A 72,089-nucleotide genomic window follows, 5' to 3' on the forward strand; every position below is an offset into this window, starting at 1 on the left:
TTGCAAAAAAATATCATTAGGACAACAACATAATTATCCACAAATTCTCTTTTTACTCCAAATAAAAATTCACAATGCATATATGAATTTTGAGGGCTTCAATTCTATAAACGAGAAAAAAATTGAAATTTCCTCGCCAAATTTGGCCCAAATGTGTAACCCATCTTCATGCATTCACCCCTTACTCAAGATAGTATGAAAAGAGGTTGAACATTTGATCTCACTTCAACATTGGGACAAAGTGCCCTTAGAAGTTTGCTTTAAAGAGCACTTTAATGGATGTGAATTGAAGGAGTATAGAACACTTCCATACTTGATTACTTGGGAAATTTGGCTGGTAAGAAATGTCAGGCTTTTGAGAATTTTTAAGCTCTCACTTTGACAATTTCATTAGAAGCTTTTTTGCCATTTTCTTCTTATAATCCTAGTATAAAGCTAAAAACCATTCAGGTGACCTGGGAGGAGATTATGAATGAGGATTATGCATAAAGCTTAATTAATAAAGATTTTTAAAAACTTTCATAGTTGGAGTTTTGTTTTATTTACTATTGAGGATCAATATTTTGATAATAAGGAAAGCCTGGTAATGGGTCTAATAACGAAGGTTAACTGAGAGAATTATTCTTCCTATCAAAGTGCACTTTAGAGAAAAAAATTGTGCAATTACACATATTTGAATACCATTATGATTATTGAATGGATGGACAATGAAATTTAGGTCCATAGTAGTTGTCTTTGATAGCTAACATTACATTTTATGGATATCTCTGTCTCTTTCAAATTATTAGTTTTAGTGCTATATATAAAGAACTTAACAATTTTATAGATTCACTCTCTAAGGAAACTTTGCACTTAGATGGAGGTTTTCTTGTCTTATATGAATTCACTAAGGGACTTTTGGTTTCTTCAAGGTCTTGTAGCCTTTCAGAATTTTGATCTTATTGACCCTTGACATGTAATATGTCCACTAATGACCACATAGAACTCAAATAGATATTTAAGATTTTGGTACAAGTTATGAAAATGATATTAGTAGTGGGCTTGTAAATCACATAAAACTAATCATATGTTGCATCAACATCTAAGATTGTGTTTTCAATTCATCTTAAAATAGAAAGTACTTTTTGTTTAAAGAAAAGGAGTAATCTTTAAGTGAGACATTTGGAGTTTCTAGTAAATTTTTTGTCATAATCGAATGAAAAAAATTGTGGCCAAATCCTTAATTGTGTTGTTTAAAATAGTTTTGAATGCACATATGGATTCAACACCCTCAAAAACCCTTGGGGCAGTGTAATTTTGAAGAAATTTGTGGCCAAACACTGATTTGTGTTGTTTAAACTAGTTTTGATTGCATATATGGATTCAACACCCTCAAAAACCCCTTGAGCACTTCGATTTTGAAGAATTCACCCATCCAACTTGTGATTTCAATGAATCCTTGTCTAATTCTAGACAAATTAGATCAGCTAATGAACTGGAAAACTTTCTAAAAAGTCACACTTAAAGACTACTCGTTTCATAATAATAATAATATAATATAAATATATTATATCATTCTTAATTTATTTTTTATTTTCCATTAATATTGGTGAGAGGCTTTTTCATATATATATATATATATATATATATATATGTGTGTGTGTGTGTGTGTATATGTGAGAGAGGTTTATATGTATGTATGTATATATATATATATGGTTTATATGTATATATATATATATATATATATATATATATATATATATATATATTGAAAACAATAAAGTATATCAATTTTACTAACAAAATATCATAAATATTATAGGACATCATAAATATTATAAAACATTTCACGTGCAATGCTGGAACTTATGAAACAAAGTTGTTTTTTTAGCTTGAACCATAAATTGTATAGCATTTTGTATAATTTAATTCAAAATAATTTTTAATTATAATTTTTTAATATTTTTTTATGATTTTGGATTAAAATTTAAAAACATATTTAAATATCAAGATTTTTTTCTTTGATGTATCCAAAGGAGAGTAATTAATTTTTCTTTATTAAAATTCAGTGGACCAATACCATACTTTATAAAAGGTAACTTGATATCATTATCATCCTAAGAAAACACATAATTATAAAGATGATATAGGTATCAAAACCATTTTTCCTCATGTCAAATAATATATCAAACATTAAATACAAAAGATTAAAAGTAAACTTAACTAAAATTTGATGATGAATATAAAAAATTGAAGTATAGATTTTTTTTTTGTAGAGCTTCGTAGGTCCATCCATTTTCTATTATATATAAGGCAAATTTACACCACACAGTATTACTGAGTGGCCTCAACTCACCCAGAGGGAAAACTGAGTCTGCTAGCCACCGGTTAGCATTATACGCCATCCAAAAACAAAATTTCTTCAGTATTTCTAGCAAAGATAGGTAAGTCTCAGTCCTGTGTCCAAATACTATAGAACTACAACAACTGATATATGCAGCAGAAAATTTAAAAGCTACGTGCATAAACAAAAATTAAGCATAATGAAACTAGTAGTTTTTGACATTCTGCTCATCAGAGTTAGAGGCTATAGGAGCAAGATCTTCAGCAGTTGCCTCTGGAATTCCATACAAACCCATGATGCAAGGGATGTGACGGTCAATATGATCCACCTTGATGTCCTGTTTGTGCAACTAAAATAGGATTTTCCCCATGTCTTTTTTATAACTAAGTAGACCCTGCATTGTTACTGCCATCCCCACAGAAATTTGTTCCATCGCTTTGCCAAGCAGACTTTTCATCAAGAAGTACAAGTACAAGGTGTGTTTGAATTGCGTAATTCTACCTCGTGTATTCCCTGGGTCAAGAACCATCATCCTCCAGTCTTCTATCTCCTCGTCTGGTTCCCTTTCTTGTTTTATCTCAGCTTCCTAGTCGTCAATCAGCTTACGGATACCTTCATCTATTTCATCTCGGTAAGTCACGGTTGCCTCTGTTATGAGGTGCTCAGCAGGCTTACGGCCCCTGCGGCCTTCCATCGTGCTCGATCTCTTGGCTGCTCGAGGGGTTAAGCCCCTACTGCCACGACCACGCCCTCTCTTTGTTGGAGCCATACCCTGTTCCGTGATGCCCTGGGGACAGTGAAACAACGTTAGTTTCATCAATCCATTCGCATCATCCTGATACAACTTCTCATGCCTTGCCTCTCTTCCCTGCTTCGCTTGCTGCAGGTTAAGGTATCCCAGTGCCCACAAGTGGCTAGGGGAATTGGGTTTTGAGCGCGGCTCCCCAAGCTCGTCACAGTGCCCCTTCCCCTTGCGATGGTGCAACTGCTTGTCATTCCACTGCAGTTGGAGCAAAGACTTCAAGCCCGTCTGGAGCCCAGCTCTGCGATTATTATCATACATGCATGCAACTCCCTCAACTAGTAGTTTTCTGCCAAGGTTATACTTTCCCCTCTATCCCTTATACCGCCTAGGGTCCCTAGTTGCGCCCTTGCTACCATGCATATGCAAATGTGAAGGTTTTCACAATGAATTACTGACATAGCTAATGTCCCAACCCCCTACCTGCGACTCTTCCTACCTCTTCCAGCACCACTCAGCCCCCGAGACATGACATGCTCGTTATCCCCTATACCCCTAGTCTGAGCAACTAGGTAGGGGCCTGTATCTCTGCTCGATCCAACATTATCCATGCCATTGCTGAGACTCTGGCTTAAAAGCAATATAAACAAAACGCAATTCTGGGCCATGGCCCTCCCTTTCCTCCCCTTTTTTCTCTCTAACAGTGCTAAGCCCCATTGGGATGGCCTCTTGCCTCTCCCTTCCCCCTAGCGAAACCCCCACCAGCGCGTGTAATTACTGCAGGAACTCAACCAGAGCATAGAAATGATACAGGAATGAGACGGAACTATATCCCAAAGAGTCGTTGATAACCCGCAGACAAGGTGCCTCTGCCTCTCTTCCGCTCTAAGCTGCCTTCTTTCTCCACTACGAATTTCTCCTGCCCGGCATGTCAAATGCCATTCCCATCTCCGCCACCCTGCCTTATTCCTTCATGTGCCACCTTGCTAGCCCCCTAACCATGTATTCATGCCTAAGGACACCACACCCCCTGCCTTGAGCATGTGGGGGACGACGGTAATTATCATCCTGGTACTAACCATGTCACCTTGAACCCTGTCGCCTCTGACACCCTCTCTCATCCCGATCAGGAGTGAAGTATTGAATTTTGAAAATTATACACAAACATAATATTTAATAGAAATTCTAGATTGCAATATCCACGTAGCCTAGAAAATGTTGTGACCACACATGGGCAATATTTAATTGAAATTTTAGATTGCAATATACACAACGATTTTAAAAAACGAGGTAACAAGCCCACACACTTATATGTACATATGTATTAATTATTAATAAAGGTATAACATATGTATAACATTATTTTATATTTATAGGATTGAGAATACTATAAAATATGATAGGATTATAATTAAAAAATAGTATATGATTAGGATTAAATTAAATTATTCATATAAATAGATTTTAACATATGAAGTGTATTAATTTATTCATATAAATATATTTCAACCTATGAGGTGTATTAATTGAAACATTTGATGTGGAATTTTGTTCATATTAATTAAAAACATATTTAAATATATAATTTTCATATCAATTAAAAAGATGATCAATTCCATATTTATTTTAAATTGCAGATTTATAAATATTAAATATTAAATATCAGTTAAATTAAATTATTCATATAAATAGATTTAAACATATGAAGTTTATTAATTGAAACATTTGATGTGGAATTTTTTTCAATGAAAGAAGGGATAACCGCAAGGCATGACTATTTTCAATATAAATAATTTGTTCAACGTGGTTATATTAATAAAAATATCCTTTTTCACTGGTTGAATGTATTGGTATCTTGATAGGAACCAACTACACAGTTTTAATGTTTTTGTTCAACTTATTTATAATAATATTTTTCTTCAATGGTTTAATGTAATTAAAATTAGTATAGCTATGTAAATTAAATTATATATATGGTAATTGCATATAAATATACATGGTAGGTATTAAAACACTTATTTTATGGTACATCTCATTCAATATTTTCTATATAAAATTATTTGTTAAATATAAATTATAATAAGAATACTTCCTTTCGCGTGTTGAATGTAACTATAACTAATATACTCATATAATTTAAATAAATGTTAAATATGGATAGACATCAATTCATAGTAAGTATAAAGACACTTATCTCATATTGCATCATTGCCAATATTTTATTTAAATTGAAAAGAAAAAAGGCATAAATACCTTTAAGATAAAATCTCAACCTTTTATTCTAATTACTAACGAAAATATCTATATTCCATGTAGGTTAAATCCCTATTATCTACCTAATAATTATTCATAATTCAACTAAAATTCAAGAAACATGTTATAAAATAAACATATCTATCACTATAATTATGTCGTAATGCATTTCCATTTGAAAAAAACTCCCCTAGTTGTCACAGTGTACTCATCTGTAGCGTAGGATATTGTGTTAGACGACCAAAGAGTCCTTCGCCATTAGATTGAAAAAAATGATTGAAACAGTTATAACGAACTTCCTTGGTTGGAGAAAATGATAAGCGACACATTTGAACCATGCAACACCGAAATCTTGCAACAGAGAGGATCGATTTGAGGTCCTCGACCTCAAATTCATGCAGCTCATCACAGACCTCCTGGAATTGAAGTTACTGTCAATTTTCGTCATCTACGGGCATGCTTCTGCAGGGGGATTCATGTTCGCATTAGCCCATGACTACAGATTCATGAGAAGGACAGAGGGTTTCTCTATATGAGCGAGGTAGACCTGGGTTTCGTCATTCCTCCCGGCGACGTGTCCATCATCAAGAGAAAGGTTGATTCTTGTTACTTAACAAAAATTGTGATGGGTGGACACAAGTACTTTGCTCCCATGGCCTTTAAAGCGAGTTTGGTGGACTATGTTCACGATAATTTTTCCGAAACCCTAGAGGCTGCCATTGATGCAATTGCTAAGATGGGTCAGAAAAAGGGAATAAGGAGGTTTGCCTGCAACTCAAGCTCTCTCTTTTCTTCGAACCTATGGAGAAACTTCGACTGGTTTCCAAAGAGGGTTATCCACTGCTTTCCTGCCCCTGATTTTTATATCTTTAAACATTTTTTTAACTTTGTGAACCCCATGCATCAATTGTTTGAGTACTCAAGTATATGAATATTATGCATAATATTTGCATACACAGAAGCTAGTGCATTCTACTTTGTTCTTTTGGCAGTTGACAGACTTCCCAAAACTGAAAAGTGGCTTACTGATAATGATGATAGGAAAGAAGAAAAGGCTACATGGTGGTTGAATCCTTTGATGGGATGTGCAAATAAGTCGTCATCAATTGATTGGCCATATCCATATGTGGAGGGAAAATTATTTGTTCTTACATTAAGTGCAGGTTTGGAAGGTTATCATGTGAATGTGGACGGGAGGCATGTGACCTCTTTTCCTTATCAAACAACGAATTGAAGAACCCTTTAGAGTACAATATTTTCTTTTATATCATCTCCACATTCTTGTCCATGTTAAGCAAGTGTTGCACAATAATTTTTTTCAAATTCAAGAAACTTTATGGCATTAGTATAAATGAATGTATGCACTAAATTTCTATGTGGTTGGACCAGGGATTTGTGCTTGAATATTTCATTAGCTTCTTTGTAAATGTTGACATTGATGTGCATATAGTTGTTTCTACTTCCTTGCCTATCTCACATCCAAGCTTTTCACCTCAAAGACTTCTCGACACGTCAAGGATTATGATGCCAATATCATCATGGTCAAATAACAATTAGAATGGGGAATTTCACAATTGCGAGGAACCAATTGTGCCACTTACCATTGACTTCTTAAATGATATTCGCATGAAAAAGGATTATGATGCCAATATCATCATGGTCAAACAACAATTAGAATGGGAAATTTCATAAGTGGTGAGAAAGATTCAAGATTTAAATGACATCATCGCATGGTAAGAGAAATACAATTTATTCCAACTAATGTACACTCATTTCTACAAAGTGAAATATATTGGTTTTCCACCAACATTTATTAAACCAAATTTATGAAATGCATTTGAAGACATTGAATCACTATGGAAAGAGAATGACAAACCTAGTTGAGGCTATGGAAATGATTGAGTTAGATAAAATACAATGGTCCAAAGAGACAAGAAATAATACCATTCTTCTATAGTTTGGACATTTTACACAAGTGAAATAAGGATAAGAAGCAACAAGAAACTAAATTAATAACATCATATAACAAATGATGAGGCACTTTATTAATGTTCCCCTTACTACTAAAGTCTTTCTATTAAGCTTTCCTCATAAAATTAGGCCAATTTCTAATGAACAAAATCTATTATCCATTGCATTGTGAATTAAGGTGATATGAGATTACTTTGTTATGAAATGTTTGATTTAAATCATTTACTTATAACGGTTCCAGAATCTTAATGAAGAGCATTTTCATAAGTCCTTTAGAGCTTAGTGTTGTGCATTACCTTCACTTTGAACATACCCTAGTTGGAATCTCCAAACATAACATATGATAAAAAGGAAACACCAGTAAAGAAACAAAATTCCATAAAATTTTGACTTCTTCTATGCTATTGTTTCTTATGTCATTGTCTTAGGGTGTTTCCTTTGCAACATGTGCAAATACTAGTTATAAAAAGAATGAATACAAGTTAAACATATATACATTTTAAAACACGTGTAACAAGATTCTTAACCTTGGAGATTCACCAATTTTTTTTTTTTATGGAGGTTCTTAATTTGTAAATAATTTTTGCTACAATACCATAGTTTATCAATGCCACATGCCCAAACAACCATAACTCATTTCACAATCAAAATTTCTTATTTATATTTTATTTCACTTTAATTTTGTAATATTTTTTAATTAAATTGGAAATAAAAAATGACATAACTAACTTTGAGATAAATTTCAAGTCTAAGTGACAACTATAAATATTCCATATAGATTAAATCCCTACCATCCACCTATTAATTATTGATAATTAAATTAAAATAAAATCCTATTCCAAAATAAACATATTTATAAACTATTTTTATAAGGAAACACACATACAATTCATTTATATAATATTTTCAATACATAAATGATGTAACCTCAAAATTAGAAAAGAAGAAGATATAGTAAAGAAATAAAACTTACGCTTTAATATAAGAAGGAAAAAAATTACAAGCCTAGTAGGACTATATCTTCATCATGTCTAACTTCTCACCCCAATCAAAGGGATACCACAAGATTTGAACCCAAAAACTTTGAATTGAGTAAAACTTTATTTCCACAACCATTACCAATTGACCTACCCAAAAATAACACAAGAAAAAAAAATCTATAAAATATCAATATTTTTAAAAAATCTATAAAATATCAATATTTTTAAAATAAAATAACTTAATTTATTTAACAACCAAATATCTTTTATATAAAAATACAATACAACAGCTCAAAATACACACATCCTAAAAGCTCAATAAATGGAAGATTGAAAAGGTACAAGTATATACTACACCTCAATAATTACTAAGCAAAACTAAAATCATTGGAAATGAAAAATCTTACCCTTAAGAAGTGTACAATATTGAATCATCATTAAATGAGTTAGGTGTTCCCTGATTAAGGTATGCATTCGCCTATAGGAGGTCACTCGCCCTCGCTATCTACATCATCATCGTCAGCATAACCCTCATTATCTTCGCCATCAATTTATAGCATTTTTTTTAATTCAAGCAGCGTCTTCTTCCAACTTGTTTGAGCACCTTTGAGCAATTGTTGCATCAATTCTTTTACTCTGTCATCTGAATATTTTTCAGATAACAATTTTACAATTTCTTTCCCCTTTGTTGTTATCAAATTTCCATCTTCATCCATTATAAACATCCATGAAGAAGGATTATGATGATTATCATTACAAACCATCAGCATTTCCGATAACTGAATTTGATCTGTGGCTTTAATTCCTTTTTTCAAAGAGCGAATACGCGCCCAAAATCTCATAGCTTCATACTCAGATAAACTTAACGAAAAGATTCCTCCCATCTCTTCTGATGACATTTTTGAAGGTTCCAAAGAATACCATTCTTCATAAATTGTACCAGTGAAATACCCCAATTTTGGTCCTCCTCCTGTATGAAAATTTGGAATATAAATAATGTAAATGATATCACTCAATTCTGTCAACACATCCTTCATGGAATTTGTAAACTCCTTTTCGTGACAACAGCATAAGCATATCATTTTTTGCTGACCCGTTGCCTCCATCAACTTTTCATCATCAACGACAAGGAGAGGAGAAAAAACAATTAGAAATGAAAATCGTTTTCTTTTTCTTTTTCAAAATATACAAAAAGCAAACAAATAACAGGTAGTTACTGACCTGCTCTGCCACACGTTCCAAATGCTGGAAAAGAAACATTGCATGAGACACCGCCTCCATTTGTGTCTTTTCCTTTTGTATTAATTCCTCCTCTTTTTCCGCCGTAAAAGGATAAGCTGCTGCCCCCCATGTGTTTACCATACGCAGTACACCAGTATACGGTGCGATTGTCCCGTTGCTTTGTATTATCATCATTCTATTCCGGTACCACCAGTCCCATCCTTCAACCGATCGTGGAAACCCTTCAACGAGAAAATACTTGGTTGCATTTGTCAGCTGCCACGGATTTTGGAGGACCAACCATGGAACCTCACTTGAAAACTTCTCAGATACATGCGAGTTTGAATTGTCCTGCATTATTGGAACTGTTATAATTTCAAAATTAAATCTATCTTTCTCCACATTGTACATCTCCACTAAAGCCTGAAGAGGAGTAGCATAACAGATGTTGGCAGGCCTGATATCTAACAAAATCGTTTTCCCTTTCAATTCGTCGATTCCGACCTACAATTTTCATATAAACACAAACAAAATAATCAATAGTCAATAAAGGGAATTTGAAAATTTTATTGTAAAATATTTGAAGAAAGAGTTATCCACAAAATATAGAACTTTAATACCTTCGTGGATTCACCATCCTTGTTCTTAAGAAAGGAAAGAGAAATTTCCTCTCGGAAGAGCTCTGTTACCAAAGCTATAGGACTCCCTCCACCTCTTTCTGCCAGTTGCTTCAATTTAACGTATCTTCCGCACTTCGTCACCACAAAGTACTCCACCTCCTCATGACTTCCGAAAAATTTCCAACGAGAAAGGTATTTATCACCTTTTTCCCCACTCACAATCTCCGCGGCCATTTGTAAACTGTCGGTAAGATGCAAGTCAACGGGCGGCAGGTTATGAACAACTAATGAGAGCAGTTTTTCAAACAAAGCTGTAGCGTCCCCGTTAGCCGGAGCATGCCCCAGTATTCTATTCGCCACTTTTTCAGGCAACTTATTAAAATGATTGCCGAAATAAACCATTTCGAAATGTGTTTGAATATCATCTATACTCTCCTCAAGTAAAGGCAAAGGAAAATCAGGACGGAATTCCTGTTGGCCATCAAACATAACAAGCAGCAGCGTGTGCAGAGGAAGACCAGATATATTCAGTGGCTCTCTTTCTCCATTAGTGAGCATGCTGTCGAATTCTGATTGTAACTGCTTTAGAAGATTCTCCTCACCCTCATTTGATAAACCCTGAAGAGAAAGCTAAAGTGAGTGGAAAGGAAAAATAATGTATGCTTTGCAATTTTTTCCCCTGTGATATGTTTTAGAATCTAAACTTCAAAAGAGTTAATTATAATGTGGGAACAGAAAACATGTTTGAAAATGTGGATGTTATAATCACCTGATTTGTATACACAGCACAAGACCATGATTGATTGCATTGTTGTGCTTGAATTTTCTCCCATCTTTCCTCCAACAACTTGCTTCCTGCGATGCGCAAAATTTGTAGCTTTTCCATCTTTAGCATGCTGTCTATCCATTTCCCTTCCAACTTATGGCAATTTCTTACATCCAGAATTTCCAATGAGGTGAGGCATTGGAAATCCTCAGGGAGCTTCTTTAGCTTGACGCAGTCGTACAGTGATAGAACTCGCAGTAGTGAGAGACCTTTGAAGTCTTTACATAATTCTTCAAGAGTCGAGCACTTTGATAAATCCAAGTGCTCCAAGTTGTCGAGTTGGCTGAAACTTTCTGGCAGCTTCTTTAGACTACAACACCATTTCAGCGTTAGCTTTCTTAAACTTGTTACTTCTCCAAATCGCCCCGGAAGCTCCTCTAGACGCGTGCAGTAAGTCATGTCAAGCTCTGTTAAAGTGGAGAGGTTGCAAAATCCATCGGACAGTTCTTTGAAATTAGAGGACCAACCTAAGTCGATTAAATTCAACTTCAGTTGTCCAATGGTTCCAGGAATACTACTTAGTCCCTGACAATGACTTAGTTTAAGTTCAAAAAGCGATGTTAACTTCCCTAAGCCACAAGGGAGATTTTGAATTGTTCTACAATGGGATAAGTCCAATAATCTCAATGATGAAAGCTCCTCAAGACTGGGAGGAAGAGCTTTTAGACTAGTGCAGATGGACAAACTGAGTTCTTGCAATGATGTGAGCTTTCCAAGACTGCTAGGAAGCGCTTTAAGACTTCTACACTCGGACAAAACGAGTTTTTGCAATGATGTAAGATTTTCAAGCTCGCTAGGAAGCGCTTCTAGACTTTTACACTCGGACAAATCGAGTTTTTGCAATGATGTAAGATTTTGAAGCTCGCTAGGAAGCGCTTTAAGACTTGTACACTTGGACAAATCGAGTTTTTGCAATGATGTAAGATTTTCAAGCTCGCTAGGAAGCGCTTCTAGACTTTTACAGCCGTACAAATAGAGTTCTTGCAGAGAAGTCAATGATCCCAAACCTTTTGCCAGCTGCGTCAAACGAGAACAGTCATCCATTCTCAACACTCTCAAAGATTTAAGCGTTGAAATTGATACTTTCTCCAGATATTGGCAACCTGAAATTGATAATTCCTCTAGATATTGGCAACCTGAAATTGATACTTCCTCCCAACCATTTCCCATATCTCCTAGCTCTTGAGGTAAGCATTTGAACTGTGCATTACTCAGTCGTAATACTCTCAAATATCTGAGTCGCTGAATACAATTGGAAGAAACCTGGAAGGCAGGGGAATTTAAATTGATATTGACGTGTCTAAGATCGGGGGGCATCTGCGCATTATGCACTTAATTAGTGATATATGAAAATCACACTCCAAGTTCTAACCATAAAAGCCAATAAAAGTGCGCATGATACAGGTGTTTTAGATATTCCAGGAAAAATAAGGAGAGAAATAAGTGGGACCAACCAGATATTTTAAGTGAACTTACTTGACTTAGATTCTGTAAATCTGCCGCGTTATAACATAAATGTCTAAGCTTCTTGAACCCCTTGTTTGAGATATCAAAAGGAAGATGGGAAGTTATGGCACTGAAAAAAACCAGCTCTTTAAATTTATTTTCACATTTTCCCTCCACATCTGTGAAGGGTCCGAGTTTAAGAACTCTTAAAGATTCAGACATCGAATCTAGCTTTGACGCGGGTATACGCAGTGGATCTTTGTTGTCACTTGCCCATATGCCCTTGATGTTTTGAAGGTCCTGTATATTTATTAAATATTAGAGTCAGTCATTTTGAAACAAGGCTGTATATGATAAATATTTTAGTTGAAAGATTGCGTACCTCATCTTCTATATCTGAGAACTTTTCAATTTCACTTGCAGTGGTCAACCTGAATCTGTTTCCTTCTGTCATCTGGAGACCAACTTCCAAGATGACATCGTGTACCCTTGCAGTCATGCTTTTCACATCTCGGGTCACAAGCGCTCTTTGTTCTAGCCTTTTCAGTTCTGTCTCTCCCACAATATCTGAAAGTTCTTTCCAGTCCCAGCCTCGAAAAAATGAACAAATATCGAGAAATGGATCTTTCAATTTATCTTCAAGTTTGTCGTAAGCAAAGACGTATTGCTCTATACTCCCCCCAATATAACCTTTCCAGTTTTTTTCTTTAGCCTCTCTCATCAATGTTTCATAATTTTGCACTGCGCTTCCTTCACCGCCATTTATGAATCCTGCTAACACCTTCAAAAGCCCCGGGACTCCTCCACAAATCTTGACTATCCCGTCAATTTGGCTAGCATCTAGTTGATTTCCATTGTCATGCAGTTCCTTTTCTAAGAGCTCCACTGCCTTGGGTTCGGGCAGGCTTTCAATTGGGTAGAATTTCTTTTCAACTCCTTTGCTCATTGTCATCCAGCTCGCTGCATCTTTATTACGTGTAGTTATGAGCAACCTCAATTTTTTTGCGTTTGCCATATTGTTAGGGAGAAGCCGTGTGAGAGCATCTGGGCCTTGTTCAGGCCTATCAGGAAGCAAAACATTGTCTATATAAATTAAAACCACCTCTTTCGCTAAGATGCTCTCAATTTGTCGTTGTCCTTCCTCGTACCTTTGGAACTCTTTTGGCTCTTCTCCCATCTTCAAAGCTTTTATAATGAATTTTTGCAACTCTACAATATTTGGAGGTGATGCTATATCATCAAACAATCTAACATAAGAATATTTATATCCTTCTATTTCTGCATTAAGCAACCGTGCAAACACGGCATCGGCAAGGGTAGTCTTTCCCATGCCACCAAAGCCATGCACCATTACTGCTACAGCATTTTTGTCACTTCCCATTTCTAGCCGTTCAATAACTTCTTTCAATGGATCTTCGATGCCAACTGTTGCAACATATTTAAACACAAAAGATCATAAACCTCTATAAACTCAAAAACTATAAAAATATTTAAAATAACATCTTTTTCAACCGTACACAATTTACCTGCGTCTTTAGGATGTTCTGGATACTGTAGCTCCATAGGTTTTTGTAGGCGCACAATGCCATCGTAAAGACATAGATTAAAATTTCTCTGCAGATGGGTGTCTGTTTCTGCTAACCTTGTTTTAAATTTAGCCAACTCTTCTCCATTCACAGTAGTTGAGAAAAACCTGCCTTAAGAAATTCATTTAGATGACTATTTGATAAAAGGGGTCGAATTTATTTAGAATTTAGCATCCATTTACACAATGTTAATGAATGAGAGTAAAGTATGTTAAGTGAGTACTCACTTTTTAAATTTTGTAGCATTAATTTGAGTGCAGCAAGCGAGAGAGGTTTCAACTATCAAGGCTATTGCTTCCCTGATAGAATCCACCATCGATTCCTTCAATTCAGGCCGTTTTCGAAGTTCATTAACATGTCGGGCCAATTTATCCATCTCCTTAAGTAGGGACAAGCAGGCTCCTTTATTTGTAGAGATTGCTTCGTACCGCTCCAAAATATTTGCCAGTACAAGAAAACCTGAGGTAACCAGGTGTCCCATGCCCACTCGCTTAACAAGATCCAGAGCGATTGTCTTCGCGTCGCCAGTTGGAACATCTTTCTGTGTATTAACACATGGAAGTAAGAGCATTTTTAAAGTAGAACGTTTAAATAAAATCAAGTAATGATAATTAATGGTTAAACTATGAATTATATTCAATACGTACAATGCCCTCAATTCCCTCCGCGAGCACCTCTTTTAATTTGGAAAAAAAATTGGAACCCGGCCAGTAATTTCTGGTAGCCATCGGCTTTGACGGGCTATTTCCCTTCTTTTGCTCTTTCTCTTTCTCCTTCTCCTGTGAAAATCATTATCAACATAAACATAAAATCAAATGCGTTATCGACATAATCATAAAATCTAATGCTTAAAGATAATAATAAAAAAATTGATACGAGTCTATTTTATTTATTTCAACGTCTAGATGTGGGCTTCAAATTTTTTATTTTTTTTAATAAATCAAAACACAGGATTGAATATTAACAGAATGTTCTGCATCGTATAACCTGATTGACCGCTGTGATTGCACGGAGGGTTGCGTCTTGCGCGTTACAAACATTTATTTAATAAATATTTAAGTGGCTACGCGACGTGTTAGTGGCGAGGGGAATCGGTTCAGCCATTCGAGGCAACGTGTTAGTGGTGAGGGTATCGATTCAGACGTGTTAGTGGCGAGCGGGATCAGTTCAGCAAACACTTATGGAAATCCAATGGCTTTATCGGTTAAGCTTAAAACCATTTAAATATTACATAATCTCTGTTGTCATCATTGGAATGATCATTTGTTGGTAATCATTAAAAATAGACATTTATGAGATATATCTTCATCTTTTACTTTGGATGATATATCTCCAGTAGTGGGAGAAAGACATTTATGAGATTTATCTTCATCTTTTACTTTTTTTTCTATTTCTTTAGCCAATTTGATGTTGGAAATATTAATTTCAATCACCACTTTAAACACACTAACAATCATCATCATGTTTGCCTAGTGAACCACTACACAGTTGCAATTTTGTTTACACGCATAAGGACACCGGTCAGAACAGATGTTCAGAGCAGACCATTCCGCAACACATCACAGAGGTTAAACCATTTAATGAAGTTTAATAAATAGATATGGGCAAACATTCATTCTTCGATTGTTGCCCACACTCCACAACACTTGCAAGTTCAGATAATCATTTACTATGTAAAATTGTCCATGTTGCGTATTAATGTGAAATTCATATGTTAGGATAAATATGCAAGGAAAAATCATTTGTAATGTTGGACATGTTGGGCAAGTTTTAGAGCCACAGCGGACCATTCCGCAACACATCACGGAGGTTAAAGCATTTAATGAAGTTTAATAAATAGATATGGGGAAACATTCATTCGGCGATTGTTACTCACACTTCACAACCCCTGCAAGTTCACAAAATCATTTCCTATGTAAAATTGTCCATGTAATTAATTCATATGTTAGGATAAATATGCAAGGAAAAGTCATTTGTAATGTTGAGCATGTTGGGCAAGTTTTGGAGCGAGAGAGTCTCTTAGGTAATGCCTAAATGGCAGTAAGTTTGTTGTGTTTTTCACGTGTTTTTCACTTGCAGCTGAAGCCTCCATTTATCATGCCAATGTAATTTCTTTATGTTTTGACATACCCAGTAATGCCTAAATGGCAATAAGTTTGTTGTATCATGCCAATGTAATTTCTTTATGTTTTGACATACCCAGTAATGCCTAAATGGCAATAAGTTTGTTGTGTTTTTCACTTGCGTTGAAGCCTCCATTTATGAGGGCAATGTAATTTCTTTATGTTTTGACATATAATATAAAGTGTGCTCAGTTGCATTATGGTTTTAATTTTACACAAGTAAATTTCCGCAACCTCTTTTATTTTACTCTGTTTTGAGTGAACTCTGTGTTTTTTTTTTACTTTGCTTTGCCCTCTCTGTTTTAATTAAGTCCCTGTGTGGTTGTCACGGCAACCTAAGATTTACCTTTCTCCAACTCAAGTTGACCTTGCCTACTTTGCGGCAACGGTTCCTTTGCCCTGGTAAAATTTATTTTCTAACATGGTATCAAAGCGGGTTAAATATTGTTAGTGTAAAAACAAGTGTTTTTACTAGCAATTAAAATTTGTTTTTGAGGGTAGAATTTTTGAACCGTATTTACTAGCACGTAAAAAGTTTATTTTACACTTAGAAATGGCAACATCAAGCACAAGCTTGACTAATCCTCAGATACCTCAGTTTAATGGAAAAAAATATGATTATTGGGCTATTATAATGAAAGCCCTGTTTTCATCTCAAGATATTTGGGATTTGGTGGAGAATGGTTTTCAAGAACCAGCAGATGCAGCAGCATACAATGCCATGTCTCAAGAAGAAAGAGATCTATTGAGGGACAACATGAAGAAGGATTCAAAAGCCCTATTTTATATTTTCCAAGCAGTTCATGAAAGTATTTTCCCAAGGGTTGCAGAAGCAACGAAGTTCAAGCAACCATGGGACACCTTCCAGATAGCCTGCCAAAGCATGGCAAAAGTGAAGACAACAAAACTGCAAATGCTCAGAAGAGATTTTGAAACACTTTGTATGAAAGAGTCAGAGAATGTAGACTCGTTTTTTACACATGTAATTGGGTTGGTTACTCAAATTAGGTCTCATGGTGACACACTTGAGGAAAGAAGAATAGTTGAGAAAGTTCTGAAAAGTTTTCCAGCAAGGTTTGATGCCATAGTTGTGGCCGTAGAAGGGACAAAGGATCTCTCACAGTTCTCAGTGGATGAGCTTCATGCATCACTGATTTCTCCTGAACATGGACTGAATAGAGCAACAAGCTCCTTATTGGAGCATGCCTTCAAGACCCAAGTTTCCTTTGGTCAAGGTCGAGGCAGAGGGAGATCATATGCTAGAGGAAGAGGAAGAAGCCCACACAGAGGTGGAAGAAACAACCCTTCAAGCTCAAGTGGAAGAGGCAGCAATCAAAATCCAAGTCAAGGCCCAAGCCAAAATCAAGCACAAAGTCAAAAGTATGATAAATCTCAAGTTCAATGTCATTAATGTAAGAAGTATGAACATTATGCAAATGAATGTAGAAAGAAGCAATATGACATTAGTAACAAACCAAGTGTAAATTTCACAAAAGAAAAACATAACCATGATAGCATGTTTTTAGCTTGTAATGTAGCACAAGAAAAGAAAAGTGATATATGATATCCAGATTCAGGGTGTAGCAACCACATGTCAGGGAACATAAATATGTTTTCCAATCTAGATGAAAGTGTGAAATATGAAGTGACATTAGGGACTAATAGCAAAGTCTTTGTCATGGGAAAATGAAGAGTTAATATCCTAACAAAGAAGGGGGAGAAAAAGTACATCTCAGATGTTTACTTTGTCCCTGGTCTAAAGCATAACCTCACAAGCATTACACAGCTAATGCAAAAGGGCTACAATGTCTTCTTCAAAAATGATGTGTGCACAATTTTGGATAAGCCTCCAAGCAGACAGCTGATTGCAAAGGTTCAGATGATAAATAATAGAATGTTTCCCCTAAAGATAAGATCAGATTTGAAAGAAGAAGGTGCACAAGAACAACTTTCAATGAACTTACAAGAGGATGGAAGAAAATAGGCAATTGTCACACAAGTGAACTATCAAGCAAAGGTCAAAGATGAAAACTGGTTATGGAATTTGAGATTTGGACATCTCAACTTTAGAGGTTTGAATTTGCTACATAGGAAAGGCATGGTGAAGGGATTACCACTCATAGAAAAACCGAATAGCCTATGTGAAGGATGCATCTTGAGCAAGCAACATAGAGAGACATTTTCAGCGGGAAAGTCAGTAAGGGCAAAGGCATCTTTGGAGATTGTCCACTCAGATTTATGTGGACTAGTGTAGACACCATCAATTGGTGGAAGCCACTATGTATTGACCTTCATAGATGACTACAGAAGGAAGACATGGGTCTATCTCCTAAAACAAAAAAGTGAAGTCTTTGAGCACTTTCGCCAATACAAAGCTCTTGTTGAGAAGAAAGTGGACACTACATCAAAGTTCTCAGGATTGACAGAGGTGGTGAATACATCTCAAATGATTTCCTTCGATTTTGCAGGGAAAATGGAATTCACAAGCAATTTACAACAAGATATACACCTCAGCAAATGGTGTGGCAAAAGGAAGAATAAGACCATTATGGAAATGGCAAGGAGTATGTTGAAGGCAAAGCATTTTCCAAATGATTATTGGGCCGAAGCTGTCACTTGTACAACATATATCTTGAATAGGTGTCCAACCAAAAGCGTCAAGAACATGGTTCCTGAAGAGGCATGGAGTGGAAGGAAGCATAGTGTTACTCACATGAGAGTTTTCGGATGTGTGGCGTATGCACATGTCCCAGATGAGTTGAGGAAGAAGTTGGACAACAAGGGGGAGAAATGTATATTTGTTGGATACAATGATGAATCCAAGGCATACAAGCTCTAAAATCCATTAACCAAGAAGTTCATAATCAACAGAGATGTGTAGTTCATACAAAAGGAAGCATGGGATGGAAGTTTAAAGAAGACAGTCAATGTGAAAGCATATATACCGCATGAGGACAAAGAGGAATTAACAGCAACAAGTAATTCCTCAACTGTGACTCCCTCTACTCCTATTCAAGCTCAACAAAACAGGCAGCAAACAACACCATCAACAAATAATAGGATAGCGTCACGCAGTCAAGAAAGTGCTTCTCCAAGCACGCCACAAAGCACAACACCAAGTGACATATCAAGCCCATCTTCAGTAAGCATAAGAAGACCAAAATTCAGAAATTTGAATGAAATATATGAGCAAGATGAAGTTGATAGCAGCGCTAGCCTGAATTCATTATTTTCTTTTTTTTGTCATGTAGATGATCCAATCCATTTTGAAGATGCAATCAAAGATGAAAAATGGGTTGCGGCAATGGAAGAAGAAATAGAAGCAATAGAAAAGAATGACACATGGGAGTTAGTGAACTTGCCGAAAGGAAAACAAGTCATTCGAGTGAAGTGGGTCTATAAGACCAAGAGCAATGTTGATGGGAAGATTGAAAGGCACAAAGCAAAGCTAGTTGTCAAAAGATACAAGCAACAACATGGAAGAGATTATTTAGAAACTTTTGAGCTAGTCGCAAGGATGGAGACGGTGCGTACATTTGTGGCGATTGCCGCACAACATAAATGGAAAGTATATCAAATGGATGTAAAGTTAGTGTTCTTGAATGGAGTGCTGAAAGAGGAAGTGTATGTTGCGCAACCGCCTGGTTATGAGGTAGAAGGAAAAGAAGACAAAGTGTATCAGTTGAGGAAAGCTCTTTATGGGCTGAAGCAAGCATCGCGTGCATGGTACAGCAGGATAGATGCTTACTTGTTGGACAATGGTTTCGACAAATGTGACGGTGAGCCGACTCTCTACATCAAAGAGAATGATGGTAAGACTCTCATTGTTGTCTTCTATGTAGATGACTTAATTTTAACAGGCAGTGATGATTTTCTCATCGCTGATTTCAAACAAGTCATGAAGAATGAATTTGAAATCACTAACTTGGGCTGTTAAGATATTTTTTGGGCATAGAAGTAAAGAAAATAGAAAATGTTATTTTTATCTCTCAAGCAAAGTATGTGGCGGACATGTTGGAGAGGTTTAAAATTCATAATAGCAAGCTTGCACCAACTCCAACTATCATGGGGTTGAAGTTGAGCAAAAAAGATTGCAGCAATGTTAATCTTACATTATACAAGAGCATGATAGGCAACTTGATGTATTTGACCGCCACTAGGCAAGATATAATGTATGCAGTGAGTTTGGTGTCAAGGTTCATGGAGACACCCAAGGAGACACATTGGCATGCAACAAAAAGAATTCTAAGGTATGTTAATGGGACAAAACAATATGGCATTTTGTGCACTGCAACACATGATTTTAGGCTGATTGATTACAACGACAGTGATTGGGCAGGAAATGTCGATGACAAAAGGAGCACGTTGGGTTATGTTTTTCATTTAGGTTCAGGAGCCATTTTAAGGGCTTCCAAAAAGTAGCCAATAGTTTCATTGTCAACAATAGAAGCTGAATATGTCACTGCAACAGCAGCAGCATGTTAGGCAGTTTGGATGAGAAGGATGTTGAGGGATCTTCGCCGCGACCAAGAGGGAGCAACAACTATTTTATGTGATAACACATCTGCAATTGCATTGTCAAATAATTCGGTCTTTCACAATATGACCAAGCATATTGATGTTAAATATCATTTTATCAAAGAGTTGATTAACACTGATGAAATTCTGTTGTCGCACTATAGGTCACAGGAACAATTTGCTGATATTTTCACAAAGCCATTGGCACGTGAAAGTTTTATTTATCCCAGAGATTGTTTGGGAATTGTTAATGGTGGCAGTGGTTATTAAGGGGGAGCGTTGGAAATATTAATTCCAACCACCGCCTTAAACACACTAACAACCATCATGTTTGCCCAGTCAACCACTACACAGTTGCGATTTTGTTCACAGGCAGAAGGACAAGGGTCAGAACATAAGGTTAGAGCGGACCATTCCGCAACACATCACAAAGGTTAAAGCATTTAATGAAGTTTAATAAATAGATATGGGAAAACATTCATTCCCTGATTGTTGCCCACACTCCAAAACACCTGCAAGTTTAGAAAATCATTTACAATGTAAAATTGCCCATGTTGTGTATTAAATATTTTTTCTGTCATGTAATTAATGTGAAATTCATATGTTAGGATAAATATGCAAGTAAAAGTCATTTTTAATGTTGGGCATGTTGGGCAAGTTAGGGAGTGAGAGTCTATGAGGTAGTGAGGAGAAAATCATGGAGGAAATTTTGGTGGGTGCGTGAAAACCAGTTTTATGGAGTTTTACAGAAGTTTACTCCACAACCTAGTAATGGGTAAATCACAGTAAGTTTGTTGTGTTTTTCACTTGGAGCTGTAGCCTCACGCCAATGTAATTTCTTTATGTTTTGACATATAATATAAAGTGTGGTCAGTTGCGTTATGGTTTTAATTTTACACAATTAAATTTCCGTAGCCTCTTTTATTTTACTCTGTTTTGTCATGAGTGAACTCTGTGTTTTAATTAAGTCCCTGTGTGGTTGGGATATCCTCGCCTCAACCTAAGATTTACCACTGAAGTTGACCTTTCCTACTTTGCTGCAACCAATTTTTGAGTTCCTTTGCCCTCGTAAAATTTATTTTCTAACATTCGATGGCCTCCTCGGCTTCCTCGGAAGACATGAACAACGAAAATTATTCACAGGCTTCCTCGCCTCCACTGGTACTCCATGGTGGCCCTCTCTTCCACATGAAATCTATCAAACACAGCACTCCCTCTCGCAAGTAAGTAGACAGGCCACAATTTATTGATTGAGAAAAGTGCTCTGTTTGCATTTCGAACAAGGTATGTTGTAATCTTTCGCTGACTTTGGTTGTTTGTTTGAGTAATTTGTAGGAGGGGTTTGTCCAAATTTTTTCAGCAGTAGGTCGTAATCATTCATGTGTCTAACAGATGTGAAATTCGTGGAAGAACTTGCCAAGCCGGTGAAAAAGCTCAAGGGCTCTCATAGTTGGGAACTCATAGTAAATGTATATAATAATCAAACAAGTCGAATGTCAATATTCTCGACAGGCTGAAACTAATCCATGAAAATACCTCGAAAGAATTCCGATAGATCGAAGATGGGCATGAAAAATGGTCGTTTAATTCCCATAAAACTAGATTCGACAATATAGAAATTTATAGATCCATACCCAACATAGAGTGTTGAAAACTGTACATAAAGCTCAACCCTCCACAACCACTTTTTGGTCAATTGTAAACTTCTAAAACCTTGACAGGTTTTGAATGGGGAAGAAAACCATGTTATAATGCTTCAATATATTCATTTTTAACTTGTTTTCCTGCTATTTATTTATTCATGGTTTGTTTGTTCATACTACATGCTAAATCAGGCAAAATTTGAACGAAAGACCTTTCTCATTTCCACGGAAGAGAGAAAGCAATGATAAGGTAATCCCATTTAACTCATTAGATTATAGTTTCTTAAAGTAATCTTATTTAACTCATTACATAATAATTTCTTAAGGTAATCTTATTTAACTCATTAAATATTTTTGGGCTGAGGGACTTTCTAGTCTAGTATGGTAGAGATGTTGTAATGTAATGTAATATCATACAAATATTTTAACTTGTCAAAATAAAATAATTAATAATTATCATTATCAATAAAACATTTTGATTGGGTCAAATTACATAAAACTAAAAATATAATAATAATAATAATAATCAAATTAATAATTAATTATAGTTAATAATTAAATTAACTTAGATTTACCAAAAGTCTAGAAAAATTAAATCTCTTAATATACAAACCTCTTATTTTATGAAGAAATTGAAATTAGAAAATAAATTAGTATTATATCATAATATGAATTATTTTAAAAAAATTATATATATAATTTTCAAATATATTTAGGTCAATAAACCTATCTTTTGAATCAGTTCACCTCTAGTTTTCGTCTCTGTTTGACATCTATGCACAGATTTTTACACACCCTTCTTCTCTCCACTTGTAGTGTGCACCATATTTACGTCGAAGCCTTTTACGCCGGACTTCCAAGAGAGTTCGTTTGAATTCTTCGTGGAGTTTATGGCACTAAACATAGTTTTATGGTGCACGACTACACGACGAAGACTCTATCGATGGCAGCGACCACCAATTCCAGTGTCCTCTGATTTTACTACATATACAAGACAACTCGGGTGCATCTTAAAGAAACTCGTGTGCATGTTTTGTTGTGGAATTATGGCTTCTTTTCTCAACGCCATTATGGGAAATTATTTTGCGGATTTCAACAACCTTCTCATTCATCCCTCGCATGTCCTAGTAAAGCCCGTGAAAGGGTTTAGTAGATTTTTTACTAAACCTATAATGACATGGCGGCATGGTAGTTTCGTTGGATACTATGATCAGGTGAGGTGGAATGTCCATCTTTCAAAATCCTTGGGGCACAATTATACAAATAGTTATCGAGTGGTACTTAAACGTATTATTTCATCCAGCTGGCTTGTAAAAATTGGAGAATTTTTAAAGGATATTAAAGGGATTTTCACTTTCCTTGAAGCTAAAGGAAGTGCCACCTGGGATTAAAAATAACTCTGATTAAAAGTTTATTTAAACTGTACTAAGTGCCACGTAGAACTAAAAAATTTCGATTAAAAAACATATTTGTTTTTAAAATAAAGGTTCACCAATTTTCAACTTGCATTTTTTTTGTGAAGTAAAGGTAAATCGATTTTCAACTATTCCATTAAAAATAGGGTTGAGTGGTTACATATGAAGAGAGTTTTCTTTTTATATGCTGGTGCGCAGCGATATAAATCGGGGTTCAATTGTTGGTGGGGTGCTTGCCAGTTGACGGTCCCAATCTTTGATCCATGCACTCGCGTGCATAACGAGATGTGACGGATGTCAGTGTGTTCTCACATGTATTGTAATGTGTTGTAACAAGATGTGACGGATGTCAGCTTGTTCTAACATGTATATGTACAAACAAAAAAAAAAGCTTATAAATGCTTCTTCTGGAAACTAGCCTCATCTATTTTAAATAAATACATATCAAGAGAGTTTTCAAATTACAAAAAGATATGCGTTGGTGTATCCTTGAGTGCAGAAAATGATACATAAAATATTATTTATTTATTTTGTTAAAAATAAATTCAATTGTTGTATAATTCTATATGCAAAATATATAATATGTACAATATTTATTATTTTTAGTAAATATATAATCTATATAATATTTATTATATTTAATTTTGTGTTTTTATAATTTTTTTATTAAAAATATTTAATAAAAATTTAATGCATATTTTAAAAGATAAAATTGATGTCATATTGTATATCATACAATTACAAATATGCTATGCTACAGCACCCAACTTTATGGTTGACTTGAGATCCACGAAAAATTAAAATTAAATAGTTGTTTTTTATATTAATTTTCTCAAGTTTTATCTTATAAAAGGTAATGAATGAACTTTGGGTTACATCATTACTTGATGATTTGAAGAGTAAGTGGAAATTGTTTTTAGAATAATATTAATTTTTTTTTGGTGTTGTTTATAAATTTAGTAGGAATTTTTTAATGGATTGTTATAAATTTTGATTATTGAAACAATTGTTTTATAAAGAAAATACTGGAATTCATTTAATGTTAGAGTTTGCAAAATGACAAAATCATATCATCAAAATTATGATATTTGTGGATTTTATCAAAATTACTTACTTAAGAGGGAGGGACATTTGTTAACAAATAGATAAATGTTAATTTAATGGATATTTAAATCACACATATTTATTTGTAAATCAATTTCAATTACTTAAAATATATTTATTATTTAGTATTTAATAATAATGTTTTTTGTTAATCAAATTGGAGTAAATTTTCACTCTTATCTAATGGTTTAAAAATCTTTAATAATTCAAATTCAAATTGAATAAAATTGTTGTCAATTACATGCATAAATTAAATAGCTTATATATATATGCCCTTCATAGTTAATTAGAAATTATACCAATGAAATCTTTAGGAAGTGCATACTTGTCTCAACCCTGTAAGTCTAACTCTAGCTTGGAAGTTGTATCAATGAAATGAAATCCTTGCAAATTGCATACTTGACTCACCTTTATAGTACTTTAGCTAGTCCAAACCTCACATTATTTAACCTAAACATCTCATAATATATACAAGGGTAATGTCAATAGGCTTCCACTTTTACATGGTTTTGCAGGTATTTAACTCTATAACAATTTAAATTAGTCTAAGTCTTGGTGAGTGATATCAAAAACTTCACATTCTTTATTTTATTCAATATTAATTAGGAAAGTCATAAATTCCAAGTTTACCTTAAACTAGGGTTTATGATTACTATGTAACATACTCTATATGTAGATAGTTTAAACTAAGATTTTTGATTACCCTGTAACATATTTTGTACAATTAATGTATAACAATTTAACTATAAGAAAAGTTTTAAATCCAAGACTACCTTAAATTGGAGTTTATGATTGTTATGTAGCATACTTATATGTAGATGGTTTTGGAGGTTTTTAATTCTATAACCATTTAAATTAATGTAACTTAGTTATCAATTACTTTTTACATAAAAAGCAGGTACTAATTACTTTTTACATAAAAAGAAGGTACTAAGGGCTGCATATTACACTTGTTTTATCATTATATTGTCCCTTCGTAATAAAGATTTTCATGAAAAAACTTCTACAAATTTTCAGTTATCAGCATGGGATTAGCTTCAGCGAAAAGTTTTTTTGAATATTGCTTATGTTCATTACTTTGCTTAAAGCCAACCTTCTGGGTTTATAAAACCTTAGTAAACTTTTCACTTGAGTGCATTGCTAACTTACATTAGATGTGTCTAAAAAACTATATATTAAAAGTATCTATAAAGCCTATAAGTATAGCAAAAAAACCTAAAGAAATTTGGCACTGCATTTTGAAGTGCTTGCCTCGCTTGACAATCGACCTGTGATTTTAGATAACTAAATATTGTAAGGAGAGTCCACAATGAAAAATACATGACTTAGAGGGTAAGGCGGGAAATCAGGTCAATCCGAATTGTAAACATTAGATCGATTCACATAAAAAATATAATTTAGAAGACACCTATAACACCTATATATTCAGACATTGAACCTTCTTTACTTTCCCTCCTATTTCTCCTTCCTCTCTAAGCATGTATCTCGGAATCGTAGTATATTAGAAGACTTTGCTAGCGAAAACCTAGAAAAAACCCAGAAAATTCCTCATGATTTATGTTGTCAGTAGAGAATTCTAATGATCAGTGAAAAACCCAAAAGAAACAATGTGTATAAATGCAAACAAAGGATACTATAAGCTCCTTTGTCTGAATAATGTCATGCAAACTAGTCTGGCCAATTCCGTACCATCATTGTATTTTTAGTTCTCATGTGTTCATTGTGTTGTTCGCTGATGTATGTAGTATGAATACCACGAGGTGACGATTTTGACAGGAGTGCCTCGTCAGAATTCTGTCGATTTTTTCCAGAACTTGAATTATTTTTGTAGGTAGATATTGAATTATTTTCGTCGTTACTCTCGAGGTTATCATTGCATTGACAAATTTTATATTAAATAAATATTGATTCTAGATATTAAAAGTATTAATATTTAACTCTATCTACTTTGCAGGCATTACAATTCTGTGTAAGCAGGGTCCACTGAGTTTATATCCCTGTAACAGTAACAGTCTAAGCCAAAACCAATCTTGCATGGATATGTCTCGGGGATCGGAGTTGAGCTGTACATAGGCCAGAAACTCCTCCACTTCACAACCCAAGATTAGGCAATGTATCAATGAAAATGTGGATTATGTTAGGTTCACTGAGATATCATATTGTGAATGCTCTGATAAAAATGGAAGTCATGGGACATCGATCTCAACTTGGGTTTGGATTTAACGCTGTGTATCAATCATGTTGAGAGCAAACATGAAATCCCCCAACCTAATCCCCCAAACTTAATAGTGCAATCAGTGATTTTAGCAGGCGAAATGGAGCAGGCAAGAATGTTGACAAGAAGAGATTTTCAAGCCCCAGCTCTAAGCAGAGAAACCAAAACATGTACTCTAATTCTAGGAACATGGTGGATGCAATGGAACGGTTTGAAGAGAGGTACCAAGAAGTAATTGTAGCCCAACCAGGGCCAGTTCAATGCAGTGGTTGGAGAACACTAAAATAAAATCAGCAAGAAACTCCTATGAGTAACTCAAATGAAGCTAAGCATTTAGCTTTTTCTTGGATTACATCCAAACAGTTTGAGTCATTCTCAACAAACCATTCTAGAATGGATGACCTTTGCAACTCGAGCTATGATGAAGCATGCCAACTGTCTACCTTTGATCACAATTTGATAGATCACTCAACAGCTCCTGATGACTCTTCTATCACAGAGCAAGGTCACGGTCCTTTCTATATTTTGGGAAATAATTTCGGTATTAATCTTGTAAATTTATCTAGCAATTTCTAATGCTTGTCCAACTTTTATCTAGCAATAAACTGCTCAGGAATGGGTAGAGTCTGTCGTCAACTTGGGGCACACAGAAGTGGACTAAGTGGATTAATGGCCACCCCTTTGGATAACAGTGACTCTGAGCAAAGATGACTTGGAGAATGTTTCTTCATATAGTCAAATGACTTAGGATCATGAAAAACTTAGGCACAAATGACTTTGGTAGGCTGAAGTCCAATTTCCAATCTTTCTGATATGCATATTTTTCTACTATTATAAGGTATCTTAGAGGGTCACTCTATTCTGTTTGGCGTTTCATATTTGACCACTTATACATCTTTTGGTAACTGAAAATAACGGGACATTTATTTGCAGCTCAAAAATGCTCAAAAAAGAGAAAGACTACTTGAATGGCAACATCCATCTCCAGGTCCAGGGAGATCACAGATCTTGTTTCCTTGCATCATCATTGAAGCAAAAAGTTTGGGGATCACATACTGCTCCTGGTGATCATGTTGCAGGTGTTTATTATTAATTTCATTATTATTTTCCAACAATTCCATCTGCCTATCAACCATTGTTTCTGCCATTTTTGTTCCCTATTGATCGAACCAATGTTGCAAGTTTCCATTGTTATTTTCATTATTATTTTCCAACAATTCCATCTGCCTTTCAACCATTGTTTCTACCATTTTTGTTCCCTATTGATCCAACCAATTTCTATCTACAATTTGGACACTCTTCATATATAAGCTTCCAGATCGACAGATATATTTCCTATGTGCTTCATATTATCTTCCCCTCTTTAAGTTGCATTGTTCACATTCATCTCACTAGCTTGCCAGAGTTTTACTCGTTGATTTTGTCTTCCGGAATGATCTGCGAGATTAATTTGTACCTGTGAGATTCATAGGGTCATTGTTATCAGCACTGGCTTTTGTTGGACTGCATTTTCTTGGTTATTTTGGCGGGCTATACAGATACTGAAGGCTTGGAACTTGCCAGTTATATGAGAACCAAGAATTTTCTACACACCCTTGCATTTGTACTTAAATCTTGTTCTCAGCTCAGGTTCTATGGCTGTTCAATTTTAACGAGTTAATTTCTGTAATCAAAGAAACATAAGATTTCCTCCCTGAAGTTGTATTTTCTTCTCATATAGAATTATCTGACTGATGAAACACTGACCTCAGCATTTGAATATAATTAAAAAAATTTGTCAACGTGAACACGTAACACAAACCGCTATTTAATACCGTATCTTGGTAGATACATCAACAAATCATTACATTCCTTACATATTTTTAAGATTTATATTTTTTGAATCCATGCTTAATTTGTTGTTTCTCTTTGTTGTTTCTCTGGAGTTGCGTCTCATCACCTCAAAGGTTGAAATTTCATGGGAGGGATTCGAAATGGGAGCTACTTTTTTAGAATTAAACCATTTTAAGGGGTCCAAGCTCCACCTAGTGTTGCATAACAATTCCTTCTTTTACCCAACATTCAGTTAGCCCTCTACTTAGGCTCCATTGCTTCCATTTTCGAAGAGAAAATAAATAAATAAATATATATATATATATATATATATATATCAATTCATAGAATCATCTCACTAAGGAAACACTGACTTCAGCATTTGAATATAATTAAAAACTTTTGTCGACATGCACATCTAACACAAACTGTTATGAAATACAGTATCCTGGTAAATAAACTAACACATCTTTATATTTTTATATTTTAAACTGATGATCAACGGGTGTCTGCGGGGATTAGTCTTATTAGGTTTGTGGGGATTAGTTTTATTAGGTTAGATGTTCAAATTTCATAGGAGAGTTTGAATTTATGATTAATTAGTTTTTGTGGGGATTTATTCAAAATCAAAGTAATTTTTTTTCAATTTAATAACCTTATAAGCCTCTCTTGCCAGTGCAATTGTTAGCCTTTACCATGTGTGAATTTATGCTCATCTTAAAAACATTTAATCAAACAAGAAAATACGTTGGATCAACTTGAAAGTGGCACATGCATAACTTTAATATCCATGTGCCCTCTACCAAACAGTAGTTATATTTGTCTATTGCACCTTCATTAAGTCTGTTCTTCAATATTGTTATAAGGAGACGCTAATCATTATGCCCTCTGTGTTTTCTTCTTTGTTGCGTCATATTTCAACAAGAAGTAAGAATTTAAAGACATCTTATCAAATCAATTAGAAAACACAGGGTTTAACATTTGCTTGTTAAAGAAGATAATGAAACTGACTAAATTTAGATAACTATATATATTGGAACACTGGACCCCATGACAAGCCAAGTTAATCAAAATAAGAATAATAATCTTTTTTCAAGGTCTTCGAGACCCAACTCTCCATTTTCCGAAATGAAAAATATAAAAACAATAAACAAACGTCCTAGGAGATGTAGAGCACTTAACCAGATGAAGTTGTTACAAAATATTTAGGAAATATAATTTTCGTTTTCCCAGAGGGGAGAGGCAGAGAGTTAGGACTTTCGTGAAGCTACTCTCGCAAAACTAGGTTTGCACACCGCGAAGCTAATTTCGCGGAGCTATCTTCGCTCACCATGAGGTTATTTCCCAGACTTCGATTTCGCGCACCGCACAACTATTTGAGAGACTTATAATATTTACTCACGGAAAAAATAGGAAGTAGGTTTTGGAGCAACACAATAAAAACTTAGTATTGAATTCTAAAACATGAAATACATTTACATGAGACTGCTGCTCATTCATCAAGTAAAATAAAAGTAAAACAAAGTAAACTGTTGTTTTCACGCGCCCACCAGAAATTGCTCCACCATTTTCTCCACAAAGACTTGTGTTATTTTTCTTACCTCTTACTCTCTCTGACCTCTCTACACAGTCAAAATGAATTTTACATTCATATTTAACTCAACATACAATTTTACATTTAATTCATGACAAAGCAAAGTAATTAATATGATGTTGTTGTTGAGTGTGTTCAGAATCGCGCAGGTGTTTCTGGAGTGTGGGCAAAGGTTGCTAAATGAATGCTTGCCCATATTTGTTTACCAAAGTACATAACTTCTTTAAATTCCTTTGCTGAGTTTCTGAATGGTTCGCGGCTGGCTTCAGTCCTTCTATCTTCAAGCAGAGACGCAACCTACAAAAATATGTCTGACAATTATGACTGCTGTCAAGTTGTTTATTGCGGTGGTTGGGATTATTATTTCCAACACTCCCCCTTAATCACAATTGTCGCCATTGACAATTCCCAAATAGTTTCTGAGATAAACAAAACTTTCACCTGCCAATGGCTTTGTGAAAATATCAGCAAATTGTTCCTGTGACCTGCAGTGTTGCAACATAATTTCATCAGCGTTAATCAACCCTCTAATAAAATGATATTTAGCATCAATATGCTTGGTCCTTTAGTGGAAGACAATTCTTTGACAATGCAATTGTTGAGGTGTTGTCACAGAAAATAGTTGTCGCGCCCTCTTGGTCATGACAAAGATCCCTCAACATCCTTCTCATCCAAACTGCCTGACATGCTGCTGCTGTTGCTGCGACATATTCAGCTTCTGCTGTTGACAGTGACACTATTGGCTACTTCTTGGAGGCCCATGAAATGGCTCTGGAACCAAAATGAAAAACATATCCTGACATGCTCTTTCTGTCATCGACACTGCCTACCCAATCACTGTCAATGTAACCAACCAGCCTGAAATCACTGGTTGTTGTGTACAAAATGCCATACTGTTTTTTCCCATTGACATACCTCAGAATCATTTTCACTGCTTGCCAATGTGTCTCCTTGGGTGTCTCCATGAGCCTTGACACCAAACTTACTACATACATTATATATGGTCTAGCGGCGATCAAATACATTAGGTTGCCTATCATGCTTTTCTATAATGTCAAATTGACATTGCTACTACAATCTTCTTCGCTCAACTTCAACCCTATGACAATTGGAATTGGCGCGGACTCGCTGTTCTACATTTTAAACCTCTCCAAAATTTCTGCCACATACTTTGCTTGAGAGATAAAAATGCTATTTTCTGTTTGCTTCACTTCTATGCCCAAAAAATATCTTAGTAATCCCAAGTCAGCCATTTCAAACTCACTCTTCATGACTTGTTTGAAATCAGCGATGAGGAAATCATCTCTACTTGTAAAGATCAAATCATCTACATATAAGACGATAATGAGAATCTTACCTTCGCTCTCTTTGATGTAGAGAGTAGGCTCACCGTCACATTTGTCGAAACCATTGTCCAACAAGTAAGCATCTATCATGTTGTACCATGCACGCGATGCTTGCTTCAACCCATAAAGAGCTTTCTTCAACCGATATACTTTATCTTCTTGGCCTTCAATCTCATAACCAGGCGGTTGCACGACATACACTTCCTCTTTCAACACTCCATTCAAGAACGTTGACTTTATGTCCATCTGATACACTGTCCATTTATGTTGCGCGGCAATCGCCACAACTGCACGCACTGTCTCCATCCGCGCAACTAGCGTGAACGTCTCCGCGTAATCTCTTCCATGTTGCTGCTTGTATCCTTTGACAACTAGCCTTGCTTTGTGCCTTTCAATCTTTCCCTTAATGTTGCTTTTGGTCTTATAGACCCACTTCACTCCAATGACATGTTTTCCTTTCGGAAGGCTCACTAACTCCCATGTGTCATTCCTTTCTATTGCTTCTATTTCTTCCTCCATTGCTGCAACCCATTTTTCTTCTTTGACTGCATCTTCAAAGTGGATTGGGTCATCTACATGACAAAATAATGCAAATAAGGAATTCAGACCTGCGCTACTATCAACTTCATCTTGCTCATAAATTTCATTTAAATTTCTGAATTTTGGCATTCTTGTGCTTGCTGAAGATGGGCTTGATATGTCACTTGGTGTCGCGCTTCGCGGTGTGCTTTGAGAAGCACTTGCTTGGCTGCACGAAACTGTCCTATTATTTGTTGATGGCGTTGCTTGTTGTCTGTTTTGTTGCGCTTGAATAGGAGTAGAGGGAGTCAGAGTTGAGGAATTACTTGCTGCTGTTAATTCCTCTTTGTCCTCATTTGGTATGCATGCTTTGACATTGACTATCTTTTCTAAACTTCCATCCCATGCTTCCTCTTCTATGAACTGCACATCTCTGCTGGTTATGACTTTCTTGGTTAATGGATTGTAGAGTTTGTATGCCTGGGATTCATCATTGTATCCAACAAATATGCATTTCTCCCCCTTGTTGTCCAACTTCTTTCTCAACTCATCCGGGACATGTGCATAACCCACACATCCAAAAACTTTCATGTGAGTGACATTTTGTTTTCTTCCACTCCATGACTCTTCTGGAACGATGTTTTGGACACTTTTGGTTGGACATCCATTCAAGATATATGCTGCACAAGTGACAACTTCAGCGCAATAGTCATTTGGCAAACGCTTTGCCTTCGACATTCTCCTTTCCATCTCCATAATGGTCCTATTCTTCCTTTCTACCACACCATTTTTCTGTGGTGTATATCTTTTTGTAAATTTCTTGTGAATTCCATGCTCCCTACAAAAACGAAGGAAATCATTTGAGATGTATTCACCACCTCCGTCAGTCCTAAGGACTTTGATATAGTGTCCAATTTGCTTTTCAACAAGAGCCTTGTATTGGCGAAAGCGCTCAAACACTTCACTTTTTTGTTTTAGGAGAAAGACCCATGTCTTCCTTGTGTAGTCATCTATGAAGATCAACACATAATGGCTGCCACCAATTGATGGTGTCTGCATTGGTCTACATAGGTCTGAGTGGACAATCTCCAAAGGTGCCGTTGCCCTCACTGACTTTCCTGCTAGAAATGTCTCTCTATGTTGCTTGCCCAAGATACATCCTTCACATATGTTGTCTGGTTTTTCTATGAGTGGTAAACCCTTCACCATGCCTTTCCTATGCAGTAGATTCAAACCTCCAAAGTTGAGATGTCCAAATCTCAAGTGCCATAACCAGTTTTCATCTTTTACCTCTGCTTGAAAGTTTACTTGTGTGACAGTTGCCCCTTTTCTTCCATTTTCTTGTGAGTTCATAGATAGTTGTGCTTGTGCACCTTATTTCTGCAAATCTGATATTATTTTCAGGGGAAACATTTTATTGTATGTCATCTGAAGCTTTGCAATCAACTGTTTGCTTGGAGGCCTATCCAAAATTGTGCACACATCATTTTTGAAGAAGACATTGTAGCCTTTTTGCATGAGCTGTCCAACGCTCATGAGATTATGCTTCAGACCGAGGACAAAGTAAACATCAGAGATGTATTTCTTCTCCCCCTTTTTTGTTAGGATATTAACTCTACCTTTTCCCATGACAGAGACTTTGCTATCAGTCCCTAATTTCATTTCAGATTTCACACTTTCATCTAGATTAGAAAACATTTCTATGTTTCCTGACATGTGGTTGCTACACCCTGAATCTAGATACCATATATCACTCTGTTTTTCTTGTGCTACATTACAAGCTAAAAACATGCTATCATGGTTCTGATTTTCTCTTGTGAAATTTACATTTGGTTTGTTACTAATATCATATTGCTTCTTTCTACATTCATTTGTATAATGACTATACTTCTTACAGTAATGACATTGAACTTGATATTTATCATACCTCTGACCTTGTGCTTGATTTTGGCTTGGGCCTTGACTTAGATTTTGATTGCTGCCTCTTCCATTTGAGTTTGAAGGGCTGCTTCTTCCACCTTTGTGTGGGCTTCTTCCTCTTCCTCTAGCATATGATCTTCCTCTGCCTCGACCTTGACCAAATGATACTTGTGTTTTGAAGGCATGCTCCAATGAGGAGCTTGCTACTCTATTCAGTCTATGTTTATGAGGAATCAGTGATGCATTAAATTCATCCACTGAGAACTGTGAGAGATCCTTTGTCTCTTCTATGGTCACAACAATGGCCTCAAACCTTGCTGGCAAACTTCTCAAAACTTTCTCAACTATTCTTCTTTCCTCAAGTGTCTCACCATGAGACTTGATTTGAGTAACCAGCCCACTTACATGTGTGTAGAAAACAAGTCTATATTATCAGACTCTTTCATACAAAGTGTTTCAAAATCTCTCCTCAACATTTGCAACTTTGTTGTTTTGACTTTTGTCATGCCTTGGTAGACTGTTTGGAGGGTGTCCCATGCTTTCTTGGACTTCGTTGTTGCTGCAACCCTTGGGAAAATACTTTTATGAACCGCTTGGAAAATATAAAACAGGGCTTTTGAATCCTTCTTCCTGTTGTCTCTTAACACATCTTTTTCTTGTTGAGATAAGGCAGTGTACGTTGTTGCATCCATTGGTTCTTGAGAACCATTCTCCACCAAATCCCAAATATCTTGAGAAGAAAACAGGGCCTTCATTGTAATAGCCCAATAATCATAATTTTTTCCATTAAACTAAGGTATTAGAGGATTAGTCAAACTTGTGCTTGATGTTGTCATTTCTGAGCCTAAAAAAAACTTTCCACCTGGTGGTAAAAATGCTAAAAAACAATGTGCACTCAAAACAATTTTCACTGTTAGTAAAAACATTAGTTTTTTACACTAACAGAGTTTAGCCCCCTTTGATACCATGTTAGAAAATATTTAGGAAATATAATTTTCGTTTTCCCTGACGGGAGAGGCAGAGAGTTATGACTTTTGTGAAGCTACTTTCAGGCACCCCAAAGCTGATTTCTAGGAGCTACCTTCACGCACAGCTAGGCTATTTCCCAGACTTGGATTTCGTGCACCGCGCAGCTATTTCAGAGACTTATGAATAATATTTACTCACGGCAAAAATGAGGAAGTAGGTTTTGGAGCAACACAATAAAAACTTAGTATTGAATTCTAAAATATGAAATACATTTACATGAAACTGCTGCTCATTCATCAAGTAAAATAAAAGTTACAATGATTTAAACTTACGGGGAGAGGAACTGTTGTTTTCACGCGTCCACCAAAAATTGCTCCACCATTTTCTCCATAGAGACTTGCGCTCTTTTTTTTACCTCTTACTCTCTTACCTCTCTACACGGTAAAAATGAATTTTACATTCATATTTAACTCAACATACAATTTTACATTTAACTCATGACAGAGCAAAGTAATTAATATGATGTTGTTGTTGAGTGTGTTCCGAATCGCGCAAGTGTTTTGAAGTGTGGGCAAAAGTTGCTGAATGAATGCTTACCCATATTTGTTTACCAAAGTACATAATTTCTTTAAATGCCTTTGGTGAGTTTCTAAATGGTTCATGTCTGGCTTTAGTCTTTCTATCTTCAAGCAGAGACGCAACCTGCAAAAATACGTCTCACAAGTATGGCTTCTATTAGGCTCTTTATTGAAGTGATTGGGATTATTATTTCCAACAGAAGTATTCCCGACTAACTAGATTAATCAACCCCAAGGTAACCTTGAGTATAGGCCAAGGTAACCTTGAGTATAGGTCATTTGAGTAAGCAGCCCCCCTTGTGAAATGAAAGGAGAGTGATCCATGCTTAGAATGACCTCCATGCTTAGAATGACCTCAACGGGTTACGGAGTAGGTGATTCCTAGAGTTGTAGCATATTCAAGATTATGTGATTGAGGATTACCAGAGTACTAGCATACTTAAGGTGTTTTTAGTAATTGTATTAATTATATAATATTAAAATAATTATATTTACTAGTGTGATTGATATAAATTTATTAGTGTATAAGAAATAGAAAATATCTCAATAATAATAAATGTTGCTATGTTAATAACCAAATTGATTACTTATAATTAACCATGTTTAACCAAAATTAATTGAAATTGACTAAAACAAACTTGATCAACGCCAAAATAACTTAAATACGTGCCATTTCAGTAAGCAACCCTGGCTACATGAAAAGAGAGTGATCGATACTTAGAATGACCTCAACCCGGAAAAGACTCGGTGATTCTTGGTTACCAGAGTTTTAGCATACCCAAGATTCTTTTTATTTTTTTCAACTGTAGCGCAGTTGTATCGATTACATAATATCATATTACAATGGCCAAATTTACCCTCGCCCTCTCCTCGCTAAATCGCTAAAACAGAATTCAATGGTCTATCCTTCAAAGAATATTATATCTGAGATTCGTGCACGAGCGTATATTGTAAAAAATTCAAACCCACAATTCCATTAACAATATCACGAGAGTGACATAGAAATTTAAAATCACTAGAAAAATAAAATTTCAGGAACCTCTACCTCCTAAACACTGTCATAAATCTATAAAATTCTATATCCTCTCTCGTAAGATCGGACTCTCTACTTCCTAAATACTTTGTTTTCAGGACCCTCTACCTCCTAAACACACTCATAAATCTATAAAATTCTATTTCCTCTCTCGTAAGATCGGACTCTCTACTTCCTAAATACTTTGTCAGTGGATCTATAAAATTTCTATTTCCTCCCTTCTTAATCGAGTGTCTAAAGACTATTGTTTGTACTTGCCATGATTTATTATGCCTGTGATTCCCCGGTACCCACTTTATTCCCGTATGGCTTTTAGGTTATAATGCCCTACGTAAGGATATAGAAGCCCCCCATTTGGAAAGAGATTCCAAATGGTGGGAAGGCGCAAAGGCAAATCAGCTGCCATCTACACAATATGACTTGCTTCTTCCGAACAAGAATCATGTCCAGGGAATTTCCAGACCAGAGATCTATGAATCACAGAGGGTATATGGTTTCCTGGTTTGCCATTCGAATAAAAAGTCCATTTGATGTTGAAAATGTCGGAAAAGAAAATAGCATCATTACAGTATAAAAATTGAAATTTAAGCCCACAATCCTAGATACCATTAGGACCAGATTAGAAAGGATTTCACAAAGTTGAGGCCGAAGCTCCCACTTCCTAGACACTTTGTCAATGTCAATCAATCTATAGAATTCTATTTCCTCTCTCGTTAGGTGAGTGTCGAAGGACTCTTCTTTTGGTCTTTGCTATGATTCCTGTGCTTAAAAGTTTGTGAAATTTAGTGGATAACAAACAAGAGTTCGTAAACTGAGAATTTTCTTTCTTTTTTTCATTAATATTACACAAAGATTTACCTTAACGAAAATCTTCTCAGTTTCATCTGTTACAAATAAAACACAAAGAGGATCAAGATAGAGATGAACCTCGATGGAATCGAAAAGCCGCGATATGTAGTTGATAAGGTCACTGAAATCGACATCAACATTTCCTTTATCAAGTTTGATAGCGGCGTCCAATATAGTCTCAGCATAATCCGACTCCTTTGGAAGTCTGGAGGAGGGGATCGAAGAGGATGGTGGCTGGGTAGGTGGAGCAGTCGCGGGGATCAAGGAGGAGGGGGTCGAAGAGGATGGTGGCTGGGTAGGTGGAGAAGCAGTGGTTTGAGAAGTCGTGGGGATCAAGGCAGATGGTGTTACAATACCTGGAGAGGAGGAGGGCACCGCATCTGATGGAGCAATAGGTTGAGAGTCATTCTGCATTACTGTAGAAGCATTGACTTGAGAGGGAGCCGCCGCTGATGAAGGAGCAGAGGAAGATAATTGATGAGAAGATTCTACAGTAAGAGTTGCTGCAGGAGAAGGATTGGTAATCACAGTGCGAGGAGGTGGGGCAATTTCAGATGAATCAGGTTGTGCAGAAAGGGTGGATTTCTTATCAGAAAAGCATGGAAAGCATGAGAGTAAACCGCAGCAGCAACATTTTCTTGCAGACATGTTTGATAAAGATGCAGCGACGCGCAGCTCTGAAAAAGTAAGGAATGAGAAATGACTCCAGTCACTGGCGCTCCAATTCGTCCCACAGCAAGTCAAGAATGTAAGAATTTGAACATAAGAGTATTATATATAGTTGCAAGGGGCACCAGTTCAGATCACCTTCACTACACGCATATGGATTTGATAGAGCTAATATAATTCGTATAATATCAAATAAGATATTACATTATTCTTATTTGATGTTAATTATTGGTTTATAAGATATTACATTATTCTTATTTGATGTTAAAATGGAAAAACAAAGTAATAATTATATATTTCAAGGTTTTAATACAGTTGAGAGGTAAATAATCAGGTACATTGATTATTTACCCAGTGTCATTTACCCTGTGTCTTTTCCTTCTATTCATTCAATATTATATTATTGAATTAAAAAAACTATTATTGATTTAATGTACATGTTTAATTAACTAACTCATGAGACTGCATTCAGATTTTCGCATGTGAAAGATTCCATGTGTCATATTAACTAAGTTTGTCGAGTAGAAGCATATCGCATTATCAGCTGTAGATAAGCTTGTTCAGACCAAAAATTATTTTTATGTCATATCGGTGACTTGGATTCCATTAAGTTTTCCCACTCTACAGATTCTATGCGTCATATCAACCCGAAGTTGTGATCCACTAAGTTTGTCGAGTAAAAGCACATCGCATTATCAGCTGTAGATAAGCTTATTCCGATTGACAGAACAGTGTACGTTGTCTGCCTTCTGATGCCCCACAGGAAGTATGTGGTCGTAAATGTAAGGCTTTACGTTTCATTTAGGTGGCCGTACATGTAGGATATGAGAAGTTAGGAAAAGTAGGTTATGTTTATAGTAGTCAACTATTGTTGTATCTTCAAATCAGATGTAATTTTTTTAATTCAAAGGCTGCTTTTATTTAATATTGGGTTGGTTACCCATTAAAACAATTTAGTTTAAAAAGGAAAAATAACTAAATAATATTATTATATTTTTTAAAAATAATGATATGATATTTTTTATATACTCATTTAAAATATAGACACCCTCTTTTAGATTACATAAATTCTTGATGTATTTGTTTAATTTACATATTAGTTCAAACTCATATTAAATATATTTAATCTTTTTAATTAAAAAGTTTTAAAATTTGAATTTGGAAAAAAGAAATCCATGTCAATCCTCCCTTCCAATCAAATTCAACAACAAAAATCTATAAAACAGCCTCACAATTGCTTCATAAAATTTCATTCTACTCATCTATAGTTGAATTCACTCTATCAGATACTATGCAGATTGTAATTAGGTTTAAATAATTCAAGTATTTTATTTCTGTTTTTTTTAATATTCCATTAATTTATAGTATAAACTTCATTTTTTTAATTTATTTCTGTTATTTTTAATCTTCCAAACCTTCAATTAATTTACCATATGAAAAAATTGTGTGTGCAATTTAGCTTATGTGTGTGAAATTGCAGACAAAAAACAATAGCAGCTGAGTCAACAAAGAACAAATTAATCATGCCCAACATGCAATTTAGCTTATGTGTGTGAAATTGCATAGAAAAAATCATAGCTTATGAGTCAACAAAGACAAAAAATTAATCATGCCAAATAAACACAACATAGACAAGAATACCAGAGCATCTGAGTCAAAACACATAGCCTGATCATTCCTTAATCACGCAAAAAAGTCAAAACACATATGCCTGATCATTCCTTAATCACCACAATTTGGCAGATTGTATGCAATAACTGTCATGCCTCTAAGAAAAAATGAATAAATTAGTTTCAAAATCACTTGGAAGTTTATGGTCTATTTTAAAAGGAAACTGTGGTATGTTAGTTTTCAGCTAGTTGAGACACAAATGTAAAATGAACACAAGGTAGTTATAATGGAGGACATCAAGACTAGGACATCCTTGGCATGCCTATAGGAGACAAATCTATAATCTTGTGCATGTTAGCATAATTAAATGATGTTAATTAGGAAGGGGAACAAGAGATTTCAATGCAAAGCTAGGTCATCCAAGTGATAGTTTAAGAAATGATTTGAGTAGGATGATGAGATCATGTGCCATTATGGGAAATTCAGGGTTCATTCTCTTTAAAACCTACACTATCATTAAAGATGTACGTTCATTCTCTTTATTCAAAAAATGTGGGTTGAACATAAGCACTTCATCCTCTATCAAATTATACCCTTCCCTACAAGTGCCACAACACATCACTAGACAAATGTCATGAGAATATTTGTCAATTTCCACTATAGATTATGTATGGCAATAAAAGACAAGGTGGCTAGCATCAAGTAGGTTTTCAAGTGAAAAACACAGTAACTCTCCAAGGAATATCTAAAGGTAAAGTTCAATGAATGGGCCCTGGACACTAGTTTAATGAATGGGCCAAATACACCAAGAGTTTTAAACTTATTGAGTTATATCGGTTGAACAAGACCTTTGTTGCTCAAGTGGTGGAGAAAAAAGGTAGTCAACATCAATCCATAATGTAAACGCAGAATCTGATGGACTAGAAATTTGATGCATTATGCAAAGAAGTTTTTAACATCGATATCACAATCAATAGTTATTCAAAACCTAAAACAACACAATGGAAGGAATATACCAAGCCTCAACTTCTATTAGTACTCCCTCACATCTCACTCGATGATTACAATGATACTTAAATTGACAAACATTATTGGCAGACACAATGGAAATGGCCAAGTTAAATCTCCATGTTTAACTTTTAAGAAAGGAAATCACAACCTCCTCACACATGTTATCTATTCCCTTTTTTCTTATCAATAGGACAATGAATATAATATAGGCCTATAGATATTAAAAAAAACCTAACAAGATTCTTGTGAAGCACAAATTTAAACAAATCCTTATCTCCAATTTTATAATTCCTTGTGTAAACCAACCTAACAAAAGAATAAAATAAAATGTCAGTAGAATACAATAATGTATCATAGTTACAAGTGTGCGGTCTCTCTTTTGCTGTAGAGATTTTTCAAGTAGTTTTGACAAACATTAGGCTTTTGTGTGTGAAATCCGGCTTCTATGTGTGAAATTGCAGAGAAAAAACCATATCATTTGAGTCAACAGAGACAAAAAAAAATAAAATCATGCGAAACAAAGACAACAAAGACAAAAATACCAGAGCATCTGAGTCAAAACACATATGCCTTATCATTCCTTAACCACAACAATTGAGTCAAAACACATAGGCCTGATCATTCCTTAATCACAACAATTTGGCAACTTGTATGCAATAATTTTCATGCCTCTAAGAATGACATAATTGGAAGCAATTATAGCTGACAATGTAGAGAATTGGAGTGTTTTAAGATACAGTCAAACACTGCAACTTTTAGTTACCTTAACAATAAATGAATTTAAAACTTATTTCAATTAACCAACACCTATTCCTAACATTTGTAAGGAGACAAATTTCAAAATCCTTCCTTTTTTTTTCTTTCCTTTTTTTTGTGAGGTTGATCGGGATGTTATGGATTTTATGCCCTGCTCAGGATACATGATTATGTTCAAGCTAAATTTAGTCCTGATATTTCTATCAAACACATAGTCATGATATTTCTATCAAACACATAGGCCTAATATTTCTATCAAATTAAGTCTTGATATATATGGATGGAGATTCAAGTCAATGCAAACACATAAATTTCTTATTCAAATATATGCAGGTTGCAAGTATTGATTAACCTGTTCATATTTAAATTTTAGGAAATAAATAAGACTGAGTTTCATTAAGTAGGTTGCAATTATTGATTACCCTTTTCATATTTAAATTTCTTATTCAAATAAGATTGAGTTTATATTGATGAAACAACTTCCACTAACAAATTTTTTTTTTAACAATATGCATGTTGTTGCATCCATGCCACGAGTTTCAATTTCATATTGTACAAGGAACATCAGGAGGCGAGGGACCAAGGGTGCCCAATTTTGATGCACTTCATCGGAAGAGGAAACAGTCGATGATGTCAATGTTGCAATGCTCCATGCAATGATGTTGAGAATGCCCATGTGGTGGCAGATCCTACTATCTAGCCATATACCACAGATCCACCCTCAACCATAATACAAGGTGTAAGATCAACTAAGAAGATCAGTTCCATAAGAGGGTGGACAAAGGGAGACAAGCTAGGTGAAATTGATGATATAGAGTTCAAGGGATATTCAGTGTGTGCATCTGCAAAAAAACATGGAATTGCAGCCTCAAGCATACATTATTGGATTAATGGGCTCACTAATACAAAGCGTAGAGGGCCTATTACTGTTATGACTGAAGAGGAGGAGGCCAAGGTGGTTGTGTGGTGTAAGGAGATGGACCAAATGGGACATGGGTTAGAGCTGATACAACTCAAATCTGTAGTAGCTCAAATATGTCAAGAGAGGCCAAACCCCTTTAAAGATGGGTTTCCTGGAAAATCTTGGAGGAATGGGTTTAAAAAAAGGCATCCATACCTTGTCTTACGAACAACCAAGGTTCTTGACAGAGACATGGCTTTAAATTTACGCCTTGCAATTGTGTCTAAGTTTTACAACACCCTTTCCTGTGCATATGAGAAACACTCTTATGCCCCAAACCATATATGGAACTGTGACGAAATAGGCTTACAGGCTGGAAGGAATTGTGGAATGCGGGTAATTGCCAAGAGATAGAGCATAAATGTGCCAAAAATTATGCCTAGGAGCAGGGAGTCGATCACTATACTTTGTTGTGTCAATTCGAATGGTTCTTCAATCCAAGGTTTTTATTTATTCAAAGGATAAAAAACAACTTAAAAACTATATACATAGTTGTCAACCAGGTGCATGCATGGTTGCACATCCCCATACATGGATGACAAATGAACTCTTCCTGAATTGGCTTTTTCACTTTGCTGCATATATGACAGTTGGTGTCTCGCCTGAAAAGAGACACCTACTAATTTTAGATGGCCATGGAAGCCACATAGTTGTGCAGACAATCGAGGAGGCCAACCATTTGGGCATTGACCTATTAACACTGCCAGCTCATACCACTCACAGATTGCAACCCCTTGATGTCAACGTGTTTGGGCCTTTCAAGAACTATTTCAGGGCATAGCGAGCTTCATGGATGGCAAAGAATCCAGGGGTCAAGGTAAAAATATTTGAGTTAGCTGAGCTTACAAGTAAAACATTTAAAAGGGCTCTAACTCCTTATAATAAAAGGTTGGATTTAAGAGGATTGGAATTCGGCCACTGCATGTTGATTCTCTTATTAATGATACTAGTTGTAACCATGCATTTGTTGTGGAAGGTCAAGAAGAAGAGGAATTACATGACCGCGTTGATGCTCAAGAAGATGTGGATTGGCAAGAAGTTGCTACTGCTGAAGGTATGATATCCCTTTCTTAAGGGAACTTCTATGATGATGAACATGTATGTGAGACACAATTCAGTAATGAAACAATTTTCAATAACATGGAGGCTACCACACCCACTGAAACACCTACTAATTATGCATGTGATATTCCAAATGAGGCAGTTGGTCATGAAAATGACAATGCAAATGTGGTTTAAAATGAGAATGTAATAAGAATAAAAAATTACCAATTGAGTATGCTAACCCAAGTAACCCCACCATCATGGTTGGCAGAGGCCATGATGAATAACAACAAACATAATGTGCCATCCACCAATGATGAAAGCATGGAAATGCATTCTCAACCAACAGAGTTGAGAACTGAACTTGTTCATTATTTTGTGGACAATAGATCACTGGAAGAAGAGTCTATTGAAAATGAAGTACCAAATGAGGAAAACAATGGATTTCAATCAGGTTCCCCTGAGGTTGAAAGGCAAGTGTCAAGCCATCAGGAGAATGTGACAATGAACCAAACAACACTTGGTAGGTTCCTAAAGCTACCAGTAGAGAGAGTGAAGGACTCATGAACGCATTCAACAACAGACTATCTTTGGTTAGAGAGGAGTTCACAGTTACTAAACTATGAAGAATACATGAACCTAATGTTCAAGTCTGAGCATAGAAAAATTGAAATTCAAGAATCTAAACAGAGAAAGGATTTGACCAAGGAAAAAAGAGATTCAAGGATTGCAATAGCAGTAACTCAGGCAAAGGAAAGGCTTGAAAGATAAAAGACAAGGGAAGAGAAGGAACATAAAAAATAGTTGGCGAGGCAAGAGAGGGAGGCAAGAAAGGCTCAACAAGTGCTGGAAAAAGAAAGGGTGACAGACAAGGAAGAGTATGGTGCAAGTCAGTTGGAGGAAAAGATGATGATTTCCAACACTTTGGACAACATTGCAGATCATACACCATCATACCGAGACCTCATTAACATCCAAGTCCCCTATATCAGTCAGGGGTTATACCCACCCCCTATACACCTACCAGTGCAGGGGTAAGCCCTATGTATTATAGGCCACCTCCAGTTAGTGTTTGAGTTAGTAGCACAAGTGGACAATACAACTATTCAATCCCTCCATGGTTACAAGGAGTAAAATAGACTCCAACATATGGTAGAAACGTGGCTTAGGCGGGCACTTCAACAAGTTTAGGCAATTCAGAAAATGGAGGCCATCAAGCATAGGGGTGGCATGAATTTTTTTTTTGTAACCAAATTGCAATGTGGATGAAGTTACCATCCATTTTTGGTCTGTTGTAATGTAAGTTCCAACATGTATTTGGATAACTATGAAATTCACTGAAACCCAAAATAAGCAGAAATCAAAACTTTGTTCAAGAGATTAGAAATCACCATATCAGTTTTTTGGTATATTTGAGAATGTCTTAAGAGTGAATAAAGTGCACAAAGTAATTCTTCTTATGAATTAAGACTAATTAGAAGAAGCATATGAGTCCTAAGATACCATGATCTTTGTGCCAATATATAATATCAAACATTAAATGTGATATGATATCAAATTTCTGAAACATCAACTTAACATGAAAATGTAGAAAAAGCTGTAAATATTCAAAATGGCTTAGTAAAAGAGCCAAAATACAATCTTTTCTACTAACATTGAGATTTCCTAATGTACCAAAATCAATTCACAGATCTCTTTTATCGATCAAATTCTAATCTCCATGATCCCAAAGGAAACATGGAAAATAAACATTCAAGCATAAAACATCGATCTTATATGAAGCATAACCATTCACAAAAACCAAAAACATGAAAAAGCTAAAAATATTGTTCAAGAGATTCAGATAACCATATGTTGTAGCTTTCAGTATAGTTATGAATGTCTTATAAGTGGAAAAAGGTACTGAAATCATTCCTCTAGTCTTAGTCTCCAAAATAACTTCCATATAAAACTAAGACTAATTGAAGGTAACACATAATGCCCAAAATATTGTGATCCTTATGTCAATATATCATATCATAGATAAAATGTGATGTTAAAAAAACCTCTGAAATATCCAACTTAACATGAATATATTGAATAAAGTGTAAAAATTCAATGTGATTTAACAAAGGACTTCATATCCAATCCTTTCTTAGAACTTGAGATGGCTTTAAGTACTCCAAATCAATTCCAAGATCTATTTTGTCACTTGAATTCTAATCTCAATGATCCTAGGGGAAATATTTAACTCAACATGAATATATTGAATAAACTGTAAAAATTCAATGTGGTTTAACAAAGGACATCATATCCAATCCTTTCTCAGAACTTGAGATGGCTTTAAGTATTCCAAGAAAATTATGATATCTCATTTGTCACTATAATTATAATCTTAATGATCCTAGGGGCCAATGAAATGATCTTAGGGGCAATATCTAACTCAACATGAATATATTGAATAAATTGTAAAAATTCAATGTGGTTTAACAAAGGACTTCATATCCAATTCTTTCTGAGAACTTGAGATAGCTTTAAATACTCCAAGTCAATTCTGACATCCCTTTTGTCACTTGAATTTTAATCTCAATGCTTCTAGGGGAAATATAGTGATAATAAACGTTATCCACCACTCAGAAACATTATGATTGGAATTATCCACCACACGAAAATACCATGGTTGATGGAGTCATATAAACTAGAATGTGTTACAACCCCATTTGGAGAAGCCACAGTTGCTACAACTCCACCATGAGACAACGAAATTAGAACTCTAGAAGCTACAATAACCCCAAAAGAAACTACGATTATGAGAGCTGTAGTTGTAGAATACAATGTTGAAAATCAAGTATCCACATAATGCCCTCGTGTTCTGACTGAATAAGAAATACTCAAGGTCTAAAGAGAGATGAAGGTATCCATTATAGTAATGTGAATTCATGTTGAAATGACTGGTAAACTTTCAAACTAAACAAGGTGATTTTTTATACTGATCATATATTATTATAAAGATAATGTCATACATTGTCAAGCCATGGTGAATCTATGACTACATTAATAGTTTTGAATGAATTTGTATAAATTTAGCAGTTTTGAATGATACAATAACATTGAAGGAGGAAGGCCAGATTGGATTTAACGTGCAATGTAATTTGAAGGTCATATTGTGTATATTTCAAAAGTGTGATATCTATGGAGAGTCGATATGCATTAAGGGAGTTGCAACAATGAAGTTGGATTGCCCATGTTAGAAACCACAAACTTATTTCTTAACCCAAACCACAAAAGCCATGAATTGAAGCCACAAATACTCCATACATTCACAGAAGGAAAACAAGCCACTGAAAAACCCAACTAGTGCAAAAACCCCATTTTCTTTTTCAACCTAAGCCAAATAAGCCACAAATTAAGCCACAAATACTCCATACATTCACAGAAGGCAAACAAGCCACCGAAAAACCCAACCATTGTATAAACCCCCAAAAAAAAATTAACCTAAGCCACAGAAGCCATAGATACTCCATACGTTCATAGAAGGAAAACAAGCCACCAAAAAACCCAACCAGTGCAAAAGCCCCAATTTGTTTTCCAACCTAAACCATAGAAGCCACGGATTGAAGCCACATATACTCCATACATTCACAGAAGGAAAAAAAGCCACCAAAAAACCCAACTAGTGCAAAAACCCCAATTGTTTTTCCAACCTAAACCACAAAAGACATGAATTGAAGCCACAGATACTCCATACATTCACAGAAGGCAAACAAACAACCGAAAAACCCAACCAGTGCATAAACCCCATTTTTTTCAACCTAAGCCACAGAAGCCATGAATTGAAGCCAAAAATATTCTGTACATCCATAGAAGGCAAGCAAGCCACAGAAAAACCCAACCATTGCAAAAAACCTAATTGTTTTTCAACCTAAGCCACAAAAGTCACCAATTAAGCCACAAAAGCCACAAATTGAAGCCACATATACTCCAAACAATCATAGAAGGGAAATAAGCCACCAAAAAACCCAATCAATTGAAAAACCCCAATTTTTTTTTTAACCTAAGCCACAAAAGCCACCACTTAAGTCACAGAAACCATGAATAGAAGCCACACATACTCCATACATTCACAGAAGGCAACACAAGCCACCAAAAAAACTAACCAATGCATAAACCCCAATTTGATTTTCAAACTAAGCCACATAAATTCCAAATTAAGCTACAAATACTCCATAGAAGGCACAAAAAGCCAAAGATTAACACGAAGAGATGAATGGTGTGAATACCAAGAAAATAGACGTGTTGACAAACATGGTTGCAGGTATGGTTGGCAAGATGAAGAATCCTGCCAGGGAACGATGACGCCAAGCTCCAAACGTTTGCTACAGCGAGCCAACTATGTTGTCCAGTGTCGGGTCAAATAGGATCGAGTGAACGAGAGACTGTGAATAAATTGTCCGTCTGAAACCCAACCACATTTGGCAATGTACAACCTGCAACAACGCAATGCCACCCAAGGGTCAAAACCCTTTACTGTGCCCACACCCCACCTCTACAGCCGAACAACACACCGTAGCAGTTGAACAACATAACGAAACAGTCGAACAAGACGCTATAACAACCGATAAACCCTCCCTCACCTCACTATTAACCAACATCTCACACACAACTACAGGTGTTGCTCACAAACAAATACTAGTGGAGCAGAACGAGCAACTTTCGGGCCTGGACAAAAATGAATGAGAATGAAACACGATCACCCTAATCACTAACAACAAAACCCTAGTTCGTGCCAAAAAGAAAGTTCGGGTCCATGTCCGAGAAGGTAACCTGTGGAGATAGGTGGGTGACGCATGTCGTACAACAAGTTATATCTGCAAGGTGTCTAAATTGGGCCACGTAGGGAGACCACACAACTACTAGCCTCCTTCCCCTAATATTCAACCAAGCTCAAGAAATAATCTCACTATACCTTGGCTCTTGTTATTTAATTTTTTTGTATCTTTACTTAGGTTATTGTGGAGCTCTTTTTCTTGGGGTCTACTCATGTTGCTTTTATAGAAGCTCTTATTTTGTGATTAGATTATTGTTTTGATTTTGCTTTGTTTTCCCTAATGGTTTTAACTTTAGCTTTAGTTGTGTTCTTTAAAATTAGGACTTATTTTTTGTCAACTTCATTATCAATAATATGTTGTGGTTTGTGCCTTAAGTCTATGAGCTTCAATGTATATAAAACAAAATAAAACACAAGAGTCTTTTTTATCCTTTTCTTTGATGCTCTTAAAACCTTTGTTATTACAAGTTGTTAAATTTGTTTGGGCATCTAAGGAAATCATTCCAACTCTTTGTAAGCTTCATTATCAATAATACATTATGCCTTGTGTATGGACTTTAATGAGTCTATGAGCACGCTTGTTGGGATCATTGTACATTTGTTGAATTTGATGTGCCACACAAAGTAAGTTTAAGTTTAATTTAGGTGGTTGTAAATGTAAGACTAACACAGTTACGTTTAGTTTCATTTAGGTTACCGAAATGTAGTCCATGAAAAGTTAGGAAAAAGTAGGTCATGTTTATAAATAGATACGGGGTCAATTATGGTTGCATGTTCAAATTGAATTTTGAATAGATTGAATATAATTTTGTTAATTGAAAAATTGTTTTTATTTAAAATTGGGGTTGATTCTTAATTAGATTTAATTTTGTTTAGAAAATAATTAAATAATATTATAACAAGAGCCATATGGTAGTAATATCACTATTGTTACTTATTTTGCACATCATCATCATGTAGTTTTTTTGTTTTTGATATTATAAATTAATAAATAAAGATTAGAGTAGTAAATCTTCATATATATATATATATATATGAATTAATGAAGCATATTCAATTAGTTTATGATGTTAGAATATTAATTGTTTTATAAGTCTTTTAAGATGTCAGAATGCAAATTCCTGTGATTCATAATGTTATTGAATCTTTTGGCTAAATCACATTTTAATTTTCCTGGTCAACCCGTTTCGAACCACAAAGTGTGGTTCATTATTATGACTTGGATGAATATATTCATCCAACTATATAATTATACACTATAAATATTTTATTATTTTTTTAACGTTCAATTTTCTAAGAGTTCAAAATTATTGTAACAATTAAAAAATAAAAAAATGTAATATAAAAAACTATTAATTAAAAAAAATTATATATAAATATAAAACTAACAAAAATAGAATAACATAAGAATGCTATATATAAAAAACAAGAATAATGGAATAAGATAAAAATGATGTTTAATATATTCCAACTTTACATATATATAAAAATTAGAATTTTAAATTTTTTATTACAACAATTTTGGTTTATTAATTTCTTATTATTCAATACAATATTTTATTTTATTGTATTTATTTTGATACAGAATATTTTATATGATTCATAAAATTAAAAGTTATATAATTTATATTTTTTTCTATATTAATTGATAAAAAATTTTCCAATATTGTTTTGAAAATTTAGTAAACTATATTTAAGTTTTTTAAATCTTTTTTTTTAAATTTGTTTTATTTTTTTAATTGATTTTAAGTATATTGGACTCTATAAATGAATAATGAGTAGAATAAATTTGTTTATGGATATGTAATTATATAATGAGGAGAAGATTTTTGTTTTTTTTAAATATTTATCAAAATCACCATAAAAATTTATATGGTAGGTGTTGTTGTTTTTTCTAGCACCTGTAGCACAAGTGCTTCTAGAGATATAGAAAGTTTCCTAGAGACAGTCTCTGGGTTGATTGTAGACCAGTTGCCAAGACATCTTAAATAAAGGAGTGTATGGAAGATTATCAATGGGGGCTTTCTGTTGCACTCCAATTGTCACAAAATTTGAAAAAGAGAATAAAAGGGGCTTGGTTCAATAGCCCTTCATTAAGGTAGACTCAAGCAAATACATGGATCTAAATACTGAGGGGGTAAATCAGGCTAATCTCAAAGAGAAATGTCTGGTTCTGGTGGTTGACACACAACAACATGCAGTTTTAATGTTGACGTTGTAGTAAAATGAAGAGGAGGAGAGAAAAGAGGGAAATAGATGCATAAGGCTGCAAACAAGACATAATCCTAAGCAACAATATTCTGGCAGAAGTATGGAAGAGGGAGGAGATGAAAGAGAGGAAAGAGTGGAGCAAAAATTAAGGTTTCATGCCATATACCTCATGGGTACATTTATCACCAAACAACATAAGTAAATATATGCTCATACAAGTATTGCAGGTTATTCGAATAACACAAGTAAATTTTTTTTATACATAGGTATTGTAGGTTATAGACTAACACAAGTAAATTTGTCTTATACACAGGTATTGTTACTACTTAGTAGCATACATATAACCATGAGAGGATGAGACCGACGACTTCATTACACAATTTCGTGGAAAGAAAAACATCTATGAAATGAGATTTACAAAGGGGAAAACATACTGCACATTGTTGTGATTGGAATCACCAAAGAGTTTCATTCATCCTTCAAAATGAGTCCAATTACCAGTCCATTACATTCATCATTGTATCAAGTCCCTTATGAAAAAGCAATTAGAACCAAAATGGAACCATAGAATTTGAACCACTCTTGGTGCATAATTTGGGAACCTTTATTAAGCGTTTCTTCCCCTTATTTATAAGGAGAGGGAGAGCTTGGAATCAACATTTCCAAAATATCTTAGTTAAGGGCCAGCTGTTCGATTGACTAGCTGTATTGGCTAGCAATATTTCTGCTGCCCAAAATGATTGCAAAGGATTTGATTCCGTTCTTGAAAATAAACAGAAAAAGGAAAATGGAAAGATGATGGAGGAAGTATCCCTCTGTTGTTCCTATGAAGGCCCTTGATCAGGCCACGTCTCTGCCATGATGTGCCTCTCTATTTCTTAGTCGATTCACCTATTGCTTTCGCCTTAACTATCTGGCTTCACCACTCTTTGAAGTTGGTAGCGATCGAATCTGTTTGCTTGTCAAAGAGCAGAAGCGGAGTTTGTCCAGGAAATCCTTTACATTTATGACTGAGTGGTGCTCCACGTTGAGGCATTAAGTATTCCTGAGTCCCCATACTGATTTACAATTGCACCATACTATCGGGGCATCGTGACATCGGGACTTTTACTCTAAAAGGTGTTACAAAATGGTGATTCCTGATCTCCTTCGGCCCCCTTTGGTTTAGCCCCTTCCAGTATTTCTTCATCATAGGGCCGAGGGTTGTGACCTGGGGCTCAACCTTTATATCAAAGGTTTCCAGTTCGAGATTTTATATTGGAGTCGCAACATGTTTGTGATCTCTGATTACGAGAGCCAATTAGTGTTAGGCCTCTAGCTTTGCCTTTGGATTTTTTTATGCCATTATCGCCGGAGGCCAACCCCCACATCAGAGCCCCTTTATCACACTTTCCCATGTGTGCACTGCGTTAGAAAGTGTCGATAAGCCTCAACCTATAATTTTTTATTGCTGATGTGACGTCATCATTGCCACATGACGCTTCTTGAGTGTGACACGTGTCACCCGATATGTCCCCATAGGACCTTGAAAATGCTAGATAGGCATGCCACGTGTCCTTCGTACTGTTGCGTCATGATGATGTCAACTACCCTGTGTCTTTATCGAATCCAATAGTGTGCCGCCATGTGTTCAGTTGGAGGAGAGAGAAAAGGCGCCCTCTTCTGGTTTTGCAACTCATTTCCCTTGTTAAATTGTTTTCATCCCTCCCAGTACTTTAACACCACCGACGTTCTTTTCCTGCAATTCCTTTATAATGGTTACTTTAAGATCGTTGATTGTCGATTTGCAACATGTCTTGCATTGTTGCAATCGCCGATTGTCGATTCACCTTGGACCTTCGATCACCGATATACTATGTGCCATGGACCTCCGATCGCCGATATGGCCTGGACTCATCGACTGTTGATATGTCGATATTAGAGCTCTGCTACATGAAGTGTTGAATGCTATGTTTCCTGATGTTGTGATATGCAATTTGTGATTACCATGGACCTCCAATCACTAATATACATTGTACGTTGGACCTCTGACATTTGTGATCACCGATATGTGGGATAGCTAGAACCTCTAATCTCCGATATCGATGATCGTTGATCACTGGTTTTCTCTACCCTCCCATGCTGCTTCTTTTAGAAAACTCTGATTGTGATTTGTGATATGCTCTCGGACCTCTGATATCTCTTCTCCTTCATTTCAAAGGCAACAAAACCCCTTAACTTCAACAGACCATATCGTCTGATCCAGAAGTCCATTTTTGAGCCTTCACATACTGTTGGAAAGCTTATTGTGAGCACTATCCAATGGAGAGGGTGTGATTTATCTTTGAGATATTTTGTGGCTTGGAATATGGCTTCATACTTCACTTTTCTTTTGCACTTCGGGCAACTGAAAACACATTTAGCAGTGAGTGACAACAGTAGGTTTGAAGAATATATTGATAAAATTTATATCAACTGGACATGCTATGTAACGGTTCTTTTTCCTTTGAACTTTTCTTATAGATTTTGCAAGCGGACATGCTATGTAGCAATTTTTTTCCCATTGAAAATTTCCTATAGATTTTGCATATGTAGACATGTTTTTGGTGGATAGGTATTGCAGTAGTTCAACGAGACTAATTACTCTAGATTTCAAAAGGAAAACTTTTTTGAGATTAGTGTGGAGTATGGTGTTGCACCTGATTCACATTTTCGCGAAGTGATAGCTGTAATCCTCTAACCGACTTTCACACTAAATGTCCTCAATCAACTGTCAGCAATAATAATTAGGTTAACATTGTACAATCCTAAGTTAACAATGGGAAATATTGAATGAGCTCTTAATAAATTCACATAAAAAACCTTATAAGTTAAAAGTTTATTATTTTAATCATAATAATTAAAATTCACATACTTAAAAATAATACAAAATTATTTTACTATATCAAAAGTTTTTTAAACCTTCTCTAATGTATTTAAAATTTTACTAAATATTAGACTCATTAAATACTTAATATTTTATCAAAAACCTATTCTATTTATAAAAATGCATTCAAAGAACTCTCATATAACATTGATCACAAGTTTGAAATACTAAAAAAAACCTTTTATTTAATGAAATGAAATATTAACCAATATTAAAATTTTGATTTTAAGAATATCTTTGACTACCTCAATTCATTTGAAACTTAAAAACAATATTCTTTTACAGATCACAACTGACCCCCTTTACAACGACATTAAATTTTATTAAAAAACAAACACCTAAAGACTTGTCAGAAAAACATGCCATACAACATAGAAATGACCTATAAACACTTGGTGGTGGTATCTATATACATATTGGATAGGGTTTATCCACATCCACCAATATGGTCCATCAAATTGGCAAAAATAATGAACTGACCATTAGTACGAAAACCAGCTGAAACCACGTGAAGATGTGTGCAAGTGGCGTTGATTTTCAAATCAGATCCATTGTCGTATTAGAGTACATCGATTTACCCCAAATATAATGCATGTTTTTGATGACTTATTGGTTCAAACGCAAGTAAAATTATTTTTTATTTTTATTTTTATTTTTTTAGTTAATTTTTTAATTAAATAATTATTATAATAAATTTTAAAGAAATAATATTATGATAATTAATTATATAAAATTTTTATATATTGGATTTAAAATATAGGTACTTTTAATCAATATAATAACATTGAAAATATTGTTACTTCTAAATTCAAAGAAAAAATGTGGTGTGAAAAAGATTTAGTGGCTAAAAGAAAATTAAGTTATTATAAGAAGGTAATCAACTTTATCTTGGAAAATTAAAAGGATCTCTCTGTTTTACCTAGCTCAAAGAAGAAAATTAATATAGCGAAGATTAGAACGAACTCTCATGAGCTTCATAGTGAAACAGGTCATTGGGCAGTTCCTAAAACACCATGGATGGAAAGAATCTGCCATCTCTGTGATAATAGGAACATTGAGGATGAAAACCACTTCCTCGTAGAGTGCCCCGCGTACAACCACATTAGATCTCAGTTTTATAATCTTTGTCACAATACTGACCTTCCTAGCCTTTTACGATGTCAAAATTATAGTGAGCTTGGGAGGCTTCTCTCCAAGCTTTTTGAGCATAAAAATAAAATCTTAAATCAAACTAAATAATTTGTTTCTTTAGGTCCGATAGACCAAAGTTTGGTCTCAATGGACGTTAACCATCATCATCATCATCAATAATTTACATTTTAGTTAAAATTTGATATTGAATACAATTCAAATTATAATTTTATTTCGAAATTCTATGTGATGATGTTTTGTTAATCAAATTATAAATTAACTACATTAAGAAATTCTTTATATTATATCATTCATGAGAAATTAGTATATTAATTAAATTAAAATTTCAATTACACTTAATTTTTTTTTATATTACATCAATGATGAAATTCTTTACATTACATCACCAATTTTCTTTCCTAAAAATATCAAAATCTTTACCCCACATTAAATACTAAATACTAAAATCAAAACTGTTAAAGAAAATCCGGAAACTTCAACCCCACATTGAATACAATGTATTAAACTCATTCATGTCAAGGAAAAGGTATGCAAGGACATTTTTCTTTATTAACATTAATATTCAACCAAACTGAAAAACTCATGCAATGACATCTTTTTTTGGCAATTTAAATTAAAAATTTATTGCAAGGTTCTTTATGTCACATCGTCTATGTGATGTTGTTTTGTTGATCAAACCATAAATTTGCTACACTAAGAAATTCTTTATATTATATTATTTATGAAAAATTGTTATATTATTAAATTAATATTTTAACTACACTAAAAACTTTTTTTATATTATATTATTGATAAAATTCTTTACATTACATTACCAATTTTCTTTCATAAAAATATAAAATTAAAAAAAGAAAAAGAGAAGGGCTAGTTCGCAGAAGAAGCATTATGGAACCTTATTTTTTAGTACATTATACATGTCAGACAAACTGACATTCATCAAATCACATTACAACTTAGTTTAAGTTATAGAACCTTATTTTTTAGTACATTATACATGTCAGACAAACTGACATTCATCAAATCACATTACAATCACATTACAACTTAGTTGAAACTTAATATACTGCAACGCAACCATACAAATGAGGACTTGATCTCTGGTGGAATGAGCTCCCCACCATTGATCCATACACTCGTGTGCAAAAAAATATAAAATCTTAACCTCACATTAAATACTAAAGTCAAAAATGTTAAAAGAAAATCCTAGAAATTTCAACCCTACATTGAATACAACATATTAAACTCTCATGTCAAGAAAAAGTTATGCAAGGATATCTTCTTTTTATATGACAATATAAATTATAATTTTATTTCCAAATTCTTTATGTCACATCGTGTAACCGTAAATTTGACTACACTAAGAAATTCTTTATTACATCGAAAGCGGGAAAGGCTGCCACCGATCTTCGTCGTCTGGTGGAGAGCGTATGAGCATGGCCCACCTGTTTATCTTTAGGCATTTATGACCCAGTCTTTCGAGGGAACCGAGTGATATTCTTACTCGATTCATAAATTATTCCCTCATCTAAGTGATGCCATGCGTCGAGGTGGTTGACCACTTCTTCGATACGGCTGCCCAATTATCTCTATATATTAGGTCATATCACACTTAAAGGTAAGCCTTTCCAACACTCGGTGCATTGCAAATCTATCTTTCGTTTCATTAAGAGTAACGTATGTTTTTAATTTGATTTGTTTTGTTTCGTTTCGTTGAGAGGTTATTGTTGCATGAGATGTTATATTGTATAGTTATATTAAAAAAAAATTAGATTAAAAAAACATTAATAATTAAATTTAATGTAAATTATAAATATTAATAATATAAAATATTAATTGCAAATATTAATTATATTGAAAAAAATCAATGTTAATTATAAATTAAATATTTTTGTAAATATGTAATGGAAGTGATATAAGACATATATGTCATAGTATTGATATTACACTTCACTAAAAAGATGTGTAAATTTTCACGTACTCTATATTGAGAGATATGTATCATTTAATCATAAAATATTTCAATTTACATATTAATTAAGTTAATTTCAATTACTTTATTAATTAATTAATTATATATATATCTATATATCTATATATATATATAATTGAAATTAAAAATTTATATTTATATTTTTACTTTCTAATATGAAAGAGAGATATAATTCTTTCACTATTTCAAAATATTCCACAAATATATTCGTTTCATATATATATATATATATATATTGAATTTATTAGTGTATATATATATGCACCAGGAGCTAATTCCATGTCGACGAAGGAAGTAATTATATATATATATATATATATATATATATATATATATATATTGAATTTATTAGTGTATATATATATGCACCAGGAGCTAATTCCATGTCGACGAAGGAAGTAATTATATATATATATATATATATATATATATATAAGGTTTACGATTCAAGAGATTTGATCCCTCCGAACGGTTTATGAGGTTGAAATAGATTCTCAACATCAATATTCATGTTATGTATTGGGGTTTTGCTTGTTTAGCTTTGTTACTGCTCAGTTTTTCTCATGCCAACATGATCACTTCACTTGATTAGGGAAAACAAGGTGGAAACGTGTTGTAAGAGGTGTATACTGCAATCTATGTTCTATTAGGCACGTAACCCTATTTAGTTTCTTCTTACAAGGTAAGAAACAATCTATAATTCTTAGATTCTCATCCATCTGCAACTTTTTTAGATTGGATTTTGATTAAAAATTTAGTGCTAAGATAAGTTTATACTAATATCAAAGGATATTAATTTGAGTTGTTCTAATAAGAATTTGTTTTGGGTTAAGTGAATTCAATTCTCCAAAAACTTGTTGTAATAAGCCAAGTTGTAACATTTATGAAATAGTTTTATAAATATTGTTGTAATAATCCAATTTGTAACATTAATGAAATAATTTTGTATGATGTAATAGTAGCAACCCATATTTAGAAGTTGCCAATAATGTTTTTCCCTATTTAAAAAATACATATTTTTTGAGATCATATTTTCTTCCGAGGCTAATCCTAATTTTGTCATTGCAGGAGCTGGTGGAGGAGGGGGTCGAAGAGGATGCTAGCTGGGTAGATGGAGAAGTAGTGGTTTGAGAAGAAGTGGGGAAGGAAGATGATGTTACAGTACCTTAAGAGGAGGAGGACACCACATATAATGGAACAATAGGTTGAGAGTCACTCTGCATTATTGTAGAAGCATTGACTTGAGTGGAAGTCGTCGATGATGGATAAATGGGTTGGAAGTCACAAACTAAAATATCATTTGAATCATTTGGAGGCGCAAAGGAAGATAATTGATGAGAATATTCTACTGATGGAGCAATAGGTTGAGAGTCATTCTACATTACCGTAGAAGCATTGGCTTGAGAGGAAGCCACAGATGATGGAGAACTGGGTTGGAAGTCACAAACTAAAATATCATGTGAAGCATTTGGAGGAGCAAAGGACGATAATTGATGAGAAGATTCTACTGATTGGGCAATAGGTTGAGAGTCATTCTGCATTACTGTACCATCTGTAGAACTGGGTTGGATGTCACAAACTAAAATATCATCTGAAGCATTTGGAGGAGCAGAGGAAGATAATTGATGAGAATATTCTACCGTAAGAGTTGCAACAAGAGAAGGGTTGGTAATCATAATGAGAGGAGATGGGGCAATTTCAGATGAATCAAGTTGTGCAGAAAGGGTGCATTTCTTATCAGAAAAGCATGGAAAGCATGAGAGTAAACCACAACAACAACATTTTGTTAAAAACTGGAAGACAACCAATATATTCAATAAACTGAGCAGCTCTCAGGTGAGGGCTTCACCTAGATACTGCCTCTGGTAGAACACTCTACACATTCATCATTAATCGCCATGAATAAATAGTTTACAAGCAAATAGGGAGGTTAGAACAACCACCTAGAAAATAGGAACAAATTCCTAATCTAAGTCTCACACGTAACTAATGAACTGACTCACTCCAAGATTACATTTCTCCATTAACTTTAACACTCCCCCTTAATGGAGAAAGGGTTCACTAGCACTCCTAACATCTCCCTAAATAACTCAAACTTAATTCTTCCAAGAGGCTTAGTAAAAATATCTGCAGCATTGTCACAAGTATTACAATATTCAATATGGATTTCCTTTGACTGAACCTTCTCCCTAACAAAGTGAAACTGTGTATCAATATGCTTTGTGTTTTTATGAAACACTGGATTATTTGCAAGTTTTATTGAGCTCTGGTTATCACATCTGATAACAATTGCATCTTTTTGTTCTTCTCTGGCATCATGGAGAAGTCTCCTCAACCAAACTGCCTCACATGTTGCTGCACACATTGCTTGATACTCTGCTTTTGCTGAAGACAAGGATACAATGTTCTACTTCTTGTTGCTCCATGCAATGACCCCAGACCCAATGTTGAATGCATAGCCTGTTATGGATCGTCGGTCATCTAGATTTCTGGCTCAGTCCGAGTCTAAAAAACTTGTCAATCTAACATCAAACAAATCAGTATATTTAATACCAAAGTCTAAGGTTCCTTGAAGATACCTTAAGATGCCTTTCGCTGCAACCCAATGATTCTCAAGAGGCTTTGACATGAATTGGCTCAATACATTGACTGCAAAAGCCAAATTCGACCTAGTTGTAGTCAAGTAAATTAGACTCCCAACTAGTTGTCTATACAGTGTTGCATCGACCTCCTTAGAACCATCATTATTCTGAAGCTTGTTATTATGTTGTAAAGGAACTGATGCTACTTTGCACTAGTCCATTCTGAATGTTTTCAATATACTCCTGACATACTTTCCTCGAGACAAAAAAGTCTGGCCATAATCCCTCCAGACTTCTAGAACCAAACAATAGTGTAACTCTCCGAGGTATTTCATCTCAAAACCTGTCACATTTACTCTTTGATTTATCTAATGAGTTCATCAGCATTTCTTGTAATGATAAGATCATCTACATATAAAGAAATCGAAACAATTTTCCCCTTTTCATCAAACACAATATACATATTAGGGTCATTGTTGCTTCTTTTATAACTATGATGTAGGAAAAATGAATCAATTTTATCATACCACGACCTGGGTGCATGTTTTAGTCCATTCAATTCTTTCTTCAATCTACAGACTAAATGTTCCCCCCCCCTGCTTAGAAAACCCTTCAAGTTGCCTTAAATAAACTTCTTCTTTTAACTCCCCATTTAAGAATGCAGATTTCACATCTAGTTGGTGTATCATCCAATGATGTTTGGTAGCTAAGGCAATTAACATTCTGATTGTGTTTAATTTAGCTATAGGGGTGAAGGTTTCCTCATAGTCTATGCCTTCTTTCTGCGAGCACCCCTTTGCAACCAACCTAGCTTTATATTTTTCTATGTTCCCATTTGCTTTAAGGTTAGGCTTGTATAACCATTTTCAACCTATGGGTTGTTTTCCTTCAGGTAGTTCAACTAGATCCTAGGTTTTGTTTTTTAGTATTGACTCATATTCCTCTTCCATGACTGCCCTCCACTCACTATATTGACTTTCTTCATTATAATTAGAGGGTTCAACAACATTTAACATACTAGTTATAAGAGCATGATGTTGTAAATGGCAACAAGAAATGCTAAACATAGAAGTGCTAAAAATAGCACTGCTATAAATAGCAGTTTGGGTACCAGTGCTGGATTGAGCAACAGGGAATGAAAAATGGAAGTTCTAAAAATAGCATTCTATTTTTAGCAGTTCAGGATGGATTTCAATTTTAGTCAGTCCCTGGACTAAAATAGGAAGTAAAATTCGAATTTGATCTTAGCAGCAGTTTGTAAAATAATTAACTAATTCATCTTGAGTTAATTAGTTAAGGAAAATCAAACTTGAAGTCTATGTGGGGACATGCAACAGTTTCTCTATTAATTGAGGAATTTATCCATCAATTAAAGAGATAAGGATGAGTTCTAAATTGAGTTGTAATTAGTTGACTTAGTTAACTGAGTCAAGTCCGGTTAGATTAATTTAAACAGTTTGTTTAAATTAATGTGAGTTCAGTTAGTTAATGCATGCTTGCATATAACTGCTGCACTTCAAATAACTGAATATTCTCTCATGAATAACTCATGCATGTCAGTTCAGACAGAGACCCAGTTGTGATCAGAGGAGGGACAAGGTACTATTAGTTGGATGGATTTTTCCTATAAAGGAAACTCATCCATGGAGAAGGATTTATCTCCTTCAGGATTGCGCAGTTAGATCAGAGGTTAGTGAGTGTGTGAAGAGGCCAATTCACACAAGTGGCTGCACTAGACCCTAAGGAAAATTGCGCAAATAAATAGGAGGCTTGGAGGGTAGAGAAGAAGGTTTGAGAGAGGCCTTTGACTGTTTATGAGCAGCAGAGGGATTGCAGAGAGAACAGGATAGCTTGTGAGCTGATTCTTTTTTGTAATTCGGACTATATTTCCACTTGTATGATAATATAGAGTTGGGGTTTTAGGCTGAGGCTTTCCCTAAGTTATTTCTTCTTTGTTATGTGTGATTTCTTCTCATTCTCAGTTATATGTGTTCTCATTGATCGTGCTCAAATTGATTAAGCTTCCGCAAAGGTTTGTAGAAGTATATCAAGTATTTTGCTTTAGTATATTGCATTATCAGGTGATCTACAGGTGGGACTTTCTACATGGTATTGGAGCAAAGGTGATCGAGGCACATAAAAGTATACAAGAAGGGAGAAGTTTGAAGTTTGTGATTCTTGAATATAGAAATTGAGTTCTTATCACATCTCTATTTCACCTATGACATTCAATGGTTTAAGACTTGAATATGCCCTTGATAGCAGTTCGAATTATATAGTCTGGAAGGATCGCATGGAAGCAGTGCTAGAGGATAACGGTCTAAAGGACTTCATTGATCGAGAAGTCCCCAAGCCGATTGGTGCTACTGAATTGGCTGAATGGAAGAAATGTGTGGATAGAGCAAGGAGAATCCTTCTAGAGGGAATTCGAGATCACATAGTCTCGAGTCTCCATGGGAAGGAGACACCATTTTCAATGTGGAAAACATTGAAAGATCTATATCAGAATAGCAGTGATCAGAGGAAGCTGGCACTGAAAGACAAGCTTCAGAAGATCAAGTGTGAAAAGGGTGACACGATCTCTACGTATCTGAAAAATCTCACCACATGCAGGGACAAGCTTGGAAGTTTAGGGATCGCAACAGTTGATGATGACATGGTGAGCCTTGCACTCCTCGGTCTTCCTAAGAGCTGGCATAGCTACCAGGACTCGGTTAATGGAAGAGAGAAACTGCCAGATTGGGAACAACTTTGGTCAGATTTGATGCAGGAGGAGATAAGAAGAAGCACCAGAGATGGTTCTTCATCCATGGAGGATGAAGAAAACTATGCCTTAGCAAGTAAGGCGAAGAAGGGGAAGGAGAAGGATTCTCTTTCCCAATCCAGTTCTTCCTAAGGTGGGAAGAAGTTTGACAAATCGAAAGTGCGATGCTTTCGTTGTCATGAGGTGGGCCATTTTGCTACAAATTGTCCACTGAGGAAATCCAAGAAGGGATTCGTGGAAGGATCAGAAGGTGAGGCACTGGCCTCACAGTTCGAGTTGGATTTCACATTGTTCGCATGCATGGTTTCATCCATGGTGGGAAGTGGTTGGTTTCTTGATAGTGGAGCTTCTTTCCACATGACCGGCGACAAGAGTTTGTTCAGTACTTTGGAGGAGAAAGATCTCCAAATACTCATAGTGATGGGTAATGATGAAAAGTATAGTGTCTTAGGTGTAGGCATGGTTATTTTTCAGAGGGAGCATGGAGCTTGCATTACCTTGACCGATGTCAAGTATGTACCGGGATTGAAGAGAATTTTGGTGTCGATCGCGATGCTGGAAGACAGAGGTTATGATGTAGTCTTCAGTAAGGGAAAGGTTTTCCTTAGACACATCATCACTAGACAGGTGAAGCAGATCGGTTCACGGGTCAAGAACCTATATGCTCTTGAGGTTCAAGATGCATGCAAAGCCTTGAGAAGCAAGGCAACTAATGGAGACTTGGTGGTTGAGAGGGAGAGTACATTACCTCTCAACATGCAGTGCCAGAAGAAGTCTCAGATGATTGTGGAGGAGCCATGATTGGTGAAGCAGCTTCAGGAGGTTGTGGAGCAGCCACAACTAGAGAAGTTGAGAAGAGTTCGAGTAGAGACATCTACTCATGCAGAGACCTCCAGTAGGGGGGAGTAGAGACATATACTCAAGCAAAGACCTCCAGTAGGGGGAAATTTTGAGCTAGGTGGGTAGAGGGATCACATGCATCCATACCTCCAGGTAGGAGGTGGGGCGAGGTGGAGTGATCATCCAAAGAAGGCTGGAATAGGGGCAGGATCATTGAGGTATCCAACCTCTTTGATTCAGCTTTGCTACGGGAGCCCTGATGAGGAGTAGCAGGACTGACTGAGTGGGTAGAGACAGATGCAGATGGAGTGGAAGAGAGATCTACAATGCAGGAATCCCAAGACAGTGTAGAGTTAGCAGGTTGCAGCAATGCGAGAGGCACATGAGTGTTGCACCAGTGCAGGATGGCACATAGAGGTGTGCAATGGTGCGAGATGCATGGAGTGTTGCAACAACTCAGAGGTCAGAGAGGGAGCACTTGTCAGCAGCAGGTAGAGCTTCAGCATCAGAGTATGTTTCTAGCCCAACAGAGAGGTCAGTGGGGAGCTTTTTTGTTTCTAGAGTTGCTGGAGCAACCACACTTGGTAGAAGTGTTGCATGTAGAACATTCCAAAGGTACAGGATCGAGTTCGAGTTGAATGCCTTTTTTGTTGAGAGGGAGTGTTGAAAATGGAAACAAGAAATGCTAAAAATAGCACTGTTATAAATAACAATTTGGGTACCAGTGCTGGATTGAGCAATAGGGAATGAAAAATGGAAGTGCTAAAAATAACATTCTATTTTTAGCAGTTCAGGACGGATTCCAATTTTAGCCAGTCCCTGGACTAAAATAGGAAGTAAAATTCAAATTTGATCTTAGCAGCAGTTTGTACGATAATTAATTAATTCATCTTGAGTTAATTAGTTAAGGAAAATCAAACTTGAAGTCTATGTGGGGACATGCAACAGTTTCTCTATTAATTGAGGAATTTATCCATCAGTTAAAGAGATAAGGATGAGTTCTAAATTGAGTTTTAATTAGTTGACTTAGTTAACTGAGTCAAGTCCAATTATATTAATTTAAACAGTTTGTTTAAATTAATGTGAGTTCAGTTAGCTAATGCATTCTTTCATATAACTGTTGCACTTCAGATAACTGAATATTCTCTCATGAATAACTCATGCATGTCAGTTAAAACAGAGACCCAATTGAGATCAGAGGAGAGACAATGTACTATCAATTGGATGGATTTTTCCTATAAAGGAAACTCATCCATGGAGAAGGATTTATCTCCTTCAGGATTGCGCAGTTAGATCAGAGTTTAGTGAGTGTGTGAAGAGGCCAATTCACACAAGTGGCTGCACTGGACCCCAAGGAAAATTGCGCAAAGAAATAGGAGGCGTGGAGGGCAGAGGAGAAGGTTTGAGAGAGGCCTTTGACTTTCTATGAGCAACAGAGGGATTGTAGAGAGAACATGATAGCTTGTAAGCTGATTCTTTTTTGTAATCCAGACTATATTTCCACTTGTATGATAATACAGAGTTGGGGTCTTAGGCTGAGGCTTTCACCAGGTTATTTCTTCTGTGTTATGTGTGATTGCTTCTCATTCTCAGTTATATGTGTTCTCATTGATCGTGCTCAAATTGATTAAGCTTCCGCAAAAGGGTTGTAGAAGTAGATCAAGTATTTTGCTTTAGTATATTGCATTATCACGTGATCTACAAGTGGGAATTTCTACACATGATCCCTATATCTTGTTGGCAACTGAATTTGCCTACCTGATCTCCTGAGTGGCGGACTAGCTTCAAATCTATTTTGATCATCCCTTGGTGGACTTGGCCTGCTACCTACATCTGTACCATCCACATCTTCCTTTTTATGCTGTTGCTGCTGCTGTTGCTACTGCTTCTCATGGTTATCCCTATCATAACTTCCATCTTCCACCAGCAAAGGTATGTGCCAATCTTCATTGCTTCTTACATGGTTTCCATCATCAACCTGCTCATTGAATACTACATCTCTACTTGCAAACACTTTATGAGTAGATGGATTAAACAATTTATAAGCTTTAAACTCTATGCAGTACCCAACAAAAATGAATTTAATGGCCTTTGAATCCAATTTCTTCCTATCCTCTTTTGGAACATAAGCAAAGGCTTTGGAGCAAAAAACTCTTAAATGATTAATTGCAGGCTTAAAACCTAATAAAGCTTCGAATGGAGTGTTAAAATCAAGGCTTTTTGTTGGACTCCTATTTCTTCAAATATACTGTGGTATTTATTTTTTCTTCCCAAAAGATTTATACATGTTCTTACATTTTAACATGCTTCGAGCACACTCCACAAGTGTTCTGTTCTTCCTCTCTGCAACCCTGTTCTGTTGAGCAGCTTGGGGTATTGTGAACTGTTGAACTATCCCATGGTCCTTGCAATATTTGATGAAACCACCCTTCTTGTATTCTCCCCCTTGATCCGAGTGGAGAATTTTGATGAATTTTCCTGTTTGTTTTTCAATCATGCTTCTGAACTCTTTAAAATATTCAAAAGTATGACTCTTGTTTCTAAGGAAATATACCCAAGTAAATCTCGTGCAATAAAAAACAAACAATAAGAAATAATAGGCACCTCCTAATGACCTTGTTTGCATTGGTCCACACAAATCAGTGTGCACAAGCTCTAGTATATCTCTCTTCTTTCTATCTACATTTGCAGGAAACTCATCTCTATGCATCTTCCCAAGAGCACATGCTTCACAATCAACATGTACATTCTTTAAAACATGAAGACCATTGGCCATACCTCGTTTCTGAAGTAGCAGTAGGTCATTGAAGTTGATATGACCGAATCTTTGATGCCATAAGTCTTTTACAGTCATAACTGATGAGGTCAAGGCTTGGTGTGGTGTGCTTCTTACATTCAACTTATACAATCCTCCCACTCGAATACCTGATGTAATTGGTTTCATACGATCCAACAGATCTTTAATAACACAGTAAGACTTAAAAAAATCTACCTTAAGGTTCTCATCTGTTATCATAGAAACAAAGATCAAATTATTTTTTATTCCAGGTACATACATTACATTTTGAATATGTCTAATATTTCCATCAGGCAAAACGATAGGAACATTACCATACCCTTTGATTTGGTACCCTCTATCATCACCAAGGTAGATATTTGCACCATTGCTGGTTTCTTTAAAATTCTCAAACCAATGTCTATTACCTGTCATGTGAGTGGAAGCTCCTGAGTCCACAAACCAAGTTTCTGCTTCATCATCCTCAACAGAGAACACAGAATCAAATACAAACAATCTGAGATTCTGATTCTGATCTTCATCAACAAAGTGTCCTGCATGCTTCTTATTTTATGGTGACCTTCATCAAACTTCTTCTTCTGGAAGTTTTTAGCTATGTAACCAACTCTACCACAATAAAAACATTTGGTTCCTGAGTCACTTCTATTTGAGGACATACCTTGAGGTGATTTTCTCTGTGGTGTACTTCTGCCTTTCTGTCCTGCACTTGCCTTCCATCTGAAGGGCTTCTTCTTCGCCATTAGGGCAAGATCTGAACTCTGGGGTTTTAGAGTCATCCGCCTCTATTTCTCTTACATTATGATTCCTGTCAATTCTTTGAAATTAGGGGCTTTCTCTATCGCATTCAAGCCCGTGATAAACATCTGATAGTGATCAGTCATGCCATTCATGGTAATTGTGACGAGATCAGTGTTTGACACTGCCTCTCCTTTGTTGCCCAACTAACCTTTGAGTTCCTTGATTCCAGAGATTAACGGAGCCATTGTTTTATTCTCCTCCATTTTAATGGAGAGAATCTTACTTTTAAAAAATAATAGGCGATTTGTGTTGATCTCGTACAGGTCCTTGAGGGTTTTCCAGATGTCGTTTGTTGATTTACATTCATGGATGTGAGGGATAATAAAGTCTTTCACTGACAATTTTAACAACACTTTTGCTTTGTTCTCCCTCTTTTCCCAGTCCCAGATTGTTGCTGTTGTTCCACCTGTAGCTAGGGTCGACTTCAACTCATCACCGGTTGCAATCACCCATGCGTTTTGCCCCTCCAACAAGGTCTACAACTTAAATTTCAATTGGAGTAATTGGAACCGTCGAGCTTATTTCTCTCATTTAGATATGCCTTTTCCATCTGGTTATTCATCTTGATAGGTCTCCCTCAGAAAATTTCGACCTCTAACACTTTAAAAGACGGATCTATCTCCAGATCCAAGGAACAATCTCAAAAAATGGGTGCTCTCTTAATTAACAAAACAATTCTTTTACTAAAAAACAAGATCCCCTTTGTTTTTTTTAATAAAAACACCCTTCTTTCTTTACATAAATGAATCCTTTTTTTTTACATGTATAAATACTTTATCACATGCGCCCAATAATTTAAACAAAAAATTGTTATAACCCCAAAATTTAAAAAGCACGGCCATCGAAATTAAGTATAGTCTACCTTTGACTTTCAACCTTCCTTGGTTCAAAAAAAGATCGGAAAAAACAGCGATCAAATGCCAACAATACCTTTCAAAAAAAAGGTCTCCAATTAATGCCAACATATTAAGATCCGTGGAGGTCGATTTTGGCATAAATTTTCTTGGAGCAGCATTGTCAATAGAAACACCAACACTTCTTAAGTTCAACCAGTGTTAGGCCCCTATACTACTAGTGTAACCCCTTATTGTTATTAGTACAACCCCCTTATTATATTGTTGTACCCATGTAATCCCCATATTGTTACTATTGTTCCCCATAGAAGCCCACTATTGTTATTATTATGCCCTTACATTATTATTGTTATGTCAGCTCTGATTATATTATGACCCCTTAGACTCCTATATATAGAAAGGAGGTATTTTCATTTGTAGCATCCAAGAATTGTTCATTTGTGTAATGTAAAGGAGCTTTCCCCCTCGAAGAGCCTTATTTCTAAGGCGTTCATCTATCTTTTCTATCTTTTTGTGAGTTGGTTTCATAACATTTGGTATCAGAGCTTTGGATTCTAGGGTTTCATTGGTCCAAATAGGTCATCATGGCATTTTCGCTATAACTATTTTTCTGCGATGTTTCAGAAGCAAATAGAAAAACCCATTTGAGATGAAATCTCATTGAACCTCGGGTCTGAATTTCAGAGCTTTTCGCTCTATATTTGCGGAGATATGATCTGAGGAAGTTGGTCTTTTTGCAGACTCTTGAATTACATTCCAAACAGGTGACCTTGGGAAAATCGTCATAACTTTTGTTTTGAGCATCAGATTGCAATTTTGTAAGAAGCTACAGAAAGAGGATGGACTGTAGTTTCATGTGTATATTTTTTAGACTCGAAGGTCAAAACAGTGACATGTGAAACCTCATACAAGTTCGCTCTTCTGAAAAGGTATATAATCAGGTCATCATGGGAGATTGTGCATAACTCTTTCTTGGAGAATCTAAATTCGATCAGACTGGTGGCATTGGAAAGAGGACATAGAGAGCTACCGCAGGATGCGATTTCAGAACTGGAAGATCCGAAATTACAGAGTTACAGTCATTTCAAGATTGAGCTCCTAAAATCAAGAAAAATCGAGATGAGCAAGTTTGATGGCAAGGATCTGGAAAATTGGATACTTCAGATAGAGCAATATTTTGACCTACATGGTGTACCACTGTTACAAAAGGTATGTATTGCATCTTCATATTTAGAACCGAATCAATTTTTATGGTATAAAGGGCTTTGTTCTCGTAAACCACTTGTCACGTGGTCAATTTTCACGGAGGAAATGATAGCACATTATGAGGATACAAAGAGAAACTCCTTCTTTAGCCAATTGATAAATCTCAAACAAAAGGGTTCAATGGAAGAGCACATTGAAGACTTTCAAAAATTGAATAGAAGGGTAAATTATATTCCAGAGAAGCAAAGGATTGATGTCTTCATAGGGACTTTAAAGGATAACGTTCAACATGAGGTTCGTTTTTGGGAACCTGATTCATTGGAGGAGGCATTCGAGTTGGCAAGAAATATTGAAAGCGAAATTATGAAAACAAGGAATCCCACCACTCATGACTATAATTATGGAAGTGTTTCTTCTCTTAGCCTTCCACAACCTACAAGGCTTACACCACAACAATTGGAAGAAAAAATAGAAAAAGGGCTTTGTTACAATTGTGATAGAAAATGCACTAAAGGTCATTAGTGTGCTGAGAAGAAATTATTTTACATAGAGTATGAAGAGGGGGAAGAATAGGATCAAGAAACATCAAAAGAAGAGGATATACGCCAGGACCCAACCCCAGAGAAAGAAGAAATGAATCCGACCATATCTTGTAAAGCATTGGCAAGAATTACCACTCAAACTCTCAAGATAGAAGGACATATCAAAAAGAAAAAAGTTCAAGAAGTGAAATATCACATCGAGAAAGAAGAAATGAATCCAACCATATCTTGTAATGCATTGGCGGGAATTACTACTCCTCAAACTATCAAGATAGAAGGACATATCAAGAAGAAAAATCTTCAAGAAGTGAAAGATCACATTGAGCATCAAGAAATGAATCTGACCATATCTTGTAAAGCATTGGAAGAAATTACCACTCCTCAAACTCTCAAGATAGAAGGAAATATCAAGAAGAAAAAGGTTCAAGCAGTGAAAGATCACATCGAGCATCAACAACAAGTTCTCCAACTTTTAAAAGATAACGCCACTTTGGTGCAAAATCGAATGAAAAAATAGGTAGATCAACATCGCAGTGAAAAATGTTTTGATGTAGGTGATTGGGTATTTTTACGGTTACATCTCAAGCAAGTTATTTATGAGAAGGAAATGTTGGCAATACTACACGCACTTAAGAAATGGCGACCTTACCCAATGGGAAGACACTTCAAGGTAAAAATGGATCATGATAGTCTTAAATACATTTTAGAACAAATATTATCATTAGAAGAACATAAAAAATGGGTCACAAATATGTTGGGTTATGACTTTGACATCATCTATAGAAAAAGGAAGAAATTTTTTATTGCAGATGCACTCTCAAGAAAGGATGAGGATGTGGAAGCATTGTTTTGTGCTATTTCTATTATCCAACCAAATTGGATAAACAAAGCAAGGGATGAATGGAAGAAGGACAAAGAAGTGTGGCCACTCATTCAAAAGTTGCAGAATATCCCAATTCAAACAATATTTCCAGAACTTGAAGAGGAAGGAAAAATCATATTGGAACCTGGAGCAGTCACAGAAACAAGAACCCGACAGCTAGGAAATCGATCAATTTCAGAGTATATCATCAAGTGGAAGAACTTACCCACTGAAGATTCCACATGGGAGGACAAATTTTTTATACAGAATCATCAAAAACTACTCAAGTGTTGAGGACAACACTTTTTGAAGGAGAGGGGCATGTTAGGCCCCTATACTACTAGTGTAACCCCTTATTATTATTAGTACAACCCCCTTATTATATTGTTGTACCCATGTAGTCCCCATATTGTTACTATTGTGCCCCATAGAAGCCCACTATTGTTATTATTATGCCCTTACATTATTATTGTTATGTCGGCTCTGATTATATTATGACCCCTTAGACTCCTATATATAGAAAGGAGGTATTTTCATTTGTAGCATCCAAGAATTGTTCATTTGTGTAATGTAAAGGAGGTTGCCCCCTTGAAGAGGCTTATTTCTAAGGTGTTCATCTATCTTTTTGTGAGCTGGTTTCATAACAACCAACAACACCACAGTGATACCATCGCTCTTATCACCCACTTCGGCCTTGAAGAACCACCATCGACCTGTTGCAAAGTTCATCAAAAGAATCTCCTACAGACAGGGATTGACGAGAATACACAACGATTTGGCAGAAATTCGTGGGGACGAGACTCTCAACAGTAGGTTGATTTCAACAGCCATCGTGAGCAACCACCCTCGCTCCCACGACAACCTCCACGCAGCTGCCACCACGAACAAGGCACAACACCTCCGGGCAGATCCTAGGTCTCCACGCAGATGCCAACAAACAAGGCACCACCGAACAGGCACAACACCAATGGGCAGATCCCAGCAGCCACATCACGCCTCCACTGCACTAGATCTGCCTTCAATCTCCACGTCACTGCTGTAATGCAAACTCCACCCCACAAAAAAACACATGCCAGCCTTCACTGATCCACACGACGCCACTCCAAACAGGTTTTGGCCTCCGCAGATCCGCCAATCAAGCTGCCTCCACAGATTTGCCAACAGGTCTGCAGCTTTCCACGACCATGTCAATCAATGTAGCCGTGCGATTTTTCCTCTAGTATTCGCGTTGATGGTCTACATTGTATCAAATTTGTGTAAGAGTAGGCCGAACAACGCGAATTTCTCTGTGGAAAAGGCACTGAAAGCGCGTTTTCTAAGCAAAAATGTGCGCTGATCAGTTTAAACCTCAGAGAAAAAAAAACCATGTGCTTCACCTCCTCACTAGACCTTCTTGCACCACTCAGGGCCACAAACTTGCTCCAGGCACTCACCCAATCACCAAAGCACTCTCGCTTTCCTTCACTCAACCCTGAAGCTCTAATACCATGTTAAAAAGTAGAAGACAAATAATGTATTCAATAAACTGAGAAGCTCTCAGGTGAAGCCCTCAAGTGACGGCTTCACTTGGAGACTGCTTCTGGCAGACCGCTCTACACATTCATCATTAATCGCCATGAATAAATAGTTTACAAACAAATAGAGAGGTTAAAACAACCACCTAGAAAATAAGAACAAATTCCTAATCTAAGTCTTACACGTAACTAATAAACTAATTCACTCCAAAGTTACATTTCTCCATTAACTTTAACACATTTCTTTGCATATATATAGTTAATAAAGATATATAAAGATGCAACTCGTCCCACAACAAGTCAAAAACGTAAGATACTTAAGATTTTGAACATAAGTATATAGTTGCAAGGGGCACCATTTCATATCAAATTCACTACACGCATAAGGATTTGATAGAGCTAATATAATTCATATATTGCAAGGGTAAGTGAATTATTGATTTATTAGATATTACAGTATTCTTATTTGATGATAAAATGAAAAAACAGTAAAATAATTATTATTAATTATATACTTCAAGGTTCTCATATAGATTAGAGGTAAATTGATTTTTTACTATTGTCTTTTTATTCTATTCCTTCCATATTATATTATTAAATAACA

The 72,089-nt window shown here is 35.4% G+C and overlaps 1 protein-coding gene and 1 pseudogene across 1 annotated transcript; one reads left to right on the forward strand and one right to left on the reverse strand.

Annotated features, from left to right (window-relative positions):
* Positions 1-8,654: 8,654 nt before the first annotated feature.
* Positions 8,655-38,376, reverse strand: LOC149210488 (uncharacterized). Its single transcript, XM_089396728.1, has 10 exons — positions 37,688-38,376; positions 14,619-14,750; positions 14,199-14,512; positions 13,912-14,078; positions 12,768-13,810; positions 12,416-12,685; positions 10,883-12,256; positions 10,114-10,731; positions 9,494-9,997; positions 8,655-9,381 (listed from the first exon to the last, which is right to left on the reverse strand). The coding sequence occupies exons 1-10, from the start codon at positions 38,255-38,257 to the stop codon at positions 8,824-8,826; spliced, it is 5,550 nt and encodes a 1,849-aa protein (XP_089252854.1). The 5' UTR covers positions 38,258-38,376; the 3' UTR covers positions 8,655-8,823.
* On the forward strand, positions 23,428-27,565 carry LOC149210489 (uncharacterized; annotated as a pseudogene).
* Positions 38,377-72,089: the final 33,713 nt, after the last annotated feature.

Source organism: Pinus tabuliformis, chromosome 1_2 (assembly GCF_031772625.1).
Source record: "Pinus tabuliformis cultivar Carrire ecotype Pingquan chromosome 1_2, CPIR1, whole genome shotgun sequence".
Classification (NCBI taxonomy): domain Eukaryota; kingdom Viridiplantae; phylum Streptophyta; class Pinopsida; order Pinales; family Pinaceae; genus Pinus; species Pinus tabuliformis.

Coding starts and splice junctions, on each gene's coding strand:
- LOC149210488 (XM_089396728.1), bottom strand. CDS start 38,257: ATGTCTGCAAGAAAATGTTGCTGCTGCGGTTTACTCTCATGCTTTCCA. Junction 12,686..12,767: donor TCTCAGATATAGAAGATGAG/GTACGCAATCTT, acceptor ATAAATATACAG/GACCTTCAAAACATCAAGGG. Junction 9,998..10,113: donor AGGATGGTGAATCCACGAAG/GTATTAAAGTTC, acceptor TGAAAATTGTAG/GTCGGAATCGACGAATTGAA.